At 45.4% G+C, this 51,744-nt stretch overlaps 5 protein-coding genes across 31 annotated transcripts; 2 read left to right on the top strand and 3 right to left on the bottom strand.

The window, feature by feature from the left end:
* Positions 1-3,688: 3,688 nt before the first annotated feature.
* kdr (kinase insert domain receptor (a type III receptor tyrosine kinase)) lies at positions 3,689-17,071 on the bottom strand. 8 transcript variants are annotated; one of them, XM_057038572.1, is made up of 31 exons: positions 16,762-17,071; positions 15,838-15,931; positions 15,560-15,762; positions 15,144-15,265; positions 14,818-14,983; positions 14,180-14,319; positions 13,869-14,052; positions 13,457-13,574; positions 13,176-13,342; positions 12,933-13,089; positions 11,232-11,370; positions 11,040-11,151; positions 10,620-10,964; positions 9,919-10,065; positions 9,707-9,838; positions 8,971-9,077; positions 8,519-8,654; positions 8,296-8,400; positions 7,845-7,958; positions 7,662-7,750; positions 7,422-7,584; positions 7,249-7,340; positions 7,048-7,170; positions 6,869-6,980; positions 6,693-6,792; positions 6,516-6,621; positions 5,827-5,966; positions 5,656-5,740; positions 5,479-5,567; positions 5,236-5,401; positions 3,689-4,535 (listed from the first exon to the last, which is right to left on the bottom strand). In XM_057038572.1, exons 1-31 carry the CDS (start codon positions 16,823-16,825, stop codon positions 4,380-4,382), a joined length of 4,173 nt encoding a protein of 1,390 aa, XP_056894552.1. In that variant the 5' UTR covers positions 16,826-17,071; the 3' UTR covers positions 3,689-4,379. The 8 variants fall into 8 exon arrangements, with proteins under 8 accessions (XP_056894552.1, XP_056894551.1, XP_056894550.1 ...); XM_057038571.1 differs by having other exon boundaries at positions 5,479-5,564; positions 14,818-14,986; XM_057038570.1 differs by having other exon boundaries at positions 14,818-14,986.
* A 2,882-nt stretch (positions 17,072-19,953) lies between these two features.
* On the top strand, positions 19,954-21,727 carry srd5a3 (steroid 5 alpha-reductase 3). The gene is made up of 5 exons (XM_057037763.1): positions 19,954-20,243; positions 20,359-20,510; positions 20,584-20,769; positions 20,854-20,979; positions 21,209-21,727. The coding sequence occupies exons 1-5, from the start codon at positions 20,011-20,013 to the stop codon at positions 21,466-21,468; spliced, it is 957 nt and encodes a 318-aa protein (XP_056893743.1). The 5' UTR covers positions 19,954-20,010; the 3' UTR covers positions 21,469-21,727.
* Positions 21,728-22,450: 723 nt separating this feature from the next.
* Positions 22,451-25,888, top strand: tmem165 (transmembrane protein 165). Of its 2 annotated transcripts, XR_008951291.1 has the most exons (7): positions 22,451-22,782; positions 23,107-23,332; positions 23,408-23,583; positions 23,990-24,172; positions 24,443-24,548; positions 24,630-25,631; positions 25,720-25,888. XR_008951291.1 is itself a non-coding variant. In XM_057037764.1 (6 exons), exons 1-6 carry the CDS (start codon positions 22,630-22,632, stop codon positions 24,707-24,709), a joined length of 924 nt encoding a protein of 307 aa, XP_056893744.1. In that variant the 5' UTR covers positions 22,451-22,629; the 3' UTR covers positions 24,710-25,888. The 2 variants fall into 2 exon arrangements, 1 of the variants encoding a protein (XP_056893744.1); XM_057037764.1 differs by having other exon boundaries at positions 24,630-25,888.
* Positions 25,889-26,551: 663 nt separating this feature from the next.
* Positions 26,552-43,220, bottom strand: clocka (clock circadian regulator a). Of its 15 annotated transcripts, none has more exons than XR_008951290.1 (23): positions 42,498-42,723; positions 36,440-36,579; positions 35,382-35,594; positions 35,201-35,298; positions 34,988-35,047; positions 34,103-34,251; positions 33,901-33,992; positions 33,732-33,821; positions 33,478-33,598; positions 33,087-33,391; positions 32,627-32,709; positions 31,950-32,056; positions 31,723-31,870; positions 31,254-31,329; positions 31,038-31,182; positions 30,865-30,965; positions 30,662-30,766; positions 30,169-30,327; positions 29,793-30,002; positions 29,519-29,703; positions 29,027-29,339; positions 27,224-28,912; positions 26,552-27,024 (listed from the first exon to the last, which is right to left on the bottom strand). XR_008951290.1 is itself a non-coding variant. In XM_057037760.1 (23 exons), the coding sequence occupies exons 4-23, from the start codon at positions 35,218-35,220 to the stop codon at positions 28,679-28,681; spliced, it is 2,628 nt and encodes an 875-aa protein (XP_056893740.1). In that variant the 5' UTR covers positions 35,221-35,298; positions 35,382-35,594; positions 36,440-36,579; positions 42,498-42,721; the 3' UTR covers positions 26,552-28,678. The 15 variants fall into 15 exon arrangements, 14 of the variants coding, with proteins under 14 accessions (XP_056893740.1, XP_056893739.1, XP_056893730.1 ...); XM_057037760.1 differs by having other exon boundaries at positions 26,552-28,912; positions 30,662-30,763; positions 33,087-33,205; positions 33,278-33,391; positions 42,498-42,721; XM_057037759.1 differs by having other exon boundaries at positions 26,552-28,912; positions 33,087-33,205; positions 33,278-33,391; positions 42,498-42,716.
* Positions 43,221-44,100: 880 nt separating this feature from the next.
* On the bottom strand, positions 44,101-48,356 carry nmu (neuromedin U). 5 transcript variants are annotated; one of them, XM_057039310.1, is made up of 10 exons: positions 48,114-48,356; positions 46,978-47,200; positions 46,505-46,554; positions 46,386-46,433; positions 46,247-46,300; positions 46,142-46,171; positions 45,412-45,486; positions 44,820-44,873; positions 44,708-44,745; positions 44,101-44,262 (listed from the first exon to the last, which is right to left on the bottom strand). In XM_057039310.1, the coding sequence occupies exons 1-9, from the start codon at positions 48,324-48,326 to the stop codon at positions 44,710-44,712; spliced, it is 783 nt and encodes a 260-aa protein (XP_056895290.1). In that variant the 5' UTR covers positions 48,327-48,356; the 3' UTR covers positions 44,101-44,262; positions 44,708-44,709. The 5 variants fall into 5 exon arrangements, with proteins under 5 accessions (XP_056895290.1, XP_056895289.1, XP_056895293.1 ...); XM_057039309.1 differs by having other exon boundaries at positions 44,101-44,280; positions 48,114-48,355; XM_057039313.1 differs by lacking the exon at positions 45,412-45,486 and having other exon boundaries at positions 48,114-48,352.
* Between the last annotated feature and the right edge of the window lie 3,388 nt (positions 48,357-51,744).

The raw sequence follows: 51,744 nt of genomic DNA on the forward strand, positions 1-51,744 counted from the left end.
GACGGCCCCCTTCCTGCCCAGCTGTGCATGAGGGGCACAACAAAAACACTTGTGAGTGAATTGATGAATAATTCACCAATGGCACACGTGCAGACACACGGATGGTTCTCGTTCCTTGATATGAAGAGCATTTGGACAATGCTTTCTCGGGGGGGAGGAAGGAAGAAGAAGTCTTATCATGACAGTGAGAAAAACATCCTGACGGTTCTTCTTTTTTTCTTTGCTCCCCCACCGGCACTACCTCCACCACCCCGCTGGCTTTTAATAACCAACACATGAGTGACCTCATGAGAAATTTTGTGAATGGACCGTCCGGCTGGTGTTCTTATCTGGCCCTGCAGATTTCAGAGGCTCACAGGCCCGAAGAGACACAATAATAGTGAGGCAGCACATCCTGTTGCTCTCAATGCATAATGGATAATTGTGCGATCGATTGTCGCCAATATCAACTGGAGTTGTGTAGGAATCGTGGAGTGTGTGACCTGATGGCAGCTGCAGATAGCAGCGTGAGTGTGTGGCTGGAGCTGGGCCATTTTAATCATGAAATCGTACACAAGGCTAGCTGAGCAACCCTGGAAACACCGGCTGGAGATAAAAGCTGCACCCTGGGCCGTCTGAGGCTCTGCATTATTAAACACGGCTGAGCCCCGTTCAAAGCCCACTGAGACACATCTACACGCGTCTTTTAAAGCCCTTGTATCAAAGATGTCAAACATAGCGTTGACACCCCCTGACCTCAGTAAGGTTTTTTATGCAATGTGTCGCATATCATGACCAAAGTTTGCAGTTGGATCATGGCTGAGGATCTTTTTGTCTTTGGGCCGCCGCCGATCCAAGCAGCCGTGAGTGTGGAACACAGATAAACTGTTGAACTTGAGGGCATAAGGGAGCCTTGCCAGCTTGTGCAATGAGCTTTTACTGCCAGCCAGCATCTGCCACAGACGTGTCTGGCTCAGTTCCTCCATTGTGCAGCATAGCAGGCAGGTTTAGAACTGCACCCGAGAAAGGAGGGGACCCTCTCCACGCGGAGAGGGGCAGAGCGGACATATAAAAGAGTCGTCGCCTCACCGTTGACAGTTCCAGGACTGTAAAGCAGTCTGTCATTATGCTGGTAATTTTTGCGTTGAGGGTTAAATTATGGCCGTGGTTCAAAATTGTGCTGACAGATGCTTCCAGGCATGTTTGCGTTGGACCTACAATTCCTGTAAATCTCTCAGACATCACCTGTTGATTGAGCAGCGTGCATGCGACAAGCTCACCGCTTCTTTATTTCCCCTGAGAGAAGACGCTCGGAGGTGTCCGCGATAACGCCCGTGACCCAGAGATGAGCTCTCGTCCGGCCTGATGGAGTGGCGGCCACACGGTGACGGACCCACACGCCGATGAGCATCAGCTTATCTGAAGATGCCGGAGACTAGCGAGGCACTCTAACCATTTCATCTGGATCTGTTACTCATTTAACCATCGTTTGTTATTCTCTTGCCGGTTGACTGCCGTCTGTGGCGCTGCGCCAGAGCCCGTATCAGCGACGAGTGTCTCTCCCTTTGAACAGCTCCAGTATTGTGCTGCTCTGACAGGTCGTACTGGGCCATGAGCCCCTCCCTGCACACTCACTCAGAATCCTCCCACATCAGGGTCTTTTGGAGCATAACAACTAACAATTGTCCTAATGACGAAAACAAATCTGACCCCCGACCAGACGGGATCTTGTGATCACAGCTGCATGCCCGTCGTCTCACAATGTGTAAAGGCTGAGATTCCTCCCCTGAGTCCGGGAGTTATGGCCTAAAGGCTGTCGTGCGTTGCACAGGTTACCCGTCACCCGGAGCCGGATGCAGGTGACAGGCGATGCGTCAGGCTAATGGGCTGATCACAGCCCTGTTTGCGGTCTGTGCCCAGAGGCTCCGGTACAACTCCCCATTCCCGCCTCCTGCCATGAGTCAGTTCCGCTTTTTTTGGAGACATGACGTAAAGCGATGAAAAACGAAAGGCGTCATCGGTCCCAGCCCTCAGGTAACCATTCGCTGATTGACGAACAGGGCAGAAGCAAAATAATTTTTTTATCAGTTTGCACACCCACGCCAGTATAAACCAGCTCCAGTTACCAGCATCGTTGCTGCCTGGCTGTTCACACCATAGATGGATCCTCCTCACCTACATCTCATCAACTAGATCTCACCGGGACCCCCCCGCCTCATCGTTTGAAGCAGAAGAGGAGATTAGCCGGGAAGAGTTTTCCTTCTGATCTGTAACTTTAGTTCAGTCATGCTTACCTATGAAAGGGTGCGTTCAGGTACTTGGAGCCTGCCAGGGTCATCCCAGCCGTCACCACCGTGACTCTGGTGCATCTGACGACTGCGCTCGTTAGCATATTCTCAGCCTGATTTCGTTTTTACGTCTGCTCTTCTTTATTCCTCCCTCCCAGCTGCCAAACACCAAATGTCACAGGAGTTGATTTGCTGCTAAATTGCTGTCTTGTATCACAGACGTCGATCTCGGCTGGCAGAAAGGTGCGACAGGCCTGCAGCGGCCTTTAGAAGCTCTGGGCGAATGACAAGGAAATGAGATAAGGCTGCTCGGAGGCCTGCCGGTGAAATGAACTTAAGCTGTCTTGCAAATCAGTGTGTGTGCATGTGTGTTCTTGGTTTTTTTGGCTTGTTTTGTTTGGGTTCTTTTTTAAAGCTGGGTTTGGTAGTTATTTGTGAGCTGACATTGAACTGACAGGCAGGTGAGGAAATCACACTTTGTTATCTCTGGCTGACTGATTTAAATCTGACAGTTTAATGACACAATCGCTCCTCTCTGCGCTGCGTCACCTGTTCTCACCTCAGTCTTCTGTTAATCTCAGATGGGGTTTGACAGCTAAAAAGCCTCTGTGGGCAATGTTCGTTCCACGCGCCAAGTGTTCCATTCCATCAGCATCTGTAAAGTTTCAGGTGCCCGTAATTGTCAAATGTTCTTCCACGGGCTAAGAGCTGTGCGAGTTTGCTAGGGCGGTGCTACCTCCTAGTGGTGGGAGGTGTTACCTTACAAAGCAGCTGTGCTTTAAAATCGACCATGTTCAACAAAGTGTTTTAATTTCAATACATTTTAACTGATTTTGATGAAACACTATAAACACTGACCGCAATATTAGTAAGACTAACACACAGAATTGGAGAAAGAATTTGAAACTTAATGCTGTTTTTGTATTTTAGCTCAATATTTAGTTACAGAAAGGACTGTTACATGTAATAATGCTATTTTTCATCATTTCATGCTTGTTTTTTGAGTTAAATTTGCATTAAAAGAGCAGTTTAGTCCACCTAAATCCCCTCATTTATGGGAGCAAAAGTCTCGCCATCTGTCATATTCTGTCTTGACGGGCTTTGTCTGGCGAGCTGGTCATCTGTTGGGAAAAGCCTTTGCTATTTTTCTAAAACCTTTGAGCCTTCAATGCCCAGGCATTTCCTGCCAGAGTCTGCCTTCTGCCCATTCCTGAGGAAATTAAACTGCATCTGTTTTCTAAACATATCAGCCTGAGTTCTGGATATGAAACACATACAGCAGCTGTATTTTGGGTTTGTTCTTAAATGGCTGAAAAAAGATTGGTAAAATAAAATGTTTAGGTTTCTACTTAGCATGAAATGTAAAGTAATTCAGTTAATATGACATCTTTAGTGGAAATGAGCAGAAAATATTTCTAATATAAATGTTGCACGGAAATTCCAAACTATTTATTGTGGTAAAAGGCCTAAAATTCAAACACGACTAACAACTGGGGCTGAAATAACATATAATTACATGTAACTGCAGCAGAGGGCGCTGTTGTTCAGAATAGAGACCAGGTAGGTAGGACTTTTAAAAATATAAAAAGCCAAAGTTCTAAATTCTCCGCACATTAAATTTGAGTTTTACTTACTGAGCAAAACATTACAGTTTGAGAATACCTGAGTGATCTAATGCTTTAGCACAGCAAGAAAGCGTCTGGATCTGTTTCAGTCTATTTTAACACTATCTCACATAACCAGGCCACATTGGTTCATTTTAAGGTGTTGCAATCTTTAAAACATAGTATAAAATTGACAATATTTGTTCATTTTGGATAAATGCAGCTTACAAGGCAGCATTACGCCTCCTCAGCTGAGCTGGGTGGGTCACATGACCCATGATTTTATCACGTTCTAACCGAACTTTAAATCACCACCTTTGCAAAGGCGATGCTAATGCTACCCTCAACATCATGGTTGGAGCATTGGTAGTTTCTCAGACTGAACTCTCAGTATGGAGCAGCACTGATTCAATGAACAACCTTACGATTCACTGTTGCATGTGTTCCAGGCGATAAGCCCGTCTGCCCACCTGGCTTTGTCCAGCTGTAACAGAGGGGATTTTCTAAATTAAACCCCAGGAATTACGTTCCGGGTGGGTGGAAACGACTCCTCTAAAGTGGCTTCCTCTGGTGTGCTATTATTGGTGTTGTCGCCCTTGATTGTAGACACAATATTTTGTGTGGTCCCACTGTCACCTAGTCTGGTCAACAGCTTTGAAGCTTCCTGTAACAGTGGAGCAAAATAAAAACAAAAAACGAAGCGCGTCACGAGTGCAAATGTGATGAGGAGGACCACCAAAGTAAAAATGCATCATGTACTCCACACACTCCTCATTTTTGGTGCTCTTCGTTCAATTTAATGTTTTACATTGGGGAGAAAAAAAAGTACGTTTATTTTTATAAAACTAGTTACATTTATTAAGTGTAGACATACACAGTCTAATAAAATACTGTAAGTTATACGCAAACTGGAACTGTACATATGCTAGTTTCATCTATTCTGGCTGAGAACTTTGACAAAGGAAGAGAGTATTTTGTGATTCAATTATCTAAAAATTCCACATGCACTTTCCTGCTTGAGAGGAAGTCGCCGGAATACGCCAAAGGAAATAGGTGTAACCTTGTGTCTTAGGCGGCCCAGACTCCTGCTTACTGTGTAAACATGATAGCATTCCTCCGGCTGTCCAAAAAGAACTGCACTTTCAAATTTATCATACAACCTTCACCCCCCCCTCCCCCAGCTAACTGTTATCACTTGGTCCAATATCTCAGGGCTGCAGCTTGAATCTGAGCCGTTCCCATTGTTCCTTATGTGTGAGGCCTGTGGGGGAAAGGACTTTACAGTGAAAAGGGTCGGGGCGAAGTGGGCGTGGTCAGACCGGTGGCGTGCTGTAGCGGATCTCCGTGTTGAATTTGTCGGGCACCTTGTGCGGCCGCGGCTTCTTCAGCATGTTGTGCTTCATGATCGCCTCCTCGTTAGCGTAGATGGGCGTGTCCGTGTCGTCGGAGTGGTACCCCGACTGGTACCCGCTGGTCTGATTGGACGACTCCGAGGCCACGGACTCTTTGCTCTTACAGCGCAGCAGGTGGCTGCAGATACAAACCAGGAAGTCGTCTTCACACCGAGCCGTGAAGCCACAACGTTGCCTTGCGATGCTTACACCTACCTGAAGTTGGGAGTGGCCGACAGGTGTTGGTTCAAGCCCTTTTCGTCCTCGGGTGAGAAGCACATACCGATGGCTGTGTGACCCTCCTGCTAAGAGACAAGGAATGATGGTCAGTGCTGCAGCGAGGGGTTGGTTGAGTTCGTTTGGGTCTTTACGATGATACTCCTACCAACGCACCATGACGCTGCTGTCGGCCACAGGGATGTCTTCAAAGGTCTTGATGCTGAGGGGCCGACTGCACCGCTCGCTCTGCTGGGACGCTCTGCACGGGGAGATGACAAGCAGCGTTCATGAAGGAGTGTTCGGCATTTATCGAACTAAAATGGAGGACACGATCATGGCGCTGACCCCATGGGTGGTGGGCTGTCGTAGTGGAGCTGAACATCCAGGAGCTCAGCGCTCTGGGGCCTGTTATAGGGGCTCCTGGTCTCAGGGGCCACTGGAGAAAGATCTGCATCTGCTGTCAAGGGGATGTAGTCCTTCCCATCCTGTGAACAAAGTCTGGATATCAGCTCAGAGGCGAGTCCTTATGTGGTGGAGTTACACTCATTTAATTGGCTTTTCTCATTTTTAATTATTTTTATTTGAGTTTTTTTAATGTCAGAGATGCTGAGACGACGGCAGAAATGAAGGGGGACATGAACAAACTGCAGACCGTTGATCCCTCAGAGCAGTTGTGGCTCGGTTATCTCACTCTTTCTCACCCTGCTGACATGTTTATGCTCCCACAACAATGAGGAAACGAATCCTCAACTACCCTGCCGTTAATCACAGGATGATGTAATCTAATTAGAGCGGCACTGTTTTATTTTTCTTCAGTCATTAGTTCTCATTTGCTTGTGTGCCAGGACGGTTACTCCATTTAATGACGTCCTACATTTTCCCAGAAGGACTTGGCAATGCCTGCCGAATCGTGTGAGCTTGTTGAAAAACACCCCGTGTGGCGTTCAGGCGCACGGAGAGGACGGCTACAGCAGCAGCATGTGGGCAGCGACTGAAAGCCAGTTCCTGAGCGGCCCGCGAAGGTTCGGACTCACCTGCTGAGCGCTGGCCTGCAGCAGGTTCCCCAAATGCTCCACCAGCTCTGCAAACGTGGGTCTGTCGGTGGGACGATCCAGCCAGCAGTCCAGCATGATCTGATATCTACAGAGGAGGGGCGGGTTAAGCCAGAGTGTTGCGACGGTGCGTGCTCGTGCTCGGGTCCCCCCACTTACATCTCAGTGGGGGCGTATTCTGGAGGCCTCATCCTCGTTCCCTCCTTAAGCCTCCTGCAGAAAGACTCGTCGATGCAAACGCCAGGATACGGAGAAGCACCTGCGGGAGAAAGAAGGACGTGATATGCAGAAAACACTCCCCGCTTGACGGACTCGTTTCGTTAGCCATTGCTGACCGAGAGAGAAGATCTCCCACAGGAGAACCCCAAAGGACCAGACGTCGCTCTGCGTGGTGTAGACCCGATCAAAGATGGTCTCGGGAGCCATCCACTTGAGAGGGAGGCGTGCCTGGAGCGAGAGAGGCGACACACGTGTTGCACCGGCGCTGATGGGACTGTGTGACTCACAAACTCACATCGCCTTTGCGGACGTAGTCGGGGTCTTTGTAGACATCCCTGGCGAGGCCGAAGTCGCAGATCTTCACCACGTTGTTCTCTGAAAGCAGGATGTTCCTGGCAGCGAGGTCCCTGTGGATGCACTGCAGGGGAAACACGGAGGTTCACGCTCAAGTGCGGCTCTTATCTTAAAACGCATCTGGGCGTAGCTGCCGCGTTACCTTGCGGGAGGAGAGGAACTCCATGCCTTTGGCCACCTGGAAGCTGTAGCATATCAGGTCCTCCATGGTCAGGTGGTCTTCGTCTGAGCTGTCTGTGGTCACAGGGAGCATTTGACCGTCATGAGACCGGAGCGATCTCAGAAGAATGAGCAGGAGGGAGAGTCTCTCACTACCTTCCTGAGTGTCCACGCTGCTGCTTGATGCTTTGTCTGCAGTCATGGCGCACAAGGCCGTCCCGGTGCAAATGTCCAGCTGGGGAACCGTCCCCAGACCCAGGTCCCCGTCGATGACGTGCTCCTCCGGAGACCCCCATTTCTGACTGTCCACGCGCTTCCTCTGATTAGGAGGACGGCAGACATTATCCCAGCAGGCCAGACCTCTCAGCAGAAACTGCGCGTGCTTCTGTCCCCTACCCTGTATGGACTGTACTCCCCACGCTTGCTCTTCAGGTAGCTGGAGAGGTTTCCGTGCTTGCAGTACTCCACAATCACCATCAGGGGCCCTAAATGAAGAAGAACCACGAAAACAGCTCAAGAAAGGGAGGAATTCCATCACGGACGTTCAGACGTGGACTCTCTAACAGCCCCCCGACTCACCTCCGGCCTTCGTACAGGCGCCAAGCAGGTTGACCACGTTGAGATGATGTCCGATGTGGATGAGAATTTTCAGCTCTGACATCAGAGCACGGTACTCGCTGGATGTGGCGCCCTCTGTAACACACAAACACACACACATACACACACAATACTGAATATTTGGAATGTTTATCATATTAAATTTTACACTCCAGCAAGATTTTTAATATCCAATAAAATGATACTGTTACAATCTTATACACTAAAATACTGCCTATTTATATCATCTAAGCCGTCTATACTTTATTACATTTGTTTGGTAGATGTGATAAAAAGTATATTTGATATAAAACCAGAGAAATAGAACAGAAAGAGGCTAATTCAATATAATTGGGACCCTTTGTTCTTTTAGAAATTATGAAAAGAATTCTATTTGTCAAAGTGAAAATTGCAGTTTGGTGACCACACCGACCCTTGAGCATCTTGACCGCAACAGTGGTGCACGTGGTGGCCTTCTCGATGCCAAAGGCAGCTGCTTCTACCACCTGTCCAAACGCCCCCCGTCCCAGTGGGTCCCCTTCAATGAAACCATAATTAAAACATGATCAGGAGAACGTTCTTCGCAGGTCTAACTTTAGCATTGTCTCAAGAATGGTGTTGTGGTGTCGTGGGACGCTTCGCTGTAGTGGTCTCACCCAGCTTGAGTCTGTCCCGGGGAAACTCCCATTTGTTAGCGTCGTATGTGAGTCGTTCGCACTGCTCGTCCATGGGCATGTCCTCCGAGTCCAGGATCATGGACAGGTAGCCCGTCTTCATATCTCCTCCATTGGGCTGAGGGACACAGAAAGAGAGAATGTGTGTGGAAATAATGAGACTTTTTTCATATCTCGCTATGGTTTTCCAGTGATTCTGGTTCCTGTCCAGTGAAAGGGGCCCAGTCTGTGTCTACGTGACCTCCACCAGCAAAGAGTGGCCTTGTTCCAGGATACAAAGGACCGCCAGCAAGAGCCAGACTGCTCCCTTTTAATCGATCATACATGCCCACACTGAGTGTGTGACACATCTTTTTATAACTATTGTGTAGCTTCCATGGAAAAATCCAGGGAAGGGGAAAAAGGTGGCACGACGCAGATGAGGACATTCTAACCTTCTTTCTTCCACGGATGACGAAGACGATCAGTAACCAGAAAAACATGGCGATGACCACTGATCCAATGGGGACAATCAGCTCCACGTTAGTCTTCACCTCCGCACCTAGAACAATATAAGCATCATGTTCATATTGTGTGTGTGTGTGTGAGATTCCCAGGAAGCAGACTGGGAGTGTTGGAATCTGAAGAAAACTGATATTCTATCTAGTCATAACAAATGATAAACGTATGGCCAATGTCAACTGAGACGACCGTATCCATGGAGACGAGCTGAGACATTACAAGCATTATTACGGCGTATGAAAGTTTTATTTTGGCCAGTTTGGCTCTGGGATCGACCATCTCTCGTTAACTGGGAGTGAACGGAACTGGCTCTGCAGACTGCTGGCGAGCGACGGGTCACGTAGACCCCGTTTCTAGTTAGCGCGTGAGACTGTTTGTCGCGGCCTCTCTCTTGGGGGGAGAGAAAAGGGGTGAGCAGGGGCCAGACTGGCCTTCCCCTTTGTCCTGTAGCCTCCTCCGAGGATGTGCGCTAACAGAGCAAGCTTCCTGTCATAAGGAAGTCATTCTTATTTTACCTCTTTGATATAAAAATAGCATCGCTATCATCTTGTTGTCAATTATTATGCCATTGTTATATGACCAACTGAGTATTATTTGGAATCCTACATAAATATACCGCTTATGTTGCACGCTATGCTAACCAAACTATTTTGACAAGAAAATCCTGACCTTCAGTCGTCAGGAAGGCCTGCGAGCTGTCACATCCGCGCCGGTTACAGGCCGTGCAGGTGTAGCGACCACTGTCCTCCTTCTTCACCCGCTGAATGGTCAGAGTACGGTTGTTATGGCTCAGAATTACACCTGTAAGCAGAACAGGTCGGCTTGGTTTTAGCCCCCGCAGACACCAGCCGGTGTCCGGTGACAAAGGAGAGTGGACAAACCTGAGCCCTCCACCACAGTCTGGTTGTTTTTGGTCCACAGCACCGTTGGGCTCGGCCTCCCGGCCGCGTCACAGTGCAGCGTTACGATGGCGCTGAGGTTGACTCTTTGATCCGTCAGGTTGTTGAGTATCTGTGCAACCTCAAGACCTGAAATCAGATGGTCACAGGTTGAGAGTTCCAATACAAGATCGCAAATGATTTTGGATACAGAACTATTTCAAGAGCAGTAGCAATGATTCATTTCCATCTTATCCGTCGTTATCGAGCTTCCGATGATGCAGCTAACATTGATAGCTTCCTGGGCTAAAGGAGAACATTCTTCAGTTTTGCCTCACAAACACCAAGCTGGTCTCTAAATGGTTTCATTTAAGTCTCCACTAAACCTTAAAGGGTTTAAAAACTGATTTGTTGAGGAGAAATATCGCAGAATCCTCTGAACTATAGTGTTGTGCAGACATGCAGATCCAGGATGTGCCGAAGTGATCCGATCTCCCAGCGGAGGGAAGGAGAGTCTGGGCTGACCTCCTCAGAGAAACGGAGGGAAAGTAACCAAACAGAACTGAGCAGTGTTGACCTGCATCATTTAATCCTCCACTTCAGGAGGCAGGTTGTACATCGACAAATTTCCTGGTCCTATGGAAACTGGTTTAACTCTGATAGTGCTGCTGTATTCATGAAGTAACAACTAAGGTTCTTCTTACTTTTAAGAGAAAGGCGGCGAAGCAGGCAGGTTTTCTCCTGGGTCTTGATGTTTTTCACCTGACACGCATACAGGCCCTCGTCCTTGCGGGAAGCGTCGGGCATCGGTAGCTCCAGGGTCACGTTGGCGCTCTCCAGGTTCGAATGCAGCCTTTGCGTCAAAGGTGTTTCCTGCAGAACCAGCGAGCGACAGGGCTGCACGGATGACAACTGCTCCGCCTCCGTGAAGTTGGCCACGCGGAACCAGGCGAGGTCTTCGTAGAGCAGCTTGTCGGCCTTGCAGCGCAGGACCACGTGGTCCTCCTCCAAAGGCTCGCCTGACGGGGACACGCTCACCTCGAGCCCGCCTACGCCACAGGGGGAGACGTAATGAGGAGACGTGGCGATGGAAGGAAATGGTGGGAGAATAATGCAGGTCTTACGCGTCACATGGAAGAAGATGACGCGCGAGTCCTCGCCGACTTTGTTGTGAGCCAAGCACCTGTAGAGGGCGTGGACCTCAGCTTTCTCAATCTTCAAGGAGCTCATGATTTTCTGGAGGAAAACCAACAACAATACTCAGACATTGGTGCAAGATGGGGGCGTTGCTGCTGCAAACAAGAGAGTGTGTTTACCTTCAGAGCGTGATCCGTGTCGTTTATGACTCGTTCCACGGCGCGGTGGCCAGTGCTGTTGCTGATGGATCTCCAGCCTGTACACTGCAGGAGCTGAAGGTCAGGGTTGACCGGCCCTGACCTGGGGATGGCAACAGAGCTGTGAAAACAAGACCTGTCTCTGTTCCACAGATAAGGTGCAGTTATTGTGCTGGAACTCCATGTTTCCTGCCTCCAAAGATAACAATTGTCAATTCAGCCAGAAGCTCTATTTTGGGCTCATCAATCCACAAAACATTTCCGGCAGCCTTCTGGCTTGTTGAGCAGACTGTAGATTGATCTTTTTTGGAGAGAACAATGCAGTTTTGTTCAGTGTTGTGATGGTGAGCTGAACTCGTAAACACCACTATTAAAAATGTGAAGGAGGTCCACCGGGTCCTTCAATGACCTTTGACCTTTCTTTTTTGTGAGCGTGGGACTGATGAATTATAAATGATTATTTCTGGGTGGGTAACACCCATACTGAACTTCTGACTGGGTCTCTGGTGTCCAAACTCAAGCTTTGTAACATCTTTAAGCCTTTTCCTTCCTAAGATGCACACACTAAATTGTGATGATATGTGTTGTCATAATTATGCAGATTGAAAAACTTCACAACGGCTCATTTAGGGGTGGACAGCCAGGAAGAACAACACAGCTGAGGAGCTGCTCGTGTCCTTCTGCGCTTTGTTTTGCCAGCTGTGCAGCACATCTATAGACACATGCTGCCTCTGGAGAACCCACAGCATCCTCAGAGACCCATCTGGTCACCACCTTTTTGAACCTGTGCCCTTGGGCGGACGATTTGGGAGCATCAAAGCAAAAGCAAACACTGAAACAGCTTTTACCCCCAAGCTGTCATGTCACTCAACTCTGCACAATCCTGGACACTTGAACGTCCACCAACACCCGACGGTAATAAATTCACACGCTGTAAAACATTCTTACCTGTCTGACATTCTGTGCTCTTACTTTTTCATTTTTCAATACACTGATCTTTTATATTTTTTTATATATTTTTAACCTTTTTTAACTGCAATTTTTCTGCATTAATCTGAGGGCTGCTCCTTTTTATTTTGTTGCACATGTACACTGACAATAAAGGGATTCTGATTCAATTGTAAATGGACAAATATCACAGAAATGGAGGGTTTAACCCAGACAGCCATGCTTCCATCTCTTCTCTTTCCTTTGTTGTGTAACGGTGTCCCTAAATGTGTAACATCCTGCAGAGTTGATGGTTGTCTCCAATAAAATATACAGAAGGAATTCGCAGTTTTAGTAGGATGAAGCTGGAAGGAAAGAGGAAGCAGCGAGGGAGAGGACAGTCTGAACCACCCACTAATACCATCTCAGTATCAGGAGAAACAAGAGTGCACTCCTGAGGAGACTTGGGTTGCGTGCACGGCTCCTGTAGGGAGCTGCCATCTTGAAGAGCGAGCACGTACGTCAGACTATTCAGTCAAAATGAAAAATAGGGACATTCTGGGAAAGAATAGTGGAGGCCCGTCTAAAAACAGGCATTGTGAGTGCGTGAATCACATCCTCTGATCTGCATCAGGTCTCAGTGTGCCTCCATTGTCTCCTCTCTTGTTTTTGTCAACATCACGAAAGCGGCGTTCAACAGCTTGGTGAACAAGTGCCACTGAGAAGAAGGGGAGCTCGCCCTCTGTGGGGACTTACTGGAAGGCCTCTGGACAGTCCTCTTTGGACATCCACTGCCACTCGACGTGCGAGGGTGTAGGAAAACCCCGCGCGGTGCACCTCAGCGTGGGGCTGCTGCCAAAGGGGTAGACATCGGTGTCCGGCGCCACCTCCTTCTCGATAATATGAGGAGCCACTGTAGAAAAGACAACGAAGTGAACACCTGGGCACAAAAAACTTTCCTTTCTTTAGTTTCACTGGAGAGAACAGAGGAAAACTCGCCATTGACCAGCAGCTGGAAGGAGCGCCTATGCTCCTCCTTAGTAATTTTATTGATCAGAACCACCGTATAATTCCCAGCATCCGTTTCTGCCACTCTGTGGATGACAAGGTTGTCGATTTTCTGCCTAAATCTGTAATCGTCCTTCAGCGGTTGGCCATTTTTTAACCTAGACAGGCAGAGAGGAGGTCATGTCAGGAAGCAATGCACAATGGAGGCATCAACGTTGACCCGACAGGGGAATTGCTGCCACAGCATATTTTCCTTCTGTGTGGGGTGGTACCATTTGAAGCCAGGCTCGGGGTACGCGGAGTATTTGACTGGAATCGTAGTGGACTGATGGCCCACATTGACCTCCCAGACCTTCACCCATGGCTCCTTTATTTCAACGAAGGGCTTTTCTGTAAAATAGCACCACAATCAGGGGGTATTGTGTTTCAGACAAGCCACAAAGATCACCGAGCACATGAAGAGTGGGATTATCTGCAGTCTGCTATTACAGTACGCTATTATATTAAAGGAGCTTGCTGGTTTAATCAATTTTATCACATCCTCAAGTTCAGATGAAAGATGAGTGGGAATCTTAATTTAACTTGATTTAAAGGGACAGGCACTAAACACCCTCAGCGTTTCTACTCGGTGTGTGTGTGTGTGTGTGTGTGTGTGTGTGTGTGTGTGTGTGTGTGTGTGTGTACCGTATACTGTAACATGCGCTGATTCACTTTTCTCCATCGGCCCGCTGGATGCGGAGCAGGTGTAATCTCCAGTGTGATCCACAGTCACGTTCTCCACTATCAATGTGTTTGACAGTTCCAGAGAGCTCCACAGCTTCTTTTTGTGGGATGTTGTAGACACTAGGCTGGAACTGTTCCCTGAGGTCTAACAGCCATACAGAAAATCGCATGAACGTGCAATTATTTGTCATAACATTTTTTTAAAGCATTTTAACAGATGAGCTAAATATTCCTGGAAAGAGACAAGTGGGTCAAAGAGGGTGAGCACTGACCAGGACCTGACCCGAGCGCGTCCAGTTGAAGCCGATGCCCACATTGAGCTCGGTGGTGGCGGTGCAGCTGAGCACCAGCCGCTCCCCTGCAGCTAACTCAGTCTTAGCAGGAGTCAGGGTGAGATCATAGATCTTGTATCCTGCGGAAGAAGGAGGGCAGACGAAGGAGTCAATGGGCAGCCTATTGTTTGACAGGGCCTTCAGGGCCTTCTGCTCTGGCTGCCCCCAGTTTCACTTCCTGATTCCCCTTCATCTTACACGGACAAGAGCAAGTTACTTCAGCGTGTCCACATTTTACTCTACACATCTGTGCAGGTGCTCGCTCTGTGGTGGCACCGAGGGGCTGGTGAACCCGGGCCTGAAGCTTAGCAAAAGGACCCAGCAGAGTTTTTGGAGCTACTAAGTCTACAAGTGGAATCAATAATCCAGAGCTACTAGTAGAGATCATGACAAATATACTTTGGACTTTGGAGACCACATGTGGAAGATTTGGACATATATTTTTAATATTGTGTGCACTGGTTATTGTCCATCCCATTGTTGAGTGTTAACATCATGCACACACAAACTGAAAATAATCTTGCTGATAATCTCCCAATGAAAATAATCAAGCGATCCCTGGGGAATGCTTTTCTTACCAACAACAGCTATGATGTACAGGGGGGACTTATAGGTCTCATTTCCGATGTAAGTCTGGCAGAACACGACGCCGGCGTAGCTGATCAGGTGACTTGGAACAGTGAAACCCTTCCTGGCATCCCACAGAGTTTCCTTCCCATCAGGATGAAGCTCTTTATTTGGATACTTCTGACGGACAGAGACACACATGATTCTTCTGCTTTCTGTTTTTACCTTAACCTTAAAAATTGAGTTGAACATTCTTGTATATGACAATTATGGCTGATGGGGAGGGTGGACACGAAGCAAAACACCGGGCTAGAGAGGAAAAGGAAGACTTCCTCACAGTGTGGAGGGTGACGTTGAGATCCTCCAGCGAGCCTCGACACGGGATCACCACCTGCTCCCCTTCACGGACGAACACCATCTCGTATTCTTTCTCAGACGGCACAAATGGCACCTTGGGATCTGAAAATATTGCAAAAGTATCAGACACACGACAGCGGGCAACACTAGCATTAAGGATAATACATCCTTTAAGTTATCACTGCAATGTGATCAGCAATCAGCAAATAGGAATTTAGCTAATGTAGCATGTAGCACCACCTCCAGATGGAACCATTTTTACTCTTTACAATGTTACAACAGTCATGTGATAGTAACGCTGAAAGAACATTTGCCTCGTATGGAATTTCTCTTTCTTTACCCCTAAAGTATTGATTCACAGTACTGAATCAAGGCGAGGTCAATAACGTCTTTTACCCCGGACAAACACATAAGCGGAAACAGCAGTTTTGCCATCTTCGGCTTTCAGGTCCTTGTAGGCGCACTGGTAGAGTCCCGTCTCGTTGACGGTTGCATTAGAGATCCGCAGAGTTGTGCAGAAGAGTCCAGACCCTCTGCAGTCACTGATGGACAGGCGGGGACTCGTAGGAGGGGTCGTCCACTGGAGGTTCTGCCGACCTCTGCAGAGAAGCGGAGATGATAAGAGACGTGCACCGTGCACAGGGTACATACCAGCTACCGGACCGTAAACGTACCTGCACGTTAGCTCCAGGCTGTCTGATTTGTTCAACCTGTGGACACCATAGCTGCTCAGCCTCGGCGGATCGGGCATGAACCGCAGTTCAAGAGCTGCAGGGACCGACGCACAATCAGCAGAGACAAGGTTATCCACCAAATATATGAACACGTGGAAGGGGCAAAGGTCAAATGACACTCATGAGAGTCCGGGGCCTTAAATAATGTGAAGGACATTTAACTTCACCGGATAGCATCAAAGCCTGTGATAAAACTGCCGCATGAGATTAAACCGGGCCTTTTTTTCCCCTTCTGCCACAGAAAATGGCGGCGCTGTGTCAAAACAGGAAACACGGGAAGATGGGCCTGGTCAGACTCAATAACCCAGCACACAGTGTGGACTATAGGTGGGGTTCCTGTTTCTGAGGATACGAGTTGCCCGCCACCTCCCTCTGAGGCCCTAGAGCACATTTCTCGTATGGAAAAACACATTAGGAAAGTGGGATTTACCCAATTTGGTCCCAGGATTAGCAAATTGCATAAAATATTATTGATTGAATATTATTGAAAGTTCTTTGTCAGGCAATATTCTCATCTTGGTTCACGTTCAACAAACACTGACAGCCAGTTTACTGGATTTGGATACGAATAATTTGGTCATACATTAGTTTTATACTATTAATGAAAAACTAAACTACAGATTAAAGCTACAGATTCATAACAAACTAAACCAGCTTTTCTAAACTAACCAATGATATAGAAACGCACTTTATTAGTAACAATAAAGTATAAAGACAGTTTAATCGCAGCCTATATGTAACTTCATTAGTATTAAAATGGCAAACTCGGATCCAAAAATATAATGGGAGAAGATTTTTACAAGTTTACTTAAGTACCAACAAGTAATATAACGGAAGTAAAACTATATGAATTTATCCTCTCACCTGCAACACATGTGATTTCGAAAATAATCCCACAAAGTTTAACAAGTGATCCTGCCGGAGCCATTATCCGACAGAAGACATGGACAGAGCCCTCATGAACGGTCACAAGTCTGGAACTAAACAAGACAAACTTCGGCGGAGGAATAATAATCCGACCCGTTCACTGCTAATCCATTAATCCGCTCTGCGGAGAAAAGTGCGTGAAAGTGATGCGGGGACGCGGCGGTGGAGGCGGCTCGGCAGGGCAAAGTGCGTCTGACTGTGAGGATGAGGATGGAGAGGAGGCCGGGGAGGAGCGAGTCTCTCTGCCCCCCTGCTGCTGGAAGCGAAAAGTGCTGCAGGACGCAGCGTTCCAGTCATCACGCACGCTCCGAGGTTCCAAATGTCTTTATTCATGCGTCAGGAGCTGCTGCGGTCGCTCCGAGACGTGAAAACGGAAAAGCAATCCTTTCAAATAAAATAATAGTATAGAAATCTTAAACTTAGAATATTAACGGTGTCTTTTTAAGTGCCTAAACTTAACTTAACTCTTAATCCTTCTTGGTTTGTTGGTTTTTCAAGTCTATAAAGAAGATATCAGCGCTTGTTCGTATCTGTTTAGGTGTCCGGCCTGATATGGTTGCTGGCATCGTTACATTAACCTGTGTGGTGATGGGAAACTAAAGCCTATTATTTGTTCATGTACAGTAATATCAAATCTATTTTATTCAATTAAATATTCATTTTAAAAAACAAATCTTTCCACATTTGAGTTACGTGGGTTCATCGTTCTTTTAGATATAGAACTTGATGGGATGATTTATTGTCGCCTTTCCATCCTTTCAAAAGCATGACAATAACACACACACACACACACACACACACACACCACACACACACACACACAACGCACACACACACAAAAACAGGAAATGGCATTAAACCATTTTGGGGGACCAGAGACCATTTTGGGGGACCAGGGACAAAGAAGGATTCTTTTTTCTTAAATTAGACTTTGTTTTGACTTCAGGTTTCCCTTAGTAATATAATGGCTGCGAGAGGAAAAAAAATGCACTGAATTACATTTAAATGTGAACAGTTACTGCAGCAGTGAAGTTAAAGGAAATGTGTTGTAGTAAGAATGACAAATAATCTGATCATTCTGTCTCTGATCATCAATGTATAGAATCATTTAACCATTACTATTCATAAAATAATAATTAGTTAATGTTAAAATGATGACTGAACTGGACAGTTTTCGTCACCTCAGAACACCTCAAAAGATGGTGTTCATAGCTTTGTACCTACAGTATATAGGTGGTGTTTTGATGCTGGCATGGATTCCAGAGGGTGAGGGGTGATAACGGGCTATTGTTTTAGGCGCTCCATCCACATGTTTCCTGGCCTGGTGACTTCTTCACAGAATGAGTGTCAAATCAACCACCTACTTTTCTATTCACCAGCACTTCCTGCAGAAAACTGCAGTCCATGCAGCAAATGAACCGCTGGAAAGTGAGGAAAATGTTCCTTTTATCTGTGCATGCACTCTCAAAGACAAATGAAAAGAAAGTATCTATGTTTGGATCTTTGAAAAGATTTTCCATTTAAAATGGGTAAGGAGGCAGATCATAAGGAGACTTTCAACGAAAGTGAAACATATTTTGGATTTCAAACTAAAAGGCTTTGTATTGTCTTGGTGGCGTTTGTGTTTATGCTGTGAAATCAAGAGAGGTTTATAAAGGTCAGCGTCCCACCAGAAAGAATGGGCAAGAAACAGTTGTACACTATGCATTGTTGAGAGTGGGACAGAAAAAAACTCTCTAAAAATCATCTGAGGAGACCTATAAGATGTTAATTATAATTATATTATATTATTATAATTAATTATAAAATTAATTGTATTTAAAGAAGAGAAAGGTGGTTAACTCCAAAAATAATGGTAGATATATGACATTGTTAATGGTTTGGTTCACATCATATTAACAATATACAAAGTGTAAAAGAATTCTAATTTAGCTTAGAAGGTTTTTTAACCAAGAATCTTATTGTAGCTTAGAACCGTATTGTTCTGTACACCATGTACATGTTGCAGAACCGATGATAATAATGCAAATCTTAACCCTCAAATCTTTAAATTTAGCAGTAGAAAAGTTAGGATTATTGTAAATAATCTAAATAAACTACATGTGTTACTGAGAGTTTTGCACATTTTACCTTTTTGGATGAGATGTGCCTGTGTAAATAACAGGTATAACAAGAGCACTGAACCTGAAATGATTAACAGAGCAGATAAAAATTATAATTAAAATCATGTTATCATATTCATTGCTAAATCACAAGACATACTGAAGCATTTTAAACAAGCTGTAACAGTTGATTTCGCTCATGAGAACCATCTTGGGTGGAGCGGCCTGAGTGAAGGTCCAGCTCTTGGCACAAGTAAACAAGAGGAGGACACTGAGGACAGGGGAGGGGGGGAAGCAGGAAACAGTCCACACTTCCTTAGACAGGATACTGTGTTCCTCTAAGAGCCATCCTGGACTCTAAAGCCTCAAAGACCTTTCACAAAAACATACCTTGGGTGGGACACACACACACACACACACACACACACACACACACACACACACACACACACACCACACATGAGGAAAAAATTCAGCAAAATAACTGAGCAAGTCTGGAGTACAAAGGCCACAAGGTCAGATGTCTCTCCTGAATAAAAGGTGCTAAAGTTGGGCAGATTTCAATTCAGGTAGAGATACAGAAATCTCTTCTCCCTTTCCCTCCATTTTTGACATCTACGTCCTATTTTCCCACATGGGGCACCTTTGTTTCAGTTGTAACCACTGTGCCAACCTGCATCTAGTTTTGCATTCTCTGCAGTTTGTTCTTGCCTTTAAGTCGCAAAGACAGACAGAAAGCTACAGTACTAATATGAGGTTACATGAGTAAGCCACAAATTGGAAAAGCCTATATGAGGATTTATCCACAGTTGTTTTGATGTTTGAAAGTTATAATTTAGAAGGGTAATAGGTAATTTTTATTCTAAAATAGACGACTTTTTACAGCCCTGTAATGATAGAGACATAATTTATTTACAAATCTTAAGGTCTTTTCGTTGTGTCCCAAGTAATATATCATGAATTAGTCATGCGTCTATTTCGCGTCTCCTGCGCTCACGTGCTACCCAGAACACTTATGAGACTGTTCAGTTTCCCGACGGATGCTTTTCAGTGTCGTACAAAACAATGTCTGCGCCCGATCCTGATGAAGTTGAAGATGAATTGGAACTGTGACGGCTGGAGCTTTATTGATGTGTTGTGGGCTTTTTTGGCGCTATCTTTCCTTGTGGCCTTATGTTTCCACAAGGCTTTGCCACATCTACTGGGAAAATACCAATCGTGTCGTCTCATCGTCATATTTCAAGATCTTATCCGTTACGGAAAAACCAAAAGCTTGAAAAGAGACACCTGGTTGGTTGTCTTTGACGTCCCGAAAAGGTATGGCAGATTTGGAAATACCACATCGTAAAACCCGAACTTTTAAATGATCTAATGCGGTAGAGACTGTCATAAATGATTCCTCAAATTTCCTAATCTGAGCTTTCTTACCTAGGTGGTTCTGGCACTTTTATGCCATCTCCGCTGGCTGGAATAGTATTCTTCTTTTCTTTTATACAAAAACTATAATTTATCATCAGACATACCCAACATGGCTTACAGGATTATTGGGTATTTTGACTGGAGCTCCCAGCAATCATAGTCATGGTATGTCAAGTGTTCCTTTCTGTCTTAAATCTTGAGTTTGCTTAATTGATTCTAATATTCCTCTTGTCTGCAGTCCCACAGCTGTCAACTTTACTGGTGCAGCTGCTGCTCTGCATTCATTCCCTCAGGAGGCTGCAGGAGTGCCTGTGTGTCAGTGTCTTCTCTAATGGAGTTATACATTTGGCACAGTATATATTTGGTTTGTGCTATTACATCACAATTGGGTTGACTGTGCTCTGCATAGACCGCCATGGAAAAGGTCAATTTACAAAATAAATTAACTTTCTTATTGATTATTTGCTGTTTTTGCTGTGTGATTTGAATGAATGAATATTCTTTTTAGGCACTGGGAATTTACCCTCACAGCTGGAGTGGTTTCATGTAGCAGGATGTGTACTTTTCATTGGAGCATCACTCCTGCAGCATCACTCCATGATTCTGCTGGCTAAGCTTCGCACTGGACAGTCAGGTGAACTTTTGTAGTTTATGTTTGTGTTTCCAGTGTGCTATAACTGGGTAGTGTTTCTTTCTGCCTTATAGCTGATTTTAAATGACCACTCAAACTCAATTCAACTTAAATACTGATATATTTGTTGTTGAAAGCCTGACAAGCACTGTGTTTGGTAGAGAAAAGTATACAAAATAATAGCAGAAATGGTAACCTTTCTCTGTTGTTTTATTTTTCTGTCTTGTTTCAGGAAAAGTGGAGTCACTGGCTCACAGAGTGCCAGTTGGTGGTTGGTTTGAACTGGTCTCCTGTCCGCACTACTTTGCGGAGCTGTTGATCTACATCTCACTTGGCCTGGTTTTTGGTGGCCTGTCCCTGACCTGGTGGCTGGTTGTCTTTTATGTCTCCTTTAACCAGGCACTGGCTGCACAACTTTGTCATGAACTTTATACTAGCAGGTTCAAATCATACCCAAAGCATAGGAAAGCATTTATTCCATTTCTGCTATGAAGAGGTTGTGTGTGTTCTCATAAAGTGAGAAATATCTTCGTAGTACAGACCAAAAAATCAGACACTTGACATTGTGAAGGTCACCTTTTTATGCTTTGACTGATTGGTAATTTTCACCATGTGGACCTTAACAAGTTGTTGTTAACAATGTTATGTTAATAAATATAAAGGCAAAGACGTCTATTATGAGCCGAGCAATAACATGTAAAAATAACAATTTTCTACTGTAAATATCTAAATAAACTATTATAATTAAAAAGATGTGACCTGAGATATCTGTACATGTAAAAACACAAAAACACATTTTTGATGTTGGGGGAATTCAGCAAATTTGGAAGATGTTGAAGCAGTTTTACATTTAATTGAGGAAATAATACAGGTATTCGCTTGAAATGGGGCCACTGGGTGACGGGATAATCGATTTTCAAATTGATTGGAAAATAATAAAAATGACACATTAAACTTCAAAAGAAGAAAAAGTTTTGTGAGAGGTTTTTATGAATACATATTAATAGGTCTTCACAACATAGAAGGGTTATATGAGGGGTTCAGACTTAGCTGTAATCAAACAAAATTGAGTATAAGGAGAGGTTAAATTAGGTTAGAGGTATTTAATTTGATGAGTGTTTGGCGGTGTGTGTCTCACGTCGTAACACCTGGAACTACAACTACAACTGAAACTACAATTTAATGTGTGGTTTTTCACAATTGTACCACACTGTGAATTTAAGTAAAGCGGCAGGATTAGCCTTCAAAGCGGAATTGGGGGAGAGGAATTAGAAAGTGAAAATACCCAAAGAAAGCAAGTAGCTTAAAAGTGTAATTACACCAACATGTTGGAGTCGGTCATTCATATTTTAACTGCTAATTGACGCACAACGCTTTTACGTAACATTTACTGTTCAGCTGACCAATCACTCTGGCAACGTCGACGTCTGACGTCACGATTCTATCCGGCCAATCAACACCGCACGCATACTCTGACTTCCGCCTTTGGCTGGCTCGCGGCGTCGCTCTGTTTTGTGACGTGTGATTCGATAAGAGTTCCTGAATTTGTGCGGGTCGTTACTATGAAGTTGGCCGCTTTTTTGTGGATAATATCGAGCGAATTCAAGTAAAAGCACATCGCAGCAGTCGTCAGGCAGGATATCGGGAGCAATAATGGCTCTCTCGGTCGGCAGAGGAAATGGAGGGACGCACAGAACAGTGATAAGCTACTTGTTTCCGCTCGCCGTCGTGTTGTTGTTGACGGTCGGAGTTGTGGCTGTTCCAGAAGAGCAGAACGCAGCGGCCCAAGAGCAGCCCCAACAACAGGTAGCTTTATCGAGCATCTCGTTTTAGTATTCCGTTTTTAGCGCCGGTGGAATGGCTGCTCTGACTCCGGATGCTAGCACCACCGAGCTAGCCCGCACATGCTAACCGAGGCGTCGCTTCCGGGTGTAAGGTTAGCCCAAGTTGGCCTGACATTTACGGCACACTTTACAAAGCAAATATTTAAATTAGATAGCATCCCTGTCCGCGTGAAAAGGCTACGCCGGCGTGTCAGTATGTAAAGATAAATCGTGTCTTCATTGCAAACCTGCAAGTTTGCCTTTTTCTCAATCACTTGGCCCACTCATTGTTTTTTCTTCTTTGCAGAAAGCGTCCCCTCCCCAGCCAGTGAACCCGGTGTTTTCTGAAGATGAGTCCAGCAAGGGAAACTTGGGGTTCATCCATGCCTTCGTGGCCGCTATTTCTGTCATCATCGTGTCGGAATTGGGTGACAAGACCTTCTTCATTGCAGCTATTATGGCCATGCGTTATAACCGCCTGGTGGTGTTGACCGGGGCCATGCTGGCCCTGGGAGTCATGACCTGTCTGTCTGGTTAGTGAAGAGGCACTTGCTTTCCCCTTGCACTCTTCTCTCAATTAAACACTCACTCACTCATCTGTCTTTCAGTACTGTTTGGATATGCCACCACCATCATCCCCAGAATCTATACATACTATGTGTCAACTGCTCTATTTGCCATTTTTGGGATACGGATGCTGAGAGAGGGGCTGAAAATGAGCCCAGACGAAGGTCAGGAGGAGCTGGAGGAGGTGCAGGCAGAGATCAAGAAGAAAGATGAAGAGGTAAAGCTAATCTCCCCTCTTAAACCTTGACAGATTCGAATACATCCCCCCGGCACAAAACACATCATCACTACGAATCGCGCCCATCGTCCCCAAATGTACCTCGTACTTAGCACTTGTTTTTAAAAATGATGTTGAGTTTCCCAATCAGTGACCGTTGCCTGGGGTTGTGAAGAGAAGTTGCATTACCCCCACTTCTCTAAAACAGACCCACTCATATTTGACATATCTTCTTAAGATGGCCATTTTCAGTTTTGCCCCTCTTGGTTTAACCTTACTTTTACGAAGAGGTTGTGACTCGCAGGAATCAAGTTTTTACTTTAGATTGAGTAACATTTTTAGGTGACACTTTATGACCAGAATTACTGTAACAACTCGGTGTATAAATGATGGCTGATCTCTGCAGCTCCAGCGATCCAAACTGGCCAACGGGACTCCAGATATTGAAGCTGGATCAGGGGCGACCGTTCCACAGACTAAGTGGTACAGCTTCATCTCGCCCATCTTCATCCAAGCGTTTACCCTCACCTTCCTGGCAGAGTGGGGGGACCGCTCTCAGCTGACCACCATTATTCTCGCCGCACGAGAGGTCTGTTACATTTCAGCAGTCGCTGCGTTAACTTGTGTTTACGTATGTTTTGCGATTGTTAACAATGATGTGTGCACAAACGCTTGTGTATTAAATACACAAGCGTTGAGACGGAGGTCCTTATAGATAGTTGCCTCCTGTATGTCGAACCTGGGTGGCCTAGACTCCTTTGTGTGTCTCTTTGAAAGCAGACGGAAGGCTTTCACCACCCCCGTGCGTTGGTTATTTACATACGCAGGATCAGTCAACCTTGTTTTTCACGTTTCCCAGGATCCCTTTGGGGTTGCTGTGGGTGGAACGCTGGGACACTGTCTGTGTACAGGACTGGCCGTGATAGGGGGGAGAATGGTGGCCCAGAAAATATCTGTCAGAACAGGTGAGCTTTTAAAACAATCCTACATGGAACATGCCCCCCCACCTCCCCAATAAAAATGTTTCTCTTTCTCCCCGTCTTTAGTTACAATCATCGGCGGGATCGTTTTTCTGGCCTTTGCTCTGTCCGCCCTTTTCTTCAAACCAGACGCTGGAATCAATTGAAGAGAGAGAGACTCGGTTTTTCTCTGTAAATATGTGGAAACGTAGTTGACATAGCGAACTGTAGTGTTGGAGTGGAACCTGTGGAGCCGAGGGCTGGCGTCCTGCTCTGGCCTCCTGAGCAGCCTCTGTCGCACTAGTTTCTAACACAGCAATAACAGTGTTAATCGTTTTATTACCATTAAGTTATATTTTACAAGAGGCTCGCTGCAGCGGCCAGCACGGGCTCGCAGAGCTGAGCTGTTTCCTGGGAATGAGAGAGAAATGTGCAGAATTCTGGGTGAAACCGAACTCAGATGTGTTCAAAGCAAACCTGTGTAGAGAAAGCAGTGCTGCAGAGGCTGGCCGGGAGAGCAGAGCACAACCGGAATCCTACGAATGACGACGACCCGATTGTTACTGGTTTCTGCCCTCTCACCCGTGGCCAAGACGACACGGCGGCTGGCGTGCGGCACGTCATCTTGGAGCTCCCATCCAAACGTTTACCTTTTTTTTTTTTTTGAAAACGCTAAACCGAACTTGGGTCACGAGTTCCAGTTTACTCAGGTGAATGCTGATGGAAACACGTGGAGCCTGCTGCTGTTTCCCTTCTTCTGGTGGGTTTCCCAGCGGTGGCCTCGTTACTTTATACCATAATGGCATTTAACTTACATGGGCCTCTTTTATGTCAGATTATGGTTTTGAAAGTGACCTCCGTCAGTGTTCACTGATCCCCTACAGCCCCACACAACAAACCCAGAGCTTGGCTACATGCTGTCGACTCTGGTATATTTTGAGCTCCGTTTTTACTTGTGAGGTACCAACTGTTAAACACTCAAGGCTCAGGGTGAGATCGCTACACACCTCCACCGGTCCTCCCTCACCATCACTCCCTCTTCTGTATACGCCGTTTCAGTTCCCTGTCCGGATTTACGGACTGCATCAGGTACAGAGAAGACGAGGGTGTAGAAGTTATTATCCGGTCTTGTGTTTAACCTGTAATATAATATTTATTCAGCTTCATTTTCTTTAAGGAACTTGAACCAGAACAGAGGAAATGAGGAAAACGTTTAGCTCATCGGGCCAAAGCTGTCAATATTTGACACAGTCGACCAGCTGTGAAATACGTGAGAGGGATCAACTGATACTTCTGAACATCTGCAATAAAAGCATTTTTTTGTGATCTCTGCTTTTTAAACCAAATATTTCTGGTGTGTTTCAATAGACTCCACCTTAGTTCTGAGGAGGCCAACCACATGTGGTGGAACACGGTTTTGTTTTCAAATTCAAGGTTTGTAAATGATCCATGAGCCGCAAAATGAATGTTTTCATTTATGGTTTGGCCCACGACAAGCGATGCAGGCGATGCACATTGTGTGTTCAGCAGAAGTGTCTAAACCTGGACAGCAGGGGGCGGTAGAGGCCGTGGTGGGCTGCTGAAGGAAACGCAGAGAAACATTTTGGGGGTGAAGTCAAATTTTCTATCTGGAATCATGAAACTGATTAATCAAAGAGCAAAAGAGATTATCTTCTTTACAACATGGTGTGTTTCTAGTGTGATAAAGCAGTTATGAACACTAAAATGTTTGGTTTCTTTACAAATCTGAACACAATTATAAAAGGATCAAATGGAATGAATTAGACTTGTTGAAAATTATAAAAAAAACAAGCTTGTTTACAAGACATCTAAAATGTGTGTTCTTTCATTTGGGTGTCAGAGGTCAGACCCTTTACATAGATTCCTGAAACTATCAGCATTGAAGAAAATCTAAATTTAATTTAGTTAAATTTAATACAAACATCCTCCTGTCCGTGACCAGAAGCTCACAGCTGACCTCAGAGCAGCAATAAAGACAGCAGTCTATGTTTATGTCACAGTTTATTCAGATCCTCCATGTTTTTATACTTTTATTACTGAATTTAATGAAGTTTGTCTAGGAAAATAAAGAATCCTTGCTAATGGAACACTGCCTTAGACCTGCTTTTGTTCCCATTTGCACAGTAGTGAATCCTGGTTCTGGACTGTTTTTTTTTTTTACTTAGTGTAAAATGTAAAGATGCAGATTAAAAAAACACAAAGTGGGCTTTAAAATTGGGGAACGACATGACGGGAGTGGCTCTTTGCATTTCCTGGTACCAGCCGAGTTGGTTTCAGGGATTAAAGAATTCCCAGATCAACCTGCTCTTCAGATTCGATTAGAGGGTTATCACACAAAGAAAGGGCCAATCTGGCCCAGGGCAGACCGGTTCATAAACCGACATTTGCGTCCCAATAGGAGTCAGGTCAACGTCTTAAATCATCAATTCCACACGGAGTCTGGTGTTGCAGTATGTCTGAGCTGTACCGCAACACAATAATAAACACAGGAGAGAATCCAATGTAACATGACAACCAAGAACCATAACAATCACAAGCATCATCATGAGAATTATTACCTCTAACAATTGTTAGTTTAATTTCCATAAACTGAGCTGGGAATGTCAGAGCGTAAAACATCAATAGTAGTTTATTTTCAACCAGTAAAAATAATTACTTACACAACTGTATCCATCCTTGAAACAAAAACATGAGAACTCTGGTCCTTAAGCAGCGAGCAGCGCGCGAGCGCCAACGTCGGCCTCGCTTCTGCTCTTCATGGCCGACATGTTGCACGTTGGAGGTTTCACACGTTCGGGCGCCTCAAACGGAGGCTGTGAAATGAAATGAATCCGCATCACAGTGACAAATCAAATAAGCTCCTCGCCTAGATGCAGATCTGGGATGAGCTCCGTCACCTGACGCCATCTGAGGCTGTAATGGATCAGATGGTGAGGGGGCCGCCGGGCGCACCCGCTCAGACAGAAGGTGCAGGGATTTGTGCTGAGGATAAATACCAGCGGGACTCGATTCGGTTAAGACAGGCGTGTTCCACCGTTCAAAGGTACCTCAGGGTTCTACAAACACGGTCAGGTGGGTCGGGGATTCTAACAATGCTCAATACAGCAGGTGGAGGTAAAGATCCAGAACATGAGGCCTCTGCTGGTCTCCCACTTCCTATTAAAGCCCCTAAAGATGCATAAGTTGCATAGGACCGGAGGATGTCAGAGGAAGACGTCTGAGCTCTCTCTTTACACCGCTGATGGAAAAAGTGGCTGAAGAACTGTTCCAATCATGGCTCGACTGAGAACAAAAGCCAATTTAAGACTACGACTTGTTAAATATCAGGATGTTTAAGGCCCGGAGAGGCAGGCACAGCGCGCGGAGGGCGGGAACTCAGCTGGAATCCTTTAAATACCGACGTAAAAAAAGAACACGTGCTCGTTTATCTGAATTTGTGTAAAACTGGTTAGAGATCGAACAAACTGTGACAGGGTGAGCAGCACCGCCGCAGACTCACACAGGAGGTCAAACAAAAACGCGATTCCTCCGCTTTGGGGATTTTTTTTTCTCAATAGAATGAGGGAAAATGTTTCCAAAGCTGCAAATAACAGACTATGCATTTCATGCATCATATAAAATATTATTTCTTTCCTTTTCATCGTATTTACATAAAATTACACAAATGTTCTGTACAATAAAAGTTCAATTTATACCACATTTTTAGAAATATCTTCTGACCCATAATTCTTTACAAGAAAAACAAGAACGAGAGAAAACATCCAAAGCAAATGAGCCTCGGGCTTTTTTTTTTTTTTTTTGCAGGACGACTTTGAAGCCAGAAACTTCTCTGAAGTAACTGGAGACCTCTGCATAAAATAACCGGTGAGGGTGAACAGAGCACCCACACTCATGCACGCGCACAATCACTCACACACGTATAGAGAGTGAGTCCAGAGCACAGGCGTGAGGGTCCGTCACAGGGAGCCCCGCAAGGGCCAGTCCTGGGTCCTCATCTGGTCTCAGAAGTGCAAATGGACTTAGAGGGAAGGATGCCACAGCGGCTCCAACCCTCTTTCAGCAGAACTTCACGTTAGAGCCCTTCGTAGATCCTCCTGATGGCTGGTGGGCCTCGGCTACTGCGGCTGGGCGGCGGAGCGATCGGATAAACTGTCTCTGCGAGCCGACGCTTGTTTCTGCTGCAGCAGCGGCTTCTGTTGCTGCTGCTGCAGCTGCTGTAACTGCTGCTGATGCTGCTGTAACTGCTGCTGCGGCTGCGCGGAGGCGGCGAAGGGACCCTGCTGCTGCAAAGGGAACGCCGCCTGCAGGATCAACTGGGTGGACTGGTTTCCATGAAGGAGGCGAGGAGCCTTCGGTGAAAACGGGAGAGAGCTTTGTGAGCTTGTGCTTGCATATTGATCAAACCTGCGCTAAGCAACAAATAAAGCTAGAGAGTGAAATGTTTGCATCATCTGGAGCGTCACCTGTATGAACTGTGTTTGCTGCTGAGCCAGCGGTGCCTGCCCTGGCTGCATAGCTGTGACCTGGGGGGGTTGCTGCTGATGTTGCTGCTGCTGCTGCTGGTGCTGCTGCTGCTGCTGATGTTGCTGCTGCTGCTGCTGCTGCTCCTGCTGCTGCAGCGGTTGTTGGGAAATGCTAATGGTTTGAGCCTGACCCTGCTGGGAAGCAAAGGCCGTCACCACTTGGCCCATGAACATGGTTGTGGGTACCATGACGGCTCCGCATGCCATCTGCCCTGTCACCAGCTTGGTGAGCAGCTGAGGACCAGCAGGAAACCTTTCAGAACCAGGAAGGAAGGTTAAACAAAAGATGATGTCTTTATTTTCATCACAATCTTCAAGGAAACAGTGATTAGCATGGTGGCACAATTAGAATCACCACACCCCTCCAGCTCATACCTAATTCTTTTTTTTTTTTTGAAATTTTTGCTGAACCATGAAAATGAGGCCGCAAACCTAATCTGAGCCGCGTGGTCCTGTGCAAAAGTAGCCACGGCGGGGGTGTTGGGTCCAGGATTCTGAGCCAGGCTGGTGGCGATCTGGACCACATTAGCGGCGCCCTGCTGCGGGATCATCATCGTGTTGTAGAGCGATGCGGGGAGATTTTGTTGAGGCTGCAGTGTGAGAGATGAGCGCTGAGACTGAAAGACACCCACAGAGACCCAGCGTGATTCCAAACGTCATTCCTGTTGGAATGTGGTTAATGGAGCGGTCGTACGGCTCTTCTAACCTGTGCGTGGGCTGTGTTCTTCTCCCTCAGCAGCGTTTGTTGCTGGGACAGGGGTTGGACAGGATGTGGCTGCTGTATGCTGTTCTGTAGAGGCCCCGTGGACACCACCTGGCCGTGCATGCCGAGCGTTCCCCCCTGCTGCACCGCGTTCCCCGCAGACATCTGAACCGAGCTCAGGTTTACTTCTTCAGCTCCCTTCTGCAGGAACATCTGAAACCAACAGTGCAGTGCGTGAGGCCCTCTGAGATTTGGAAGAGCAAAACATCTGGCCAGGCAGTAAACAAAGGAGCCTGAAAACAAACAAAGCCGCGGCCGACCTGCCGGGGGGTACAGGTCGTTCCGGGTTTGCTCACACGTTCCTTAGCGACACGCTCACCTGCAGGCTCTGACCCTGGACTCTCTGGAGCTCCTCCTGGATCTGACGCAGTTCATCCTGCTGCCGCTGAATGTTGGCCTCGATCAGCCGCGTTCTCTGCTCCAGCTGTTCTTTTATATTCTGCATGGCCTCGAGTTGGCTGCAGAACTGCACCATTGACTGTCAAACAAGGAAAGGCCATTTTTACTCATGTTCTTGTTACTCAATCAGGATCAATCAAGGAAAATTTGTACTTTTTTACATTTTAAATTAGTTTTGTTGGGGTTTTGGTTTTATTACAAACTCATTCCAAAAAAACCTGTAAACGTGACAAAAATGTGTGTGTGTGTTTCGTGTGTGTGGGCTAAAATGAGTCAAATTTGATTTCTAGCACTGAACGACCCAGATGTGACCTTCGGACCGATGCACAAATCAGAGTGGATCTGAGGCCTGTTGCACGTATCCAGCCAGGCCACTTGAATGTCGAATTAGAGTGATTGAATAAATGTCTTACTTGGCCACTGGTCTGCACTTGCTGTTGCGACTGTTGTGGCTGCGGCTGCTGGGCAACCATGGTCGGCGCCATATTCTGTCCTGTGTTTTGAGAGCTCATCGACTGCTGATAGGAGAACCACAAAGACAGAGGACACTTCAGAGGACACTTCAGAGAACAGTGGGTGGTGTCTCAGAGAGCCTGCGACTCTGGTGCTGACTGACCTGACTGCTGATGGACGACCTTCGCTGTGATGTCATCTCCACAGCGGAGACAGACTGGCGACCCGGTGTACTCCGGTCACCCTGAATCTTCATCTGAGACGCTGAGAACACAAAAGGACCAAACATGTTCAACTGAATCATTGTGTTTGTACTGACCTATTGTGTTGACTTACATGTGGGGTCCGACACCGCGGTGTGAGAGGATTTGCGTGAGCTGCGGGACGACGCCGAAGGCGTCCGACTGCGGTTGAAGCGGTCGAGAACCTCCTTCAGGCTGGAGGTGTTGAGCTGGGACTCGGACCCTGAATCCTGGGATTGCTGTGATGGTATGAGGACATGTGAGCTCCAATACAACACGGATTCCCCACAGCATCCTGGAACAGTCTCACCTTCTCTGCCGTCATCTCAGGTTGGGATTCTTCTATACCGAGCTCTCTGCGTTGCTCCGCCCTCACCTCAGCATAGCTGTAGGGGGAAAACTGGGAATAAGTTACACACCCACTTCACATGACGGATTATTATGGCCTTTGTGCTTCAGATGAGTCAGTTAAGAGTTAACGTTACTAAATATTTGTAAGTTTGCCGTGTCCCATACTGGTTTTCAGATTTATATTGATCCTTTAAGAATCATCTGTCATTAAACTGCTTGAATTTGGTTGATTTGCAAAGACCTTCAAAGCTTTTAACTGGTTTGTGCTGAATCATCTTTGTTCCTGTAGAGTTGTATGAATGAATTAAGTCAACACGCACTCCCCCACCCAACTCAAAAATGCTTTTGTAACCGCCAACGGCTCAATCATCCCATCGTGATTGACATGATTATTACAGGTGGGATGTATAACAGCAGCATCCACATACCTAACGACAGTGTGTGTGCAGACAATAAACTCTGGCCTGGAGTTCCACTGGTGATAGGTGATGTAGTAATGTGTCTGAAGCCAAATCCACTGTTGCCCTTTGGTGAGAAATCTGTAGTAGCAGGACTTTCCTTTACCATATTGCATTACTGTGGGGATGCAGCAAAACAAGGTGAGTGATGTTCAAGCCAAAAATAGAGCTTTAAACACCTGCAGAAACGTACTCACAGTGCTCGTGACATTTGGCCAGGATCTCTAGATCATCTACATGGTAATAGTCATATCCTGACGTACCCAGCACCTCAAAGGGGAGGTAACCTATGATAGGAGGAGCTCTGGGCAGAGAGAAGTTATTAATGAGATGAGTTCCCGCTACAACTTCCTCTCCAAGACTTATCGCTCGACATCTTAGGAAGTCAACCGTAGGAAGTCATAAAGTTAGCAAACTCACTATGAACCGAAGGTCAACTCAGGCAATAAAGGGATAAGACTACAGTGTGTTTACCAAAGATATGCTGACATGATAACCTTAATAAAACACGTGCTGAGTGGCAGAGCTGTACTTTGGTCACACCAAAATAAACAACAAAACAAGACAAACGGCGACGTCACAAGGCTGCTCTGAATCAGGAACATCAAATGTAAACAGTTAACCATGCGAGCCATTTATCATCGGGACAGAACTGGTTGTGTTACAAATGATTTCAAACAATCATTCACCATTCCAATTACTGTTAGTCACGACTAGCTAAACAAGTTACAGTCATGTGCTACTACAGTGGTATGTTGTTTATATCATACTGAAACAAAAAGACATGACTGCACCTTCAATAAAACACACACAACAGAGAAGCACACACACACTGTGACAGATTGAGAAGCGCACATCAAAATTAAGAACGTACCTGTGGTCTAAGAAGAGAAACTTCCACTCTAAACTATGTCTGGAGGTAAATTCCTCATTAGGTTCCTCCACAGTGCACATCTCCTGTGAGGGATAGAGGTCAATGTGCAGGATGTGTTTACGAATAGTTAAGAAAATGTACACTATGGAAATGTGTCACGAGTTAAGAGGTATCATTTTTAGAACGCCCGGCCAATTTTTAACAGACTAAAATCAGCAGTACTCTAACTCAGCGTTAATAAAAGGATTTCACATAGTGGGGAATACTCCAAAAAGAAATTAGGCTACAAAGTGTTTTTCAGAGCTTGCCAAAAGCAGCAACAGGGGTCTGCACATAACAGATTTCCTGAGCTGACTGGACACTTGTGACTGATCTGTCCTAATTAGAGTAGTTTATTTTAAATACTGAGGCAGGAATCCAAATATAATAGACTGTGGAGTGAAAAACAGATTATACGTACTTTGATAAACTGCGGCTTGGCGAGCCTGACGGTTGCTATGAGACACACTCTCTCTTCAAAGGCAGACTGAAGCGATCGCTGGATCACCCCTTCAAAACCGTTCTGGGTACAGTTAGGCACTGGCGGAGAGCAGACGCGGCGCTTAAGAGGAGGAAAGATCGTCTCCTGTGGTGCAAAGTCCTGCCACTCACCATTATTCAGGGACTTGAAGTTTCCAATAAATTTGACATATTCATACACGGGCGGCTCCTTGGGGTCAATCGTCCCTCGGAGCATGTGGCAACAAAACTCCAGCTGATTTTTTGCTGGGAAAAAAGGCAGAATCGCATCGATACCGGATAAAAAGTAGCAAAAATCCAAGTAGTTTAATTGGTCTTAAAAGTTGACATACTTTTTAAATATTCAGGTGACAGTGTCTCTCCTTCCATGATATGAGAGGACAGAGCCTTATATACTTCTGAATGTTCACCAGCAGGCAAGAAGTTCAACAGGTTCTGATCAACAAGGTCAGACTGAAATGCACCACATACCGTTAAATTCTGTAGGATATGTCAAACTAAAATACCAATATTATCAACACAGAATCTTAAGGTTGGCATGAAAAGAATTAGCTACATGCTCATGAGTGATTCAGATTATACTCACAGGTAAGTGTTCAAGTAGGGATGTCACACTCTCAGACGCATAGATTATATTCCCATCAGTCATTATTGCGAGGAAAAAGCCATCTAAAGCCTGACAGAAAACAATAGTCTCTTTAAAACACAAGCACCCACAGCCCTGTTCGTAGTTCAAGACGGTTCAGAGCTCCCACCTCCAGCATCAGCTGGGTGAACTCTTCATTACTAAGAAAAGGAGGCTTCCAGTCTGGTCTGATCTCAGTGGACTCTGACTGAGCAGCGATTTCTGAAAAGAAAAAAAAAAAAAGGGTTCAGGTACAGGTCAAGACCAAACACGCACCACTTTCCAGGTTTTCGTCCAAACAAAAAAAAAAAAAGAGGATTTGGATGCCTCACCTTTGTGTTTGTGCAAAAAGTCAATGCTCTTCTGTAAAATAGTGGATTTGTCCATCTTGCGGGTGTTGCCCGGCAACATGGTGCCCAGCTCCTTGATAAGGACATTGAACTGATCTCTGCGTTTCTTCTCAGACTTATTACGGGAAACACTGCAGGTTTAGAAACATCAAACTTAACAACACCAAAAAACGAGAGCAGCCTAAGCTACATGACAACTAAGGTAATTATAATTAAATAGTTGCTCTTAACAATCATAATTTGAGTACTGAATATAGGCATTATGACAAGAATACTTGTAAAAACATAAATAAAGGAGAAAATGGGTCACAACGCTCTGATGATGGTGCTGCTTTTTGAAAGGCATCAATACATATACACATCTCGGTTTAAAACAGGTGAGAAGGTTCTTATTATATAAGCATCAATACCCACAAGGAGCTCTAAATTTTAGGTCAGAAGGGGTCGGTTCTGCTCGATAAGAGGTGGAATAAACGCTTGTTTAAACAGTTGTTCATGACAAACTACAACTGGGGTTGAACAAACACCAAGGTTTTGATGAGGCGCCATTCCCGAACATGTGAAACACACCAACACATCCTCCCCCAACGGAACATGTGAATGCATTTCTGCATCCACCCATGCACGGAACATCCACACAGCGTGCAGCTTGCAGGGTTCCTCATGCTCATCAGGAGTGATATCCATTTGTGATCATACGCACACGGACGGGCTTCAGTGTTTATGTGAAAGGCAAATTACCATACAGACAGGACAGACCAGGGTCAAATCAACCACTAGAGAACCACGGCTCAACTACAGAGCCACAGTCCTCCTGTTTAGAACCGTTGCTGGCAGCGATTCTCGACATAAAGATGAGCAGCTCACCGTTTTGCTTTGTCCTTCTCATCTTCTTCCATTAACCCATCAATGATACTGCTGTCATCCCTGCAAGGCATGAGACAAGGCTGCAAAATCCATCCATGAATATTCTCAGGAGCGCCAACGGACCTTCGAATGCTCGGTTTCTGCTCCCGTTTCTTTAGAAATTAAATCGGCTTAGAAAATAAGTAGAAAAAGAGAAGAAAATGTCCCACTCACCGGTCAATGCTCGATGTCATTTTTTTTTATCCTTTCGCTCAGGGTCGCAGTGGTGGAGAGAGAACTTTTAACCTTGAGGTAGACATTTGTAAATACACCTGGGAGGAGAACACACACCGACTGAGCGCAACAGCTTCACCGCCTCCTGATTCAAATCACGCAACAGAAAAAACAAAAAAACCTCAGCTTACTGACAGTACAGCCAGTCCTGCGAGAGGAAGTGAAATAGGCTGTTGGACGCTGGAGGCTGCGAGGACGCCTTGGTGATGCTGGGGCTCCGCGGGTCCTGGAGGAGAACCGCTGAAAGTTGCCTCGAGTGGACGGCGGAGAGATGGCGGGGGGGTTTTCAGAGACTGTTTTCGGCTGTTTTGGGTGTGGTACATGGCAGCAACATCTGGGTTGATTAGACATTTAGAGAAAATCACCTTCGGTGAAATGACTGCTCTTGTAATTGTGTCTCACTTAAAACCTCATCAGGTCAACTGACTCATTACTCGTCAAAACAACAAGAGGAACCGACCACAAATGCAGTCTCATTTCCTCTACGTCTCCATGGTAATTACATTATTTACCTCATAAACATTCCTCTACCCTTTTTACTTCATTCACCCATCACTATCAGCGGTCGAGTAGAGGCTAATCAATAGAGTCAATAACATACTGTATGCATATTTACACATGAGATAAATCCCAGTATATCAGCAGAGACCTACATTCAGGAGAGGGGCCCTCCAGTCACGCAAGCTGAGGGTTGAATTACACCAAATGCTTGCTTCAGAAACAAAACCGCCATCATTTGAATATTCACACATGCAGAAACACTCGGGAGAAAAATTAGTGGGAGCAGAAGGTCTGTCTGGTGACTTTCAGCCCTTCTGTGGTATTTTCCCTGCTCACTGCATGTGACGCTTCTGACACAATTTTCAGAGAATGGGCTCTTTATCCTCTGTAAAAAACGAGGGGCCGGAGACATTTAAAGGTGCCGCGGTGGGAACTGTATCATAGTCTGTCTGCACCCCTGAAACGACACGGCTAAAAACAGAGAGAGGACGAGAGAACAGAAGACGAGTGAAGAGAAGCCTGGAGCGAGACACCAGCGACACGAGGGCTGCTAAACATTAACCAGCGACACTAGCGTGCTGGCACCAGTTGCTGGAGTTCTCTGAAACGCGGAGCGGCTGTTTTATAAGCAGGGGAGCAGAGGTTGTATAACTGTGATGTCATCTGTGCTTCACTGACCTGCTGGCCCAATGACCTACTTTCCTCCTCTTCCTCCCATCACAGCTCCAAAAGCAACACCTTTCTGTTCCTTTCAATAGCGCTGATCTCTCCGGCAGCACAAATCCTTTCAGAGGTGATCTTTTCTGCGTAACGGGCACCTTCAAAACAAAGGAAGTATGTGCGTCACAACACTGGACGGCTTTGGAGCGTCTTGTTTAACCTCAGAGTTGAGTTTGCATCTGCAAACTTATTATTTAGTGTTCAGTTTACACAAGCCGACTTATTCAAATTCATTCAGCCCACTCGTTTTTTTTTTTACCCAAACACAGAATTTAAAAAACCCCACTAAAAATGCATAATTTTCCTACTGCTGAACACACAGAGCTGCTGATCATCTGTGTGTGAGCGTGTGTGTGCGTGTTTGAATATTCAGATGTAGGGCAGCAGAGCTCTGAGGATATGAGTCACTCTGAAGTGGATCTATGGCGCCGCTCGTCATGCACCCCACCGCACCCTGAGCCAAGATGCCAGCACAGCAGCGGAGTCAATGGGCAACGCCATAGCAACCACCTTCAGTGTGCATTGTAAAAATACCCCTCCGGATTTCCTCATCAAGCTGGACACTTATAAGACCAAATCGGTTAAACCACAGTAAAGCTCTTTCTCATCTTTATTGTATTTCAACACTGAGTAATTGTGCGGTTTTAATACTAAACTGAAAGTCCGACCTGAAAGATGAGGTCAACAGGTCTTGAAGCCGGTGCAGAAACCCCCATAATCGGACCTTTAGGTCATCTTCACACAATAATATGACTGCATATTTAAATCTGACTGCTAATGAGGGCAGAACCTAGTTGTGGTATGCAAATGTTGTCACAACTAGGCCACATGCCTTCAAAAACGAAAGGCTGACTTCTTTATTTGATCCCTGCTGATTGCAAGATGAGCCATTCAGCCGTTGTTATTCTTGTTTCACTCAGCTTGTACCATTGTGTGACGCTGCCTAGACGTAAATGTGAAGATATTGTTTAACTCCTCTAACGACACCAAACGCAACCCGCAAATATCGGCTCGCTTACAAATCCCGCATCGGCATCGACCGCCCGAGCTTGACAAAACCGACCAGAACCTCCACTTTGGGCGCCCAGCTGTGTTTCCACTCAGCGCTCGCACCTCCACATAAACGGAGTCTTTGTTTTGCGTGTTCTCACCACAGCCCACAGACAGGAATGTTTGAGAGGCGAGCGGCGGCGTTTGGCAGGGGGCCCCTCCGCTGCTGCCGGCCTCCTGTCCCGGCGGAGGAGGAACGCCGCCAGGGACCTCACGTTGGTGCCAAACGGGTCAGAAAGTTCAAAAAGGACGGCTGGTAAAGAGGCGAGACCTATAGATGACAGTGGAAGCCATTACGCTGCACACCACTGGATTTTATGCAAATATAACACAACTTGAGCGCTACTGTGGGCCATGGCAGCGTATATTGGAAGCAGATGGACCTCGGGCTGTTTATATCCCACAAAACTGCAATTTGTTCACCGGCAACGTCGGACGGCCGTTGAAACCAGCGCCGAGGGGTCCGTTTACTTCATGAAAGCGGACATTTCTGTAAAAATAGCTTCGATACAAGTCTCGTGGGCTCAGGTGGTCCCTGGTGTGCCTGTTGAATATTCTTTGTGCTACAAATGCTGTGTCGTGCCTCCGAGTCGCTGTTTCTCTAGATTATTCTGTAGAAACAGACAGAAACATACAGATTACATTCCATAAAGAACCCAAATCACAGATCGGTTTCTGGAAATGTCGCAACTATTTTCACAGCAATATGTTCTATCTCAACAAGACTGGGATGCCACCAGAGTCCAGGTCCACCTTACAGCTCATGAGGATGCATTATGGGTAATGCCGTCAGAGATGGGGGAAGAATATGGGGTTTTTCATCATTTGTGTGGCCTTGGCGGCCGCCTAAATTTAGTGTCGGCGTGTGATACAGTACTGCATGTGAAATATTTTAACAATCTGCCAGCATGTTCCTGAGATACGGGGGGTAAAAATAGCCTGCAGGAGTGTTCTGGCAAAACACTGATGTCAGACTGAAGCTGAACATGGACCTCTGGGATATAAAGCATCAATTCCTCATTTTGACCGATTACACATCGCTGTGGCCTTTTTATCGTCAACATAATAAACAATACGCAATCTTGGAAAGGAGAGTTTGACTCCTCCAAGCGGCTATCATAGCTGGGGCTAAAAATATCCAACAAAGTATAGATGATCTTTTAAAGGTAGATCTTTACAATGGGCCCATTATTTACATGCACCGATGACCTGAGCCGCACTAAACATTCTGGAACCAACTAAAGAGGATGATATTGGCACAGCAGATGAAGCCGGGATAAATGTGCGTCTTAATGGTGGAGCACAGAACTGGGTTATGACGGGGGGGCGCATGACGGCCACTGTGGATCAATGATGTGGCTGCTGACTGAAGTAAACAATAACTGATCTGTGTAGATCAATATTCTGTGCTCAGACGAATACGACAAAACTGAGCCTAACGACACTTAAGTAGTTCAGGAAGCTGAACTGTACCCTGAGAGAACGGTGGAGACCACAGGCTGCAGTCTGAATACAGCCTCCACAGGAGCCTGCGAGCTCCTGCAGACCCACCATCTAACCTGCACCAAGAGAACCAGGAGCTCCATTTACTAATGAGCGGTTTGGTGCTCAAGGAACTCACATTACTGAATCAGAACTAAAACATCTGGGTCACCGTGAACCTCCCACAGCACTGCGGAATCACAGCGGAATCAACACTCCACAATCCCGAGTCCCAGCGCTCAGCTGCTGAGGAAGTTCTACTTTTAGAACATGAACACACCACGTATTTGCTTCTCCCCCCCCCGAGCACGTCTAATTAACTGTTCCACACGTCCCTGTTATTAATCAGCACTAGCAAAGAGCGCTTTAAAGCCCTTTTCATAGCTATGACCTTTACTTCACTGTCAGAAGACGGCACTCCTAAACTATCGTACATTCAAATGCTAACCAAAGTGTTCAGGACTTCAAGGAGTCTGGATATGTTCTTTCAACATACTGGAGGCAGTCTGGGTATCTCATCTAGGAATAGCATGGAATTCTCCACGCTCATCTCCTCCAGCTAGGCCTTGATGAGGGAAAATATATTTCTGATTTCTGGGGCTTGAACGCAACAAAAAAACCGAAACACATCCACCAATCTCTTCTCCGGTTTTAGTTATCAGCTAGAAATGAAAGTTAAGGTCACATTAGTCTTCCTCAAATCACCTGGACGTTCCCCCAGGAAATGAGCCTTGTGCTATAAAACACATGATAACTCAGGGTAACCTCCAGGCGCCATAGTAACCCTGTGACAAATCAAACATAAACAGCACAGCATCAGATCCAAACCCATCCTCCACGCTTGCAGCGTTTAGCCAAATACCATCGCTTCTTTCCTTCCCTTTACTGGATGGCAGAAATCCTCTCGGCTCTCAGAGGGAGGTCGGCCCGACGGAAGCGCTCCTTTTCTCCTCGGTGGCGGCTCACGGTTGGAAAAGGAAAACACTTTTAAGGGCGTTCATTGATGGCTTTAATACAAAGATTGGAAGCGTGTTCTGGAGCAGAACCTCGCGCCACACGGCATAAATCAGCCAAAGCTTCCAGCAAAAGGCTCCGTAGCTGCGGCCGACAAATCAAGCAGAGGCTGACAGACCCGAGAAATGCTTACGCTGTTGAAACACATCATCCCCCAGAAACGTGCGACATGGAACACTCATACGTGGCGCGCTCCTGTACTCCTGATCCGGTCTGCAGTTACTCAAACGCATCGTGCTTTCACAACCCTGCTAGTCAGCTTCTCCTTTTCAATGGCTAAATTTACAAGAAGCCTTTCGGCCCCTCTTGCGTTCCACCATAACAACACAAAATAAAGAGACTGCGTGCAGCAACACACCCATGGAAGCCTTTAAATCGATGACCGGCAGTAACTGTCTCAATAGCCTCAAGTGGAAACATGATTTTTTTTTTTTTAAAGAGATATTCTAAGCTTTTTCAGGCTGTGGTCAAAGCCCAGACTAAATAGTGGTGACACTGGATTATCTGCTGCAGGGCCAGCAGCTGGAAATGTCAGCCTGTAGTCACAACAAACCTAATCCTGAACCAGCACACTTAATAGTTGTGATGATAGAGTCACGCGCCATCTCCTGTCTTTGAAAACAATGGTGCGCTCTTCTCCAGGTCGTGATCACTCATCTCTCACCATCTCACGTGCTGAGTAAGAGCAATGAAACTGCACGCAACGAAGCTTTTAAGCTCGTGATATCAAATCTGAATGACTGGAGCGAGAAAAAGAGAGTTCATTACGTGTGTAAGGAAACAGTACAGTCATCGATTGTGTAGCGCGATGTCAGGAGGAAGATACCCCTGAGGCGATGACGCACGGAGCTCACCCTTGAGCCGTGGAACGTTCCGTTTACATGTACAAGGACTTGACGACAATGCACAACTTTTTTTTTTTTTTTACCCAAGCTGTGCTGCAGAAGCCAAAGAGGGAACCGCCTCGGAACCCGGCACCCGAGGTTCTGAACCGCATCAGGTCACTGTAAAATGAAGACATGCGACGAACGCCTTCCATGTCGGACGACTCGGCGATTCAGGCTCCCTGCCGTGGTCCGAAACATCAGAGCTGAATCACACCTACAGCTGATATTTCATCAGGCAGCGCACAAGCAAATCTGTGATCGTGGATTCCGCCTCCTGCTCTGCTGCCAAGAACGCCTGTTGCAATTTCCCACGGCAATAATATAGACAGACACATAACGCAATGAAATAAACTTGCAGAGTGTGAATGAATATGTAGATAATCACCCAAGTAATTAACAGTTGAAGGAAACCAAAGGAAAGGTGCATTCACTCACTCCCTGCAAGCAGTAAATTACATTAATATATCTCAAATGGCCTTTTTAAAAGGTTCAAGCAATATTTTTCTACTAATAATTAATACTGTGACAACATTTACTGACATTGCATCACTGTAAACTCAATAATGACAAAATGCTTAAGATCCAAACAGAATGTCAACATGAGTTCAGCTCCAATTCGGACATCGGGACCTACATTACACCCTGTAAACATATGAAGTTTGTTATAACGCGCTGTTATAACTCGCTCATGTAGTGTAACAGGTCGTGTTGCAACAAGCCAAGCTGTAATAATCCTGGTCTGCTTCAGTGATTGTGTGCAAACCACCAGGTTCAAACCTATGAAAGAGTGTGCACGCTTGAGTCATCAGAAGGGAAGTTGCAGAGAAAACTGCTGCAAGTGAGCCAGAAAACTATAAAGACCAAAATCAGGCCAACCACACCGTGTTTGACCCACAACCATCTGGCGAGATTCCGACATTTTGTCAACACGCCACAGATTGTTACTGCTATCCATGTCGTTGTCATTGCCATTTCATTACATTTAGATCATGTTTGATTGGAGGAGCCGGCATTCAAACAAACAACCTTCTGGAGACTTTTGACTCTGGGTCATAAGGAAGCGGTTTGTGCTCGTGTACGTGCACTAATTACTCTGGAATGCTTTGATAAGCAGTTACTCTATGAAATGCTCGTAAAAAGGGTGCACAAATGTATGTGGACCCATTATTACTTTTGGTGTTCAGCCACCAACTTAGCGCCCATTTGCTCAGGTAAGTCACTTCTTTAGCAACAGATTTGCAGAGATGAGACGGTAACGACAGGTAAGGTTACCAGGACAAGTGATCAATTAATTAGTACCGAGGATGAACTATACCTGTCAATAAACGCAGCGTACATTGCGAAGGGGGAATCATTAAGACGTTTTCGAATTGTCAAAAAAACAAACTGCCAGCGCACCTGATTCGAGCACAGCCGTCAAGCGTTAAACCTGAGAGCAGCACCTTCCTCCCGGGAGCCGGTGAAGCCGGTGAAGCCGGCCGGCAAACCGGCCAGTGATTGCTACAATGCTAACGCCACCTAGCTTCCTCGCTAGCGAGAATTTCAGCCGGAGAAACAACAGATTTAGAGTTTGCCACACTTACTGCGACATATGACAAATCCTGCCAAAGCACCTTTATCCGTCACAAATGTGGCAGCCGTGTTTTTCCCCCAACAGGAAGCGACTTTTAAACGTGACAGAGCGAAGACCCAACTCGCCCGCAACAGTCAACTGAATGTGTGTCAACCCACTTTTAGCCGAAGCTAGCTAGCGAGCTAGCATGCAATATTAGATAACAATGTGGGTCACCGGGCCTTTACCAGTCCCCGACACTCAGCCAGCAAAGGTTCCACTCGCAGCTGTACGTGCGCCAACAACACACGGAATCTGCAAACTAAACACAGGGTTAACCGCAAGGATAGCTCACTTACCCCGAACAGGCTGTCCTCTCATCGGGAAATCCCTGCAGCCAGTGGCCGCTAATGGTTAACTGCGTAGGGCTGAACGAGAGTTGGAACTGGAGCCAAAAAACACCGATAAACTCCGGTTATTGCACGGGAAGGCAGCCACCACACAGGGTGGTAATTATGCCACTGTCATCTTTATTGGTCTCCCTGTTGTCACACTAAGAGTAAAAATAAAGGCAACGTTGGGTCACGCGTTGACGTTTCATATAAAGCGAATGTTTACATTGGTTGCATATATAACATCGAATCCCCTCACATAAACATAACTATCGGGCAGTAGCTATAACCTCTATTGGCTATAACTGGTTTGAGTTCTCACTCTGGTTGACTTTTATAGTTTAGGGCTTTTGGTTTCGTTTAATCGGCTATCGGGTTATTTTCCCGTCGTCTCTATCCCTGGCGTGGTCCCCGTTTCCATGGCAACAGCCAAAGTGACAATTGCAATTCCACCTCTGACCGCTTGATTGCATCTATTTAAAAGTGGCGCTGTTGTCGCACCAAACAGGCGTCATGTTATTCCGTCTATTATTGTCGCTGCCGAGGTCGAGACCGAGCGGAGGATAAAAACTTATCGTGATGTTCTTTCACCCATCATTCTGAATTTGTCCATAGTCAGTGACATGTGACACCTCGGCCACAATCCTTTACTAAGCCTTCATGGAAATTTTGTGTGCATTTTGCAGGTTATTGCCATAGGCGTTTTAAGGACCAGCAATTATGAACTAACTGCAGCTTGTTTATTTATGTTGAGCTAAACCATATTTAAAGCACAGGCACACGTGCACGCACACGCTTTCAAAACAATTGACAAAAAAAATCATTATAACACAATCACAATAAATATCAGTACACTTTGTTTAGATTATGGCGGTACAATGAAAAATCAACTTCATGTGGGTGAAAATGGTGACATCTTCTGTCAATTTCAGTAATTACACAGTCAGCCTAAAATATAAAACAGTAAAAGACTATCCTAAATTTTGGCTTACCGATCTCCAAGATGGTGCATTTAAATTGTAGACTGTGGTTCAGGTCTTTTATTATTGCATTAAATTACATCAATGGTTAGTTAGGACAAGTGACTCAAAAGCAAAAAAATAAATCAATGATTGTAATGATGTGCAGTAGATTGGTTACATTGCTTACATTTTTTTTATAAATGTAGATTTATAATTACATTTATACATTATTATAAATGTATTTTTTCCCAGCATATCAAAAATACACATCACTACTGGGCCACTTTATAGCAGGTTTAATGCAAATGACACATAAACCACAAAATATTGTCTAACAATTAGAAAGTGAGGATATTTTGGACTGTACAGTTGATATCTTTGACTGTTCAGGATGGTAGACCACAGCTCTGCTCTCGGGTCTGTGTCGTGTCTGTACACCAAGCTTGAGAGGATGAAGAGGCTGTCAAACAGTGATACGACTAAATTAAAAAGATTTCTCTGGCTCTGTAAGCACGGCTAATCGCCATGCTGGTAGATCATTACACTGCGGACAGCAGTGGCTATACACAAGACTATACAAGAAGCGTAAAATGAAAATTTTACAAAAAAAACACCCATTTAATTATTACACAGTATTGTATATACTGTACTTGCATACACAAATTAACAAAAAAAATGCACGTGTTGCTCTTTTCAGTTGTGATCATGTACTAGAAAAAGATTTATTTTCAGTGTATCATACACACTGTTAAACCTTCTCTAACAAACACTGAAAACCAGCATTCTTTAAGCCAAACGAGCAGCAACATTTGATTCCACCTTTCAACCCATCAATGTTTTAATCCAGTCCCTTAAACTCTTAAATGTACACAAAACAAAGGCATTACCTTTACTCGTATTCTATGGACCGTCTCCCATTTCGTGGCTGTAAGTGCAAATTACCATAATTATCTTTTTTTAAATATAAAGGAGCATATTTCTTTGAATGCATTCTTATACCCGGTAGAGGAAATAACCTCTGTTTTGGATTCCAGCAGGTCCATGGAAATCAGTCTGTAGTAACACAAAAACACAAAGGATTTCGTTACAAAAGAAAAACTGTCCTTAAATAGACCTTAAATACTCACTCACATCCAGGTTTTCCTGGACAAACACCCTGCCTTTCTCATCCACATCACTCCCTCTCTGTCCATCTTTCCAAATGTCAGCGCTTGATAGCAACTCTAACCTGTCAGCTGCACTAATTTTAGACTTTAATTGCGTGCAGCCTGGTAAAAAACAACTAATGTAGCTGGTACAGGGTAGAGGAGAGCTGTGTTATTGAAGCACAATTATTGACAAGGAAGCGCAGGAAGAGGGAAAACAAAGATCAGATCCAGCACAATTTCACAAAACACAACATGCAAAACTGTGCAAAGTGTATTCTGTCACATGTTGACGGGTTCTTCCTCAAATGTGCTGAAAGTGTGACGCAAAATAAGATTTCCCACGGAACTGCATCACAGAGTGTATTCTAATAAACACAGCAACACCTTTCCTCATCAATCAGCCGCCGTGAAGCCGAAGCAGAACTGATGTGAGTGGTACATACGCGCATCACGAGTCCTTTCTCTTGTCTGGTATGGAGTTGGGGGACGAGACGCAGGAGAGGGTGTGACGGGGGGGTCTGACAAACACAGACAGATACAAGGAGCCAGACACGCAAAGAACATGAATAGCAGCCCCATCACACGAGAAAGTGCAGGATCTGGAGTCTTCTGAGGCAGAGACCAGGTCTCTCGACCACACAGGCAAGACCATGCGACACAAAAACACAACTGATATAAATGTAAAGGCTTCCTTGGCGCACACATTTCCTCAGTACCATCTTAAATTAAATAAAAAAGCATCACATGAGAAATATATTAGTGCAGCAAATGAGTGAGTAGACATCCTGGGATGTTTTGGTTTTTATTGAACATACATACACACCTAAAGACTACTAAACTAAGTAAGGTGGAATACACATATTTTAATTTGTACTTACTGCAATTCTCCTTTTATGATGTGCTGTGCAAACATTCTGTGTTGTCATGCGTGTAAAACAACTTGGCGGGCTGCGGAAAAAATTGCCCATTTCGGGCAATTTAGCGTGCAGGGCAACGAACAAGGGAGGCAAGCGCTAATATATATAGTAACTATTATTAAATCCACGTTAATGCATGCAGGCATTTATGTTCTCCAATAGTGCGAGAGGTACATAGATGCCTACATGCAATTTATACACATCCATATCTAATATAACAACCTCATGGAAAATGATAGAAATGAGTAGAAGTTACCCTTTTACTGTTTTCTCGCACTGGCAGCTCCTGAGGAGATCAAGTTGAAAACTGTCACGCTCAGTCAGTGCCACAGTCTCAGCTCAGACTATGAAGTATACGTACTTTTGACTTCTGAACCAGCATCAGAACGCAGAGTTCTCCTAAGGCATCGGTGACCTTAACCAAAAAGAAGAAACCAGTTACTACCTTCCATACACAGCTAGATGCCTTCGCTGTGTGTGGGAAAAGAGAATCCCCCCACCTGAAATGTCAGGTCTTCAGAGAGGTATGATGAACACGCGGCGCCTATCTGTGGAGCATCACAGAGGATGAGGAAGTTGACAGAGAGGAAGAGACGAAGACTAAGGTGCAGCCTCATACCTCGCTAAACAGCTCATCTGTCATGATTTTCTGGGCTTCTGCTGGAGCACCTTTGGTACCATGCAATCAGATAACAAAACAGTTCATTCGACAGGCTTCATGTTGCTGTTTGAGTGTCAGTCTCACATCCGATTGCAGATGTTTGTTCACAGGGATATTGCAGGGGAGGTCACAGGAGTTTTAGGTTGTTGCAGAAAAGAGTTTTATGCAGAGGAGGCGTTTGAAGAAGGGAAATCGTGCCTAAAACAGCCATTCAAATCTTTGCATATTTGTGTTTTTAAAGCAGAAGCGGTTGCACTGAACCTCAGCAGTGACAAGTACAGAACTGAAATTTTGTGTAAAACATAATCCACACAAATTCAACTCAAAGAAGGACACTTTGCAAGAGACTAAAGTGTTTAACACTTTGTTAAAGAAATGAACAATAAATGCACAGAGCAAGAACAACCCGAGTAGATAAATATTTGACTCACTATAGCAGACTGGGATGGTGAGGATCAGCAGGGCTGAGATCAGGATGATGTTGGCGGGGCTGAATGGACTCACGCTGCCGCCGCCGCCACCGTTGGGTCTGCTGGAGGCTCCGCGCTGCGCGGCCTGACTTTGGCTTTGGAAGGTCCTCATCTCCCTCAGTCGGTGTCTTTTTCCTTTGTGTTTGCTTGACTTCAGTCTAATGAGAGCTTCCGGTCTCACATCCTAGAAATATGAAGGCTCTTGTCACACAAACACAAGCAAAAACACACACACCCCTCGCTGACTCGCCAAGTGGTTGCGTCATTACGCGCGCACGAAATTGTAGCTGGAGGTATGCGAGGAGGTCGCCCGGTGAGGTGCGCACACTCTAACCAGAGAGCTAACTGAAGATCTTTTTACCGCAACAAAGTTCATTTTTCCATGTTTGGACAGAATGACGGTTTTAAAGAAGAACAATAGAACGGGGAAACATGTTTGGTGACATTTTTATGAGAGAAAGGAGATGTTGACTCGGAATCCAGAAGCAGAATGATGACAGTAAAGGCAGCACAATCATCTGATCTCTGAATCCTCTAAAGTTAGATTGTTTCACATCAGACTGCACATAAACTAAGAGAAAGCCAGGAATGATCACCATTAAAATGAAGATAAAAGCATCCCTCAGCTAAATTACACCTTGCTGTCCTTTCTGCTACCTCACCTGCCTGACACACCCTATAAAGTTGAATTTAACCTTGGAAATGAGCAAAGATACTGTCCTAATCTAGCTGTACACTGTGCGCATCAACCATGGCAAAGGCTGACTACAACACTATTGAATATCATAAATCATGGAAACTTATGTTGCTCTCCCTTGCTGATGTGACGGGTGTAACTGGGACCCAAAAGCAGCACTCTGGAAAGCAGGGACCGTTGGTAAGGACCTTTATTAGTACACGGGCTAACAGGAACTCAGGACAAGGAAACACAGGAAACAGTCTGTTCTTCAGGCTCGGGGCCCACACAAAGTCTATGGGTTTCAGGCTCAGGGATTGGGTTGAGCTGAGCCAGAATGCGGAACCGAGGGGGAGGACAAGAACCCTCGGAACCGTACAGTTCCGTGTAGATCAGGCAGGGGTGACAGAGAGGGGTTTACAGGAGATGAGGCCGAAAGAAGTAACAGAGCAGACTGGGGATGAGCAGCAGCAAAGTCGTGACCAGGTGAGCAGACAGGAACCAGAAACGCTGAGGCAGAAGTCATGGTCAGGGACGGAAGGCTGGTGAGTTTACCGGGAGACAGGTAGGTCAGAGGCAAACAGGTTCGGCAACAGGAGGTCAGGCAGGTAAGAAGTGCTGGAGAGTCTTGCATGGAAATGCTGAAGAACAATCTGGCAAAGACTGAGAGTGCAGGGGAGGCTTATAAGCAGGGCTGGTTGGGAATGAGCTGCAGCTGTGCTAGCAGGTGAGTGGAGTTGAGCTGACGGGGTGGGAGTGGCTGGCAGGTATGGAGCAGAGGCGGGGAGAGCGGAGCAGAGGCAGGAGAGCGGAGCAGAGGCAGGGAGAGCGGAGCAGAGGCAGGGAGAGCGGAGCAGAGGCAGGGAGAGTGGAAAATTACTGAGGCAGAGGGACAAGAGGGACCTGGGGGAATGGAGCTGTGACAGCTGACCTGGCATTGATAAACTTATCTGTTATCCATTTTCTTGTTTGAGCTGCTGTTAATTAACAACAGCAGTTACAACAATAGAAACATCTTCCAGTAATTATCCTGCCTTACTCAAAAAGATGCAAATATTTTTGGTTTCTGTGGAACGAAAGTAACATTAGTTACTTTAACATTACGCTACATAGCCATTCACACCTTATGTGTTTTTATAATTTACATCACACATTTATGCTCACTATCTTAAGCTTTCATATTCCCAGGTCACATGACCATTATGAGCTCGCCCCCTCCTTTCTAATAAAAAATCCCTCATCAGAGAGGGGAAATGACTCTATTTACACTTTTAATCAGACAGACACACCTGCAATCATTGAGGAAGTGCCAGAGAGAGCTCTGGACAGCTGTGCTGAGTAGCTGGATGTTTGACAACTGATGTTTGACACCTTGCTCAAGGGGCGTCTCAGCACACGAACACCCACTTTGGACTCGAGAAGAAACCCTCCAACTCCCAGCCCACTCCCTGAAAACTACTAAACACCTTCTGTGCAGCCTTTACTGCCATTTCTACTATTTTCTCCACACCAAGAAGGGTTGAATTTAAGTTTGTCATTCATTGGCAATAAAGTCTGTTCTGTTCTGTTCTGTTCTGTTCTGTTCTGTTCTGCTAATCAGAGTCAACCCATAATTATCAATGTGGGATGGGAAGATGTGAAACAGAGAGAAAAGTCACCAACAACATGTTCAAAATGTTCACGTTTGAGATCTTATAACAAAGAATCCCAAACCGATAAAATAATTCACTAGCCAGATAAAGAGTGGATTAGTTTATTCTCTGTAAATAATTCTGACCGAAAATTCTGGTTTAATGATATAAAAAAAAGCTATTTCTGTTGGGAGCTGCACTATAATGCCTGATCATTTGTATTGGGATGTTTGTTTTTTGTTTTATTGACATTAGGAGTACTGGAGAACATGCGCGAGTGTGTTCAGTGACTGATTTTATGTGCTTTTCTTACACTTCTTAATATTCTCTTTAAAGTTTAACACATTTTGCTGTATCTTTTGTCCTGCATTAGTCCTCCATATGTTGACAAAACCTCAGTGTGGAGTACAGCGATGAGGAGTTATGACATTTGTTAAATTTGTGCGATGTTTTCTGACACAGGGGAAAATGTGATGCATTTAAACTGCAGACCAGGATCCCCGATTGTCACTTTTATTTTCGGTGCTGTAGGTGCACACACAGTCTTGATTCATCCCCTTCATTTCCCTTCAACAAAGCATCATTTTATGGCATCAATAAACAGAATAAATAAAAGTCAGCGCTGAGACAAAGAGTCGTGGCCTCCCTTCACGTTTGTCTGCAGAGATCAGACATGATTGCGTTTGAGGGCATCTGTAACAGTAACGGATGGAGGCTCCTGCTAAATGAGCAGTTCCACAGAACCGTTTGCTGTCATCCCCACCCTTGTCATCCTCCTACACTGGCCTCTGCAGCCTCTTCAATCAATGACTCTCAACAGGAAGACACCCTGACATAATAAGATCCATTATTTTTGGAACGTTCAAGTTAAATCCATTTGAGTGGATCCGAGGCTGATGCCACACTTGTTTCCTGAAGGCTCTGGGGAAAGTCCTCAAAGGTTGCAACCTTTAATCAAGTTTCCCGTTAGTTGACTGGCATTTGCATCTGTTATTGGCTTGTTTGAGAGGGAAACCCCAAAGGTCCTCATCCAACATGTTGCTCTCTGACAAAACAGTCAAGGTCACGACCAGATGCTGACTCCAGGCGGGTTTACGTTCGTCTAGAGAGTTCACGTTTCGCTAATGAGCAAACAACAAACTTGAAATAGGTTAAGGCTGGCATAGTGTACAGGAACATCTGCACTGAGTATAGACTGGAGGTCCCAGGGTCCAGGGAGAAGACACCCCCGAAAGTGCTGGAGAAAAAGTAGGCCAAGATCCTGTGGGACTTCCAGATCCAGACTCAAATCAAATTAGATGTGCACAGATTCATCATTTCCTCTTCATTCAGAGCAATGCTAAATGAATGAAAACATGCAACCAGCAGTGGCGTCAACCCCCCCAGTGATGAATGTGAAGTGTTTCACATAGATTTGTTCCCATTTCCTCCGTTTGCTGTTTATTATATTTCCTCTGAATTATTCCTTAAATTAGGGTGTTTTGATAATATTAGCAGCATTAGCAAAATACCATCCTACAGTTCTTACATTAAATTTCCAAACGTGGTAGGACTTTTTGAGATAAAAGGCATCAATGGCATTCTGAAACATTTCTAATCAGGGTTTGTTGCATGTTCCAAAAATGTATAAACTTCCTAAATCTCAGAGTTGGAACCCTCCAGCCAAACCTGACCATTCATCAAATGTAAAGATTTTTAATAGTTAAAAAATATCCATGTTTTTGTGGTTTAGATTAATGTTAACTTTGTTTTCAAAGTCAAGATCTATTGATTGGACAGCTCATATGTCAACATGCATACATGAAGATTGTTGTATTGTTGTACACACACACACACACACACAAAGCTTCTCTGCAACAACATCGTGGTATGATGGTGGTAAGATAATCAGTGAATACGCATTTTTTTCATCTTCAGTTACTGTCAAATGTCTCTCAGGCTGCTTCTCACTGTTTATGGTTTCTGAAGAGGGAATTTGTTTATGTCTCTACACTCAAAGCTGGTGTTTTGGTTTATGTCATAGCTTTTAGACATGCCCACCACTCTGACCATCCCTGAGAGCAGGCAAACATCCAGGAGAATGCTCTCACATGCACGCACCCTTTAAATTACATGATTACCTCAAAACAAAATCACAGAAGCTCTGAAAGAGGAAAGAGCTTTACATGCAGCGTTGTTCATGTAATAGCAGCTCTCATACTTACTTCACTTTGGGAGGTCAGCTTGTTCTTCAGCGTGTGTAATCTGGCAGTGAAGAGCTAAGAAGTCACCTCAGGATGGGGTTGCTAATGCGAGGGCACAGTTTTCAAACAGCTGCCCGAGTCTGTTTGGCTTTGGGCTGTTTGCATTGACGCAGTCAGGTGTCAAGAGACAATGGAACAGAGGAAGAGGAGGACACTCCAGTCAGTAAGTGGTCTTCTC

Source organism: Takifugu flavidus, chromosome 7 (genome assembly GCF_003711565.1).
Source record: "Takifugu flavidus isolate HTHZ2018 chromosome 7, ASM371156v2, whole genome shotgun sequence".
NCBI classification, from domain to species: domain Eukaryota; kingdom Metazoa; phylum Chordata; class Actinopteri; order Tetraodontiformes; family Tetraodontidae; genus Takifugu; species Takifugu flavidus.

Coding starts and splice junctions, on each gene's coding strand:
- kdr (XM_057038570.1), bottom strand. CDS start 16,825: ATGGCTCCGGCAGGATCACTTGTTAAACTTTGTGGGATTATTTTCGAA. Junction 13,343..13,456: donor CCCGAGCCTGGCTTCAAATG/GTACCACCCCAC, acceptor CTGCCTGTCTAG/GTTAAAAAATGGCCAACCGC. Junction 10,965..11,039: donor CATCTTCTTCCATGTGACGC/GTAAGACCTGCA, acceptor CCTGTGGCGTAG/GCGGGCTCGAGGTGAGCGTG.
- srd5a3 (XM_057037763.1), top strand. CDS start 20,011: ATGAAGTTGAAGATGAATTGGAACTGTGACGGCTGGAGCTTTATTGAT. Junction 20,770..20,853: donor CATAGACCGCCATGGAAAAG/GTCAATTTACAA, acceptor TATTCTTTTTAG/GCACTGGGAATTTACCCTCA. Junction 20,980..21,208: donor GCTTCGCACTGGACAGTCAG/GTGAACTTTTGT, acceptor GTCTTGTTTCAG/GAAAAGTGGAGTCACTGGCT.
- tmem165 (XM_057037764.1), top strand. CDS start 22,630: ATGGCTCTCTCGGTCGGCAGAGGAAATGGAGGGACGCACAGAACAGTG. Junction 23,584..23,989: donor TCAAGAAGAAAGATGAAGAG/GTAAAGCTAATC, acceptor TGATCTCTGCAG/CTCCAGCGATCCAAACTGGC. Junction 24,549..24,629: donor GAAAATATCTGTCAGAACAG/GTGAGCTTTTAA, acceptor CCCCGTCTTTAG/TTACAATCATCGGCGGGATC.
- clocka (XM_057037755.1), bottom strand. CDS start 35,220: ATGACATCGAGCATTGACCG. Junction 35,048..35,200: donor ATGACATCGAGCATTGACCG/GTGAGTGGGACA, acceptor CATGCCTTGCAG/GGATGACAGCAGTATCATTG. Junction 33,822..33,900: donor TCACCCAGCTGATGCTGGAG/GTGGGAGCTCTG, acceptor GTTTTCTGTCAG/GCTTTAGATGGCTTTTTCCT.
- nmu (XM_057039310.1), bottom strand. CDS start 48,326: ATGCAAGACTCTCCAGCACTTCTTACCTGCCTGACCTCCTGTTGCCGA. Junction 46,555..46,977: donor CACCATCCCAGTCTGCTATA/GTGAGTCAAATA, acceptor ATGGTACCAAAG/GTGCTCCAGCAGAAGCCCAG. Junction 46,434..46,504: donor CAGATGAGCTGTTTAGCGAG/GTATGAGGCTGC, acceptor GATGCTCCACAG/ATAGGCGCCGCGTGTTCATC.